Here is a 51485-nt window from a genome sequence, read left to right on the forward strand (position 1 = left end):
GAGCACATCACACAGGCGGTCCGATTAGAAATCAGATGGGGGAGAGAAGCGAACAGGTCAACCAAGTGGGGGCGGGGAGCGGAAAGGGAGGAGCCGTCGGGGGCGGGACAGATAACCCGCCCTCCGGAGGGGCGCGCCGCCGCCGCTCCCGCCCCGCTCCGCCAGGGGCCGCTGTGCGGCTCCCAAGTAGCTTCAGCTCGCCCGGGGCCGGGCGGAAGCGGCTCTCTGGCCTAAGCTTTAATAGGCCTCGCTTGTGCTTCCGGTTTCCTTTCACTAAGGACCCGCCAACATGGTAGGTGTTTTGGCCCGAGTCTGCCATCCTCTTCAATCGTCCTCCATCTGCCGTTTCCCGCGGTCCCCAGCCGACAAAGAGAGGCCCTGGACCGGGCAGGCGCGGGGCCCTGTCAGGCTGGAGCGCAGCGGGCCGGCGGCTTCCGCATTGAGCCTGGCGCCCGCACTGCCCAACCGGGCCCTCCGGCTCAGCGCAGCCGGCAGCCTCCAACCACTCCCGCTGGGGCTCAGCGTCGCACTCTTCCCAGAAGGTTGCGATGGCTCGTGAGTGATCCTGTCCTCTCCACCCGCAGGGCCGCGTTCGCACCAAAACCGTGAAGAAGGCGGCCCGGGTCATCATAGAAAAGTACTACACGCGCCTGGGCAATGACTTCCACACGAACAAGCGCGTGTGCGAGGAGATCGCCATTATCCCTAGCAAGAAGCTCCGCAACAAGATAGCAGGGTGAGTTGGGGCTCCCTCGGCCTCCAGGGCCTAGACAGTGGAGACCCGGGGTCCCGCGGCCTGTTTGTGTGCTCTGCCGCCCTCCGACTCGGGAAGAGACGGTGCCGTGGTGGTTTCATTAGCCTGAGCCTCCCTAGTGCCCCGGAGAAGGGCTAGAACTTTGCGTGTGCAGGATTTCTGTTGTGAAGTTACGCTTGTGTCATGACTGGCCGCGGTGACACTGGGTCGAAGGTAGCCATCGTCAGACCTCTTGCCTTAAAGCTACATTGCTTTTAGGTGTCTAACTTTTTTTTTTTCTTCTTTTTTTGAGGCAGAGTCTTGCTCTGTCGTCCAGGCCGGAGTGCAGTGGCGCGATCTGGGCTCACTGCAACCTCCGCCTCCCGGGTTCAAGTGATTCTCCTGCCCCATCCTCCCGAGTAGCTGGGATTACAGGCACGCGCCACCACCCCCTGCTAATTTTGGTACTTTTAGTACAGATGGGGTTTCACCGTGTTGGCCAGGCTGATCTGGAACTACTGACCTCAGGCGATCCGCCTGCCTCGGCCTCCCAAAGTGCTGGGATTACAGGCGTGAGCCACTGCGCCCGGCTAGGTGTCAACTTTTAATGCGTTCTTAAGAGTTGCAGTTACTCTTCCAGGGATTTATAGGAATATGGCCCCGAAGAATAGTGCCAAAGTCAATGTATTAATTGCTTAGTTATGTGAATTTGAAATTGTAAGAAAAAAAATGAAGGCATGAAGGGTAGTGAAACTATGGTGGAGGGCGGTCTCGATCACGATGAAGGAGAGTTTGAATAGAGTGAGAAATCAAAGGGAAGGAAAGCTCAGGCCATTGGGCGTTCTATGTGTAGGTGGTCCCAGGATAGTGAGTCCTCTCCCTTCTCACTGGAAAAGAATTAAAGTGGGTACTTATATCCACACGTGCTGGGTCCCAGCTGGGAATTGATTCATCTTCTCACTGTTCTCTTTGGCCGTGTGTGCTTTGTAGCTATGTCACGCATCTGATGAAGCGGATTCAGAGAGGCCCAGTAAGAGGTATCTCCATCAAGCTGCAGGAGGAAGAGAGAGAAAGGAGAGACAATTATGTTCCTGAGGTAAACTTTCTGGATATTTGGGCTTCTGGCTAATCCTCAAATGATAAAGCTGTGGGTTCCTGGCTTCCAAAGGTACTTCAGCTGAATCTGAGACCTTTTATCCATACATTCCATAATCAGCTGTAGGTGCCCATAGGTCCCCTGTCAGTTTTTTATCCTCCATTCTACTCTTTTCCAACCAGTTAAGTCTATTCTGTAGTTCATGAGAGCCCTTAATAATGTTGATTTGATGACTGCTGTTGTGTCACTTGTTTTGATTGTTTGCCCCTAATATAATATTCTTTGATGTAAATAAACACAGACTTGGTGTTCTGAATACTGAGTAGATGTAATGTGGGCTTAGGAAGGTAAGAGCAGAAGAACCGGTCGTTGGGGTCTATAATACTGTAAGAGACTGCTCACCTTGGAGAGGAATGCTATATCCTTGTTTGCCCCCCTCCCCCATGTTTAAGAGCCTGGGGAAAGGAGAAGTGAGTGATGACCTCATAGATTGGTATTTTCAGCCTACCTCGTTCCCTTCTAGGTCTCAGCCCTGGATCAGGAGATCATTGAAGTAGATCCTGACACTAAGGAAATGCTGAAGCTTTTGGTAAGTGTTTGCTGGATTCCTAAAATGGTATTTCCCTGGTCAAAAACCATTCAGTAGTTCTTACTATCCAAGGGCACCCAGCTAGTAAGTGGCAGCAAAGTTGGAAATCCCATCTAAACTTCTAGCCAGTAAACTGGACTGCCTTCATAGTGGGTGTAGCGAAAGTCGTTTGCATTGAGTTTGCTCACCACAAGATGGTAATTCTCAAATCCAGTGGCTTCCACGATGCCCTTTGCCTCTCAGCTGCTTCTGTTCTTGGTTTTATGGCTGGCTTATGTTGCCCTCCCCCGTTGTGTCAGCCCTGGCTGTCCTTATTCTGCCTGCTTTTCTTCTGAAGTGGCATTCTTTGGTGTCTCTGTGCTCACCACTCAGAAATGAGCTGTGGTCCATTTCCAGATAGATACAAGGCCCTACTTAGGTAGTTCACGAGTATCTTCATTGCACTTTGATATTTCTTCTGTAGCTTATTTTAGTCCTTTTGCATACTTGGGTGAAAGCATGGGCTTCAAAATACAGTGGGCGGTTGCTGGTTTTGAACGACTTCATTTTTCCTATTTTTATGGTCATTAAATTTTTAAGACATTCAAAGAGATAATAGCAAAATGAACTCCCATATACCTTCCCAGCTTCAGAAAAACATCACCAGTACAGCTACAGCCTGCTGTGGATCTTTTCCTCCTGAAATAACCACTGTACTGAATGCAGCTTTATTGTTGAAACTAAAATGGGTTTTTGAGAACCAAATAGGAAAGTTCTACGAACAAGTTGGGCCCTTTGGCTTCTTGCCCCGCCCACCAGCATGAGCTTGGGTGAGGGCAGGGTCTGCTCTTGCCTCCCTCCCTTCTGCTTGGTGCCTTGTGTGCTTGCCCCACCCCGCCCCCAATTTGATTAGATTAGTGATAGGTCTTACCTGGGGCTGGTCCTGGAAAGTAGCACTGTGTATTCTCAAAGGGATAGAATTCTGCCTTAAAAGACATTTGGCAATGTCCAGATACATTTTTGGTTGTCATAGCAAGGGGATACCTTTAAATTATAATGGGTAGAGGCCAAGGAACTTGCTAAACTTTCTGCAATGCACACGACAGCCCCCATAACAAAGAATGTCCATCCCAGGAAGTCTACATTGCCAAGATTGAGAAATGGTGTTTTAGAGTGATTGACAGGAAGGGATTGTGAAAACATGGAGGAAAAATGGCATGGTACTTTGGGTAAAAGTCATAGATGGAGTTGTAAGTGAGGGTGCCACATGGTCAGGTGTGTGTTGAAGCATTGAGGTCCCTGGTGGTTCTTAGAGTGAATGGTCCTTCAGGTCTCCTAGACCCCTTGAGAGTGCTGTGGCTCTAGGGGCAAGAAGGCCTTCTGTTTCTTCTGGGGTCCACTCAGGGATCTCACCAGTAACTGTTCACACTGAATCCATTTTCTCGTTCCAGGATTTTGGCAGTCTATCCAACCTGCAGGTCACTCAGCCTACTGTTGGGATGAATTTCAAAACACCTCGGGGACCTGTTTGAATCAATGCTGTATTATTTTCAATAAACCTAGGACAACGGCCTTGCCTGTGTCATCTTTGCAGTTGTGTGTGGGAAAAGGCAGGAGCTCTCTAGGTGACACATCAGCTGGCACTTGCCTGGGACTTGGGTGCTCCTTCATCTGGTCTACGGAGAGTGGGTTTACCAGAGTTTTTAGTAAGGGAGCAAGGGCAAACCTGGAACTGTGGGGAGTGGTCTGCAGTGTGAGCCTGGAAAGCTGCTTTGCTGACAGCTCCACCCTGCTTCCCTGGGTCTTTGATCTTCACCTCCTCCTGGGTGCACACAATTTGGGCCAACTTGCCCTCCTTGAGAAGGTAACAACAGGATTATCACATGTATTAGGGTAGGACTTTGTGTCACTGGGAGGTATGATGAATGGTGTAGTTGTATCTGTTCAATGTTGAGTTCAGTGCCTAGAATATTAAGATCTCAACCAATGTGTGGGAAGATCAGTGATAACGGATGCTTCAGCCTAACCTGAGGCAGAGCTCACCCGCTGCAGCCTGTATAGACTACCCTGGACTCAGCCCATGGACTCTGGAGGCCAACTGCGTGTGCACGTTCGTGCGTGCATCAGAAGCTGGGCTGCCCTTGATTGGTTCATGCCCTTGCTTAGGAATGTGGGCTTCGTGTGTGTGTGTGTGTCACAGAAGCTGGGCTGCCCTTGGTTGGTTCATGCCCTTGTTTATGAGGAACATTGTGGGCTTTGTGTGTGTGTGTGTCACAGAAGCTGGGCTGCTCTTGGTTGGTTCATGCCCTTGGATATGAGGAACATTGTGGGCTCTGTGTGTGTGTGTGTGTGTGTCACAGAAGCTGGGCTGCTCTTGGTTCGTGCCCTTGGATATGAGGAACGTTGTGGGCTTTGTGTTTCTCCAGTGGGAGAAGGAGCTGTTGCAAGGCCAAGCTTAGCTGGACATGTGTCCAAGATAACGGGCAGGGCATGGTGGCTCACGCCTGTAATCCCAGCACTTCAGGAGACGAGCGGGAAGGATTGCTTGAACCCGAGTTGGAGGCCAGCTTGGGCAACATAGCAGGACCTTTCCACAAAAAAAATAAAGTAGAAAATTAGCTGGGCATGGTAGTGCACAAGAGAAGTCCAGCTACTCAGGGGGCGGGGGGGCGGGGGGCCTAAGCTTTGGAGGTGGAGGTTGCAATGAGCCGAGATCATGCTACTTGTACTACAATCTAGGTGACAAAGTGAGAACCTGTCTCAAGGCAGCCAGGAAGGGGCAAAGCTGTAGCCTTAGAGTGATTCTTGCATATCTACTTCTGTCAAGCAGATAAAGCAGACATTTTTAATATGTTTTGTAACTTAATATTTGTATAATTTCAAGCAGAGAAGTTTCAAGAATAGTACAAAGAATACCCAGGTTTACCAATTGTTCGAATTTTGCCCCAATTGCTTTATCATGTTCTTTATATATATATATGTATACACACACACACACCTTTTTTTCTGTTCCACTTGAGGTTAAGTTGGAGATGTGCCCATTTACTCCCAAATATTTCAGTGTTATTTCCAGAACAACATTATTTTATGTAACCATAATACAATGGTCAAAATCAGGAAGCGTAACATTGATACAATACGATATAATTCAGTCCTTGGTCACAGTCACAAAATGTGAAAAGTTGTGGTTGATTTATTTTGTCCTTCAGTTTGGGCTTGAGTAGCTGGGACCACAGGTATGTACCACCATGCCTAGCTAATTTTTAAAGTTTTTGTAGACATCTATGTTGCCCAGGCTGGTCTTGAACTCCTGGCCTCAAGTGATCCTCCCATCTCAGCCTCCCAGAGTGCTAGGATCACACTAGTGTGTGAATCATTACACTCAGCCATGTACTCATATCTGTTAACCTGTTAGCCAATCTTTGGCTATCCCCTCTCCCTTACCCTTTCTCACCTCTAGTAAACACTATTATAGATCTTAAACGTTCTTACCACACACAAAATAAGTATGTGAGGTGATGGAAATGTTAATTAACTGTTTAGTCACCTCACAACATATGCATATATCAAAACCACATTGAACGCTGTAAATATGCACAATTTTTATCAATTATACTTGAATAAAAATGGAGGAAGAATATGTTAAAACCAAAAAAATTTGCAAAATCTAAAAATCATTAATCTAATCCAAACTAGCCTTTTACAAATGAGGTCACCGAAGTGCAGAGAGGTGAACTGACTTGTCTCTGATCTTACACAGCAAGTCACCAGCAGAACTTGACCTGAAATCCAAAGCCAAACATTTTCTATTACCTCCGGGTCCTTCAGTCCAGCCCTCCTGGGGCGCTGCCTGGGGAATCAGTATTGGTGACAAAGGGAATACAGAGGAATATGCATGGAACTCTCCATTTAGATTGACATTCACACTGTGCCAGGGCATCACAAGAACCAGTGCAGTCCAAGAGGGCTTGCCGCGGCCCTTTTCCCCCCTCCCCATCCTGTCTCATAACCAACTTCAGCTAAAAGGTCTGAGAAGAAAAGAGAATCTTAGATGACCCTCACCAGGGTGTAAATGACTCACAATATGATTTTTATTTTATCAAGACATAACTCCAAAAACAATAGTCTTTTTTTTTTTTTTTTTTTTTTTAGACGGAGTCTTGCTCTGTCACCAGGCTGGAGTGCAGTGGCGCAATCTCGGCTCACTGCAACCTCTGCCTCCTGGGTTCAAGCGATTCTTCCGCCTCAGCCTCCCGAGTAGCTGGGACCACAGGCACGTGCCACCACGCCCGGCTAATTTTTTTGTATTTTTAGTAGAGACGGGATTTCACCGTCTTGGCCAGGATGGTCTCGATCTCTTGACCTCGTGATCCACCCGCCTCAGCCTCCGCAAGTGCTGGGATTACAGGCGTGAGCCACCGCACCCAGCCCAACAATACAGTCTTATATGGATCAATATTAGATTTTCTTGGTGCTCTTTGTATTTTGCAACTATTGCTCAAGCTGGAGACCCAAAAACAGCAGTAGATTCCAGTTTTCAGCTGAGAGACTGAGCACATCACTAGCCCACTCCGATCCTATATCCCAGTTGTATAATCACCTATTTCCCATCAATTGCGAGGCTGGAGAAAAGTGCCCACTCTGTTCCCGATACATAGTAGGAATTCAGTACTCTTAAGTTCTCTTGCTTCCCCACTATCCTAACGTATTAAGGGAAAGAAAGAGATGTGGGGAGTGGCACCCGGGAGGCTCCAGCTGTGTGCGCCACAATCCTACCCAAAGAAAATTCTAAATTAGGTCTCCATTTTCTGTCTACAAAATGAGACAGGGCAAGATTGGGTAAGAAGAGGAGGAACTTGGCTTTGTTGGTTTAATCTGGGCCCATCTGATTCTGTAACGTCAGCTTCACGGGCTGGTCCAGCCCACTCTCCAGCCGGGGCTTTGCGTGGTCTGAATGTCTTGGCCAAGTCCAAGGCTGTCCAGGGCCCGGGTGGGGAGGCGGGGTGGTGGGTAGTGGGATGGGGAGAAGCAGTTCCCCCATGTGACCTGCAGGTGGCAGCAGAGCAGCGCGAGAGCTGAGGGTTCCGCTCCAGCCTTCCTGAAGACACGGGCAGGGCCGGGTAGGGCGAGGCAGAGGTGGTGCACACCGCTCAGCTGGGCAGCGGCACGAGCACAGCTGAGGATCAGCCTACATCCGTTTGAAACAGACACATGGGTCTTCTGGCTAATTTTCCTTTCTTTGGTAGGGTGATCACATGACTTATCATCCAACTCCAGACATTTCAGAGAGTGAAAGGGACATTATAATAATTGCACCGGGACAGCAGACATAACTTTAAGCTGTACCTTGCAAACCAGAACATATGGTCACCCTACCCTCTGGACACTTCTCTCTCAAACTCCTGGATTCAAGTGATCCTCCCCTGTCTGCCTCCTGAGTAACTGGCATTACAGGTGTGCACCACTGTATGCATACCCACATACACAAACATGCATGTAGACACACCTACATGTATACACACACAGAAACATGCACATAGCCACACTAATTAGATATACATCTACACACACCAACACACATTTGCACACACATATATACACACCTTCCCACCTTCCTTCCATCTTCTGCTCAGGACTCAGGGCTCTCAGAGAGTGGAAAGAGTATTGCACCATGGCCAGGCGTGGTGGCTCATGCCTGTAATCCTAGCACTTTGGGAGGCTGAGGTGGGTGGATCACCTGAGGTCAGGAGTTCAAAACCAGCCTGGCCATCATGGTGAAACCCCATCTTACAAAAAAAAAGTATTGCACCACGAGTCAAGGATCAACTGCGCAACTTTGCCCAAGTGTCTTTCCTTTGCAGGTCTTGTTTATAATAATAAACACCCTTACCCCCCAGTTAGGGTTATTTTGAAGACAAAACAGAAAAAATAACAGAATGTTGGCATGTTGTATAGTAAAAACAACAACAACAACTTAACCTTGACCACAAAGAGGTCTGATCTTCATCCTAGACTCCTGGGAGGTAACTATCAACGTAATACCTGATAGGAATATCTTTGCCTGGGGGTCTTGGGTCATGATGGATAGTCTAATAATGGGATGGGTGGGGACTAGCCAGGCCAGGAAAACCGACTATGTGATTTAGAGTCTGGGCTTTAGGTCACCCCTGGAAGGACTGGACACTGAAAACAGAGGATCCACGTGGACAATCAAACATGCCTCTGTGATGAAGTTCCAATAGAAACCCTGAACCCTGAGGCTTGAGGGAGCCTCACTGGCTGGGAACACTCCACGTGTATTGGCACATATCAAAGCCAGGAGGGTAATGCACTCTGACTGCATGGGGAAGGGATAATGGACACTCCATGTCTGCTGCCCTCCTGGACTCAGCCCTATGCCTTTCTTCCCCTGGCTGATTTTCATCTGTATCCTTTCCGTGTAATCAAACCGTAACTGTAACAGCTTTGTGTGAGTTGTTGCCAGTTCTTAGAGGTAAGTAAGCAGAGCTTATCTATTCCCTGCTTGAAAAAACTATTTTAGCTGGGTGTGGTAGCTCACGCCTGTAATCCCAGCACTTTGGGAGGCCGAGGCGGGTGGATCAGCTGAGGTCAGGAGTTCGAGACCATTCTGGCCAACATGTGAAACCCCGTCTCTATTTAAAAAAAGAAAAAACTTTTAAAATCCCAAAACCAAGGAAGGCCAGACCTCTCATGAATCTGATCCAATAGATTTTGAAGCCAATGTTGAGGGCATTTGAAGCCAAAGCCAGGCCAGGCAAAGATTAAGCTCCTGGGAGGGAACAGGAGCTTAATCTACACAACAGGAAATGTCTCCAACCTCAGCCTGGCATTCAGGGTTCTTTCTGATGTGGCCAATCTCTCACCATATCTCCCTGCGGTCCCTGCCACACTGAATCAATTTTTCCTATCCATGAGCTGAACTTTCCCACCTCCAGACTGTTGCTTACACTGTGTCGTTCCTCTGAATGTTCTCTTCCTCCCTCTCCCCAAGACCAAATGCTATCGACTGAATTCTGTCTCCCCAAAATTCATACATTGGAGCCCTAACCCCCTATGTGGTTGTGTTTGGAAACAGGGCTCTTAGGAAATTAAAGTAAAGTGAGGGAGGAGGAGCAGATTAAGATGGCTGAATAGCAGCCTCCACCAATGATTCTCCTTGCAGGAAAATCAAATTTAACAACTGTCTACATCAAAAATGCATCTTCATAAGAACCAAAAATTAGGTGAGGACTCATAGTACTTGGCTTTAACTTCATAACACTGAAAGAGGCACTGAGGAGGCTAGGAAAGACAGTCTTGAAACACTGATGTCACTGGTCCCCCACCCCCAGCAGCGGCCACTGTGGTGCTTGGAATTTGTGCACTTGGGGGAGGGAGATTGCAGCAACTGTGGGACTTTGCCTTGACCTCAGTGCTGCCCTGTCACAGCAGAAAGCAAAACTAGGTGGAATTCACATGCCACCTGCCCAGGGAGGGAGCGTTTAGACCAGCCCTACCCAGAGGGGTTCACCCATCCCAGTAGTTAGACGGCTTGAGGCTTGTGTTTTGACAAGCCTTGGCCTGCCAGGCTATCATGCTCTGGGGCCATAAATAAACTTGAAAGGCAGTCTAGACCATAAGGACTTCAACTCCTAGGCAAGTCCTAATGCCATGCTGGGCTCAGAGCCAGTGGACTCAGGGGACACACGAGCTAGTGAGACACGAGCCAGGGCAGCTGAGGGAGTGCTTGTGCCCCCACCAACCCAGGCAGTGCAGCTTGCAGCAACAAAAGCGACTTCTTCCTCTTGCTTGAGGAGAGGAGGGACGAGTAAAGGGGACTTTGTCTTACATCTTGGATACCTGCTCAGCCGCAGCAGGACAGAGCAGCAGTCAGAGCTGAGAGGCCCCGTTCCAGGACCTAGTTCCTGAATGACGTTTCTAGCTACGCCCTGCACCAGAAGGGAATCTGCTGCCTTAAAGGAAAGAACCCAGTCCTGGCAGGATTCCTCACCTGCTGACTCAAGCCCTCGGCCCCTGAAGAGCCAACAGTGATGGCCTGGTGGCGTGCTATGGGCATGCAGTAAGACTCTGAGACATGCTGGCTTCAGGTGAGACCCAGCACATTCCCAGCCATGGTGGCTGTGGTGAGACTTCTGCTTGAGAAAAGCAGAGGGAAAGGTAAAAGGGACTTTGTCTTGCAGCTTATGTACCTGCCTGGCCACAACGGGGTAGAGCACCAAATGGGCTCTTGTGGTGGCTGATTCTAGGCCGTGGCTCTTAGACAGCAGTTCTGGATCTGTTCTGGGCCAAAGGGGAGCCCACTGCCCTGAAGGGTGAGTCCGAGGCCTGGAGGCGTCCGCCATAGGCCTGGAAGCATGACACAAGAGCCCTTGGGTTGTAAGTGAACATGGGCAGTGGCCTGACAGTACTCCCTGTGGGCCTGTGGGGTGGCCACAGGGTGAGGTTCCTCTGCCTGTGGAAAGGGAAAGACAGAGTGGGAAAGACTTTTTCTCATGGTTTTAGCATCAGCTCAGCCGCTTTTGAATAAAGCACTAGGTAAATTTCTAAGGTTTTTGACTCCAGTCTCTGGCTCCCAGACAGCATCTCTGGACCCACCAGGGCCTGAGGGAACTTGTTGCCCTGAAGGGAAGGACACAAGCCTGGCTGGCTCTGCCACCTGCTGACTGTAGAGCTTCAGGGCATTGAGTGAACACAGGAGATAGCCAGGTAGTGTTTACAGCAGGCCTCGAGTGATGTAACCAGTGCTTTGCTGGCTGTAGGTCTGACCCAGGGCAGTCCCAGTGGTGGTGGCCATAGGGATGTTGTGTCGGTCCACCCCCAGCTCCAAGTGGCTCAGCACAGAGACAGAGAGAGAGAAACTGAGACTGTTTGTCGGGAGAAATTATTGGTAGAGGATAAGAGTCTCTGCCTGGTAGTCCAGAGAATTCTTCCAGAGTTTATCCAAGACCACCAAGTTGGTACCTCTATGAGTCTGCAGTAACCATAGCATTATTGGGCTTGGAGTGTCCCCTAATACAAATACAGTTTAGATCACAACACCCACATCCTTCAAATACCTGGAAAGCCTTCCCAAGGATGGGTACAAACAAGCCTAGACTGAGAAGACTCCAATAAATACCTAACTCTTCGATGCTCAGGTACTGACAAACAACCACAAACATCAAGATCATCCAGGAAAACATGACCTCACCAAACAAGGCACCAGGGACCAATCCAGAGAAGCAGATACGTGACCTTCCAGACAGATAATTCAAAAGAGCAGTTTTGGGGAAACTCAGAGAAATCAAAGATAACACACAGAAAGAATTCAGAATAATTATATCAGATAAATTTAACAATGAGATTGAAATAAAAAGAATCAAGCAGAAATTCTGGAGTTGAAAAATGCAATTGACATAATAAAGAATGCATCAGAGTCTCTTCATTGTGGAATTGATCAAGCAGAAGAAAAAGTTAGTGAGCTTGAAGACAAGCTATTTGAAAATACACAGTTAGAGAAGACAAGAAAATTAAAAAGAATGAGGCATGCCCACAAAATCTAGAAAACAGCCTCAAAAGGGCAAAGCCAAGAGTTATTGGCCTTAAAGAGGAAATAGAGAAATACACAGAGGTAGAAAGTTTATTCAAAGGGATAATGACAGAGAACTTTCCAAACCTAGAGAAAGCTATACTCAAGTGCAAGAAGGTTATAGAACATCAAGCAGATTTAACCCAAAAAAAGACTACCTGAAGGCATTTAATACTCAAACTCCCAAAGGTCAAGGATAAAGAAAGGATCATAACACAGCAAGAGAAAAGGAACAAATGACACACAATGGAGCTCCAATACGTCGGGCAGCAGACTATCAGTGGAAACCTTACAGGCCAGGAGAGAGTAGCATGACATATTTTAAGTGCTGAAGGAAAAAAACTTTTACCATAGAATAATATATCCAGAGAAAATACCCTTCAAACATGAAGGAGAAAAAAAAACTTTTCCAGACAAACAAAAGCCGAGAGATTTCATCAACACCCGACCTATCCTACAAGAAATGTTAAAGGGAGCTCTTCAATCAGAAACGAAAGGAAATTAATGAGCAATAAGACATCATCTGAAGGTACAAAACTCACTGGTAATAGTAAGTACATAGAAAGAAAAACAGTGTTATAACACTGTAATTGTGTAGAAACGGCTCAAGTAGAACGACTAAAAGATGAACAAAAATAATAACTTCGACGACTTTTCAGGACATAGTACAATAAGATGTAAGTAGAAACAACAAAAAACTCAAAAGCAGAAGGAAAAATGAAGATAGAAAGTTTTTATTAGTTTTCTTTTTTTTTTTTTTGAGATGGAGTTTTGCTCTGTTGTCCAGGTTGGAGTGCAGTGGCGCGATCTCGGCTCATTGCAACCTCTGCCTCCCGGGTTCAAGCAATTCTCCTGCCTCAGCCTCCTGAGTAGATGGGACTACAGGTGCATGCCATCACACCTGGTTAATTTTTTGGTATTTTTAGTAGAGACACGGTTTCACCATGTTAGCCAGAATGGTCTTGATCTCCTGACCTCATGATCCCCCCACCTCGGCCTCCCAAAGTGCTGGGATTCTAGGTGTGAGCCACCGCGCCCAGCCGAGTTTCTTTTTACTTGTGTGTTCGTTCCTTTATGCAAGCAGTGTCAAGTTGTCATCAGTTTAAAATAGTGGGTTATAAGACGGTATTTGCAAGCCTCGTGGTAATCTTAAATTTTAAAACATGCAATGAATACACAAAACACAAAAAGCAAAAAATAAAATCATACCACCAGAGAAAATCACCTTCACAAAAAGGAAGTCGGGAAGAAGCAGGAGAAGACCACAACAACCAGAAAGCAAGTAACAAAATGGCAAGAGTAAGTCCTTACTGATAACAGGAACATTGAATGTCAATGGATTAAACTCTCCAGTCAAAACTGTTATGGAAAGGACTGTTACAGAGCGGTTCTCCCCATCCCCACGCACGTCATTTTTCATCAACTCCAGATGAGCTAAGGGCCCCCAAATGCCTTAGGCTGAGTACTCCTTGGGGTAAGGTCTCTTCTTGCTCAGAGCCTAGAGACACGTAGTGACACTGTTAATGCCCGTCCAGTGTTTCATAATAGGCCTCAGTCTCCAGAGTGGAGAATCTGCCTTTGTGTGGGGTACTAGTAAGAAAAGCTAGGAGCCAGATCCAATCTTCTCTCACCTGCTGCATCTAGGGAATGTGCATGTGACTTAGACTCAACCAACCAAATGCTCTTTCCTTCCACGTGGAAATTTGAGTGAGAAAGACAGGGAAACAGAAATGGCTGTAGTACCACCAGAGGTCGTGGGGTGGGCAGGCTCAACTGTTTCTGCTAAGAGACTGTTACTGTGGTTCTTGGGGCCTTCCTCTTTTGTTTCTTGGTTCCTAACTGTTCTCAAGCCTGATTCGTCGGCTCCCTGACAGTCTTTTAATAAGTCTCTTTTATTTAAATTAGCCAGATTAGTTCTTAAGCTTTTAACCAAGAATGTTTCCTGGTGGAACAGAGCCTCTCTCACTCCTGTGGTTTGGCCAGTGGAGAAAAGGAATCTCTCGGGGGAGCAGTCTTGAACTCGGCTGTGTTTCTGGGCTTGCTTTGATGTAGCAGGCCAATCTTAGGGTACTGTCTTGGCCACCAGGGCCCATCTCAGTAGAATCAGTATGCCATGAATTGGTCTTAAATGTGACTTTCTCTGTCTCATGTAGGATAGTTGACAATGGCAAAGACCAGCTTTCCAGAATCAGACACAGAGGAGACGGCTGCTCTGGGACTCTCCAGTGACAAGCTAGTGCCAGTTTTGTGGTCAAAAGTTGACATGAGTTAGGAACAGAGGTAAATGAACTCGGGCTGCTGAAAAGTTCCAGCTGTGCGTCCCCACCCTCCCCTGCATCGTTTCCCTTTTGTGTAAATGTCCATTCCTCGTAGGATGGACACGTGGAGAAACCCATCTTTGTTAATACAATGTTATACAACCCAAAAATCACCTGGAGGGGTGGTGGCCCGGAATTCTGCATCCCGGGGCTTAGTTCAGACTTCTCAGGCTGGCCTGGAGGTGGTGCTGTTTGCATGCGGTCAGACTGGGCTAATAAAGATGTTACCAGGGCATTGGATAAAATTCACTAGCTGAACTTCACTTTGCATCTCTGTATTTGGATTAAAGCAGTTAATTAATGAAAAACAGGTGAATTTCACATAATCTTTGGCGTGGTGCGAAGGACTTTCTAATACAAAACTCAGACACTATAAAAAGACAAGATTAACAAATTTGACTGCATAAAACTTCAAATTTCTATATTTAATAAACCGGCAGAAAACAAACAGCAAACTGAGAAAGAGTAGCAACTGCTGTGACAAAGAGATAATTTTCTTAATATAAAAAGAGCTCTTACAAATAAATCCAATTTAAAAGTGGGAAAAGGACTGGGCACATGGCTCATGCTGGTAATCCTAGCTCTTTGGGAGGCCAAGGTGAGTGGATCACCTGAGGTCAGGAGTTCAAGACCAGCCTGGCCAACATGATGAAACCCCATCTCTACTAAAAATACACAAAATGAGCCGGGCATGATGGCACACACCTCTAATCCCAGCTACTCAGGAGGCTGAGGCAGGAGAATCACAATCACTTGTACCTGACAGGGGAGGATGCAGTGAGCCAAGATCTTGTCACTGCACTCCAGCCTGGGCTACAGAGCAAGACTCCGTCTCAAAAAACAAATAAATAAATAAATAAAATGCAGTCATTTCACTGCATGTGCTTCCAGTAATTGCTCTGTGCAAACATACACAACTATTCTATCCATTAAGGGTGTCTCTCTCCATTCTTAGATTTTCCACTTGAGTTTCCAGGCAGTGTCTCACCTGTTTTCAAGCAGGGTTGGGGCAGCCATTTCTTCAACAGGGCCAGTCCAAAGAACACAAATAGGCCAGCCTCCCATTCCCGGGCAACCTCCCTTTCCCAGTACTGAGATTACCAAGTAAGCAACGCGGCGATCAATATTAAATGGAGACGTCAGCTGGGTGCAGTGGCTCACACCTGTAATCCCAGCACTCTGGGAGGCTGAGGAGGAAGGACCGGTTGAGCCCAGGGATTTGAGGCCAGCCTGGGCAACATATGGAGACCCTGTCTCTATGAAATATATATCCTGTCTCTCTCTGTATGTATGTATGTATATGTGTGTGTGTGTGTGTGTATATATATATTCTTTTCTTTAATAGAGACGTCCAACAGGTGTGCCAGGGGCTGCATCTCTGCCTAGCGAAGCGACGATGATAGGGCAGGCTCCACCCAGGAGGAGCTGGAAGAATGGGAGTTCCACGGCAGAGGAGGCGGGGCAGGGCGTTCCTCCGAACACGGGAATACCACGTGCGAAAACAAAGGGGTGTGAGAAGGCCGGGTGCAGGTGTACAGCTGCAAACTGCGGGAGAGGCACCAGGCTTGGGCGATGAGGATTTGTTCCCGCATGGATTCCCTTCCTGTCCAGGGTCCGCTGTCGCCGGTCGGGGGTGCCTAACAATATTCCTTGCCTCATGGTTCGCAGCTGAAAAGGACCTTCAAGCCCGTCCATCCAACTTTCACTTTTTATAAACAAATATACGGAGGGCTCAGATAAGTGAAACGCTTGTCTCCGGTTACAGCTCTGGCCAACACTGGGGACCTGACGGTCAGTCCGCGGATTTCCCTGCCTCTGGCCCGCGGGCACTGCCAAGCTATCAGCCCCAAACCCTGCTCCAGGGACCCCAGTCCGGTTTCGTCTCCGAGCGGACTACACCTCCCACAATGCCTTGGGCCCAACCTCCCGCCCGCTGCCTGGCTGGGTGCCGTCTCCGCCAATAGAAAGGCAGAATTTCCAGGTTCGTTCTCGGCAGCCAATGAGCGCGGCGGTGGGCGGGCCTCTCCCGTCCATTGTTCTCGGTGCCCCACGGGCTTGAGCCGGGTTGAATCCAGAGGGGCCGGGCCGAGCCCGGGGGCGCTTTTGCACGCGGAGCAGCCGCTAGAGCAGGACCTGGACTCCCGAGAGGTGAGCCGGAGAAGCAGGCCTGGAGCCGCGCGGACTCCGGGCAATAGCTCGAGGCGAGGGAGTAGAGGGCCTGGAGCCAGCTGCCGGCTGCCCTGCTGGGGGAGGGGCGTCGGGGTCGCGCTCCGTGTCCCGAGGGCCCAGCAGCCCGGATTTACGCGCGGGCTCCGCTCAGCGAACCGTTCCTGACGCGTCTCCCACTGGGAAGCGCAGGCTTTGGACGGTAAGGGGCATTTGACGACATCCCGCGCAGCCTACGCGTTTTACATATGGGGAAACTGAGGTTCAGAGGGGGCGTGTCGTGCCCCAAGACAGATGGCAAATTAGCTGACCCGGCACAGTTTTCCCCGGCTCCGAAGTAGGAAGAGTTCTCTTATACCGTATGCCAGTGTTTCTTCTAGTCATTTGAGAAAATACACGTTGAGAGCTTCTGTTTTCCCACTAGCTTTTGTTTTCTTTTTGTGTATTTTTTGTTTGTTTTGTTTTTAGCTTTTGTCAACTTTTCCCCCCTTTTTATTGAGGGGGATGTTATCTGAGTCTTTATGATGTAGTAATGATTTAAAAAATTTTTTTTCTTTGTGTAGAGACGGGGTCTCACTCTGTTGCCCAGGCTGGTCACGAACTCCCAGCCTCAAGCCGTCTTCCCTCCTCAACCTCCCAAAGTGCTGGGAGTACAGGTGTGAGCCACAGCGCCTGGCCTAAAAAATAATTTTGTATTGCTTTTATAATATTTATTTTAAGTCGTTTGCAATTCCACTGTTCTCAATATTTTGTAGCTGCCGTCCTGTTCTTTTTTCCTGTGAGTTCATTTTTATTTTTTGAGACAGAGTTTCGCTCTTCTTGCCCAGGCTGGAGTGCAATGGAGTGATCTCACACTCACCACAACTTCCACCTCCTGGGTTCAAGCGATTCCCCTGCCTCAGCCTCCTGAGTAGGTGGAATTACAGGCATGTGCCACCACGCATGGCTAATTTTGTATTTTTAGTAGAGACGGGGTTTCCCATGTTGGTCAAGCTGGTCTCGAACTCCTGACCGCAGGTGATCCGCCCGCCTCACCTTCACAAAGTGCTGGGGTTACAGGCATGAACCACTGAGCCCGGCCATGAGTTCGTTTTTAAAGGGAATTGGGGACTTACTATGTCTATGGTTTTTCTGCCCTGCTGATTTTGTTTATCCATTATTTTCATGTCAGAAGGATTATCTTAAGTCATTAATGATTAATAATCTTTGTTTAATTTTTAAAATATTAAAAACATTCAGCATAATGCACAGGTCTTACATTTCATATGTTTGCTCTTGTGCCACCATTGCCAGTCAAGATATTGAAAATTTCCATCATCCCAGAAGGCTCCTTTGAGCCCCTTCCCTGTCATGACCACCCAAAGGCAGCCATTATTAATTGCACAGTTTCTTTCTTTCTTTTTTTTTTTTTTGAGACTGAGTTTCACTCTGTCACCCAGGCTGGAGTGCAGTGGCACGATCTCGGCTCACTGCAACCTCCACCTCCCAGGTTCAAGCGATTCTCCTACCTCAGCCTCCTGAGTTGCTGGGATTACAGGTGCCTGCCACCATGCCTGGCTAATTTTTGTATTTTTGGAAGAGACAGGATTTCACCATGTTGGCCAGACTGGTCTAGAACTCCAGACCTCAAGTGATCTGCCTGCCCTGGCCTCCCAAAGTGCTGGGATTCCAGCTACCACAGCCAGCCTATAGCACAGTTTCTGATACATGCTACTCTACAGATGTGTCATAGTTTATTAGCCATTCCCCAGCTGCTGGATTTTTAAGGACTCAATTTTTTGGCATTAGAGATAGTGTTGTGGTTTTGTGTCCTTGCGAATAAATTTCTTTTTTCAAAGATGTTTATTAAGATAAATTACTGAGGGGCTGAGGCTGGATTGGAGAGTGTGGGCATGCTTTAAACTTCATACTTGAAGTATGGTAGTAATGCTGTTGAGATACTGCCTTTCTTCCAATGAAGCTCAAAGAGCTTTGACCTCTGATCCATTGCCGATCCCTAAGATGCCCCTGTAACAACAGAAACATGAGTGTTGTTATCTCTATTCATTAGGTGGTCACTGAGATTGAGTGACTTAGTCGTCTGTTAGGTCTTGGTCACACAGTGCAAGTCGAAACTGACTTATGAGAGTCCTCAGCATTTCAGTCCGGGGTTTTTCCGGGAACTTTGCATTTCTGATACTCGTTCTTCGGTGTTTTGGAAGGAACAACACCGTATTTTATTGTGCTTGGGATACTTTTTTTTTTTTTGAGACAGAGTCTTGCTCTGTCGCCCGTATCGCTCAGGCTGGTGTGCAGTGGTGCAATCTCAGCTCACTGCAGTCACCACCTCCTGGGTTCAAAAGTTTCTCTTGCCTCAGCCTCCCAAGTAGCTGAGACTATAGGCACCCACCATCATGCCCGGCCAATTTTTTTTTTTTTGTATTTTTTAGTAGAGACAGGGTTTCACTATGTTGGCCAGGCTGGTCTCGAACTCCTGACCTTGTGATCCGCCCACCTCGACCTCCCAAAGTGCTGGAATTACAGGTGTGAGCCGCTGTGCCAGGCCACCTGGCTAATTTTTGTATTTGTAATAGAGACAGGGTTTCACCATACCTCAGGTGATCTGCCCAACTCGGCCTCCGAAAGTGCTGGGAATTACAGGTGTGAGACACCACAACCAGCCTTCTTAACTTCTCTTACCACAGAGAGATGTTTTCAGGAATAAGCTCTTTTTCCTTTAAGAGGAACAGGAAACGTCTGTTGATTATGTAAGGACCACTTGGTGGTCTGACCTGGGCTCTTTTTTTTTAGAGTCGGGGTCTTGCTGTGTTGCCCAGGCTGGAGTGCAGTGGCTATTCACAGGTGCGATCCCACTACTGATCAGCACAGGAGTTCTGACCTGCTCCGTTTCCGACCTGGGCCGGTTCACCCCTCCTTAGGCAACCTGGTGGTCCCCCGCTCCCGGGAGGTCACCAGATTGATGCCGAACTTAGTGCGGACACCCGATCGGCATAGCTCACTACAGCCCAGAACTCCTGGACTTAAGAGATCCTCCAGCCTCAGCCTCCTGAATAGCTGGGACTACAGGCACGCGCTACCACGCCCGGCTGACCTGGGCTCTTGTGAGTTAGATTGCTTTAGGACAGTCTACTATTGATTATGGTTCTCTTTTTTGTTTCTCAGCAGGACTACTTGTTGAGATTTGAGGGGGGAAGTGTCTCACCCGAGAGCCTGGCTGGAGAAGACTGAGGGTCAAGGCCTGAAGCCTAAGTGATTGCCCCAGGACTGTGGGTGATGGCTGCAGAGATCCCCAGAGTGACCGCTCCGCTGAGCCCCTTGGTCCAGGTGCCTCAAGAGGAAGATAGACAGGAGGAGGAGGTCACCACCATGATCCTGGAGGATGACTCCTGGGTGCAGGAAGCTGTACTGCAGGAGGATGGCCCTGAGTCTGAGCCCTTTCCCCAGAGTGCCAGCAAGGGCAGCCCCCAGGAGGAGGCAACCGGGGGACCGCAGGGTGCGCTCGGGCGCCTCCGAGAGCTCTGTCGGCGCTGGCTGAGGCCAGAGGTGCACACCAAGGAGCAGATGTTGACTGTGCTGCCAAAGGAAATTCAGGCTTGGCTACAAGAACATCGGCCTGAAAGCAGCGAGGAGGCGGTGGCCCTGGTGGAAGGCTTGACCCAGACCCTTCGGGACAGTGGTGAGATGCAGAACCTCATAGGGAGAGGGCGGGAGATGGAGGAGTGTGATGTTTCAGAGGAGGATACAGTGGTGTTCAGGACAGAGTGGGGGCCAGCGCCATCCCTCTGCTCTGTCTGCAGGTAGTCAGCGTGTTCATCGGCCTTTTAGTGTCCTCCCTGTGTGCAATGTCAGCTCCTGAACTGCAGTGGGGGAGGGGCTTAGAGCTACATTTGCATAGTAAGCACAGTTTTTACTTCTGTGTTTATTTGGAGTGGTTGGGAAGCTAATGGAAGTTATCATGGGGAGGAGCTGGAGACTCATACGAACCACCGCCTGGCACCTTCACTAGGTCGTGCAAGAAACATCCAAATAGTTCCTGCAATTAGAGAAAACAATCTGATGTTTTCAACATGATTTTTTTTTTTTAGACTCTATGTCACTCTGTTGCCCAGGCTGGGGTGCAGTGGCACGATTTGGCTCACTGCGACCTCTGCCTCCTGGGTTCAAGCAGTTCTCCTGCCTCAGCCTCTTAAGTAGCTGAGATTACAAGCATGCGCCACCATGCTTGGCTAATTTTTGTATTTTTAGTAGAGACGGGGTTTCACCACGTAAGCCAGGCTGGTCTCGAACTCCTGACTTTGTGATTTGCTCACGTCGGCCTCCCAAAGTGTTGCACCCGGCCTCAAGGTGATTATTTTTATGAAACCAAGAGAAATGACAAATAAACCAGCTAATAACTAGGGACTTTCTGTGGTATAAAGTCATCCCGGGCTCTTAAAATAGTCATTTCAAACCTGAGCTCTTTGCAGTAGTTGCTCTGTTTGCTCCCCATGTTACTCAAAAGCGTTGGGATCCTGGCATGCCATTTAACTGCTCCGTCTCCCTCCTGGTTTTCCGTTGTAAACTGGACTCACTTGATTACCAAATATTTGCTTCAGATGTGCCTGTGCCTTAAAGGCTGCCTCAGGACTCATAGGATATAGCTGATGAGTCCTTTGTGCTGATGAGAACTATGGAAATTCAGAGAATGGAGTGTGGAGAGGAGAGGTCAGGTCAGAGAAGGCTTCCTGGAGGAGGTGACACCTAAGCAGGAGGTTGTAGAAGGGAGTAGGGTGGGGCAGCTGAGAGGGGCTGTGCTGAGCAGAGGCTCGGAAGGGCAGAGCCAAGGTGGTTTATACCTCTCGGTGACAGGAGGGCTGGCTGATTGGAGTGGCAAGGGTGTTTTTAGGAAGTGGTAGGAGGTAGTTTGGGGGAAGGGTGGGTGAGGGCGCGGACTGAATGTCATTGGCCTCAGCTGGTTCTTGACCTAGTGCCCAAGGGGCATGGGAGGAAGCAGAGTTTGGCAACAGGATGTAGGTTTGATTAGGGTAAGGAGAGGCTAGGGGCAGGAGAGCAGCCAGGAAGCTGCCTCGTCATCGGGTGTGCAGCGATGGGGGTCGGCCCCAGATGGGACACATGTGAGAAAGAGCTGATAGTCACAATGGCTAGCATTCCCCAAGCTCGCTCTGCAAGCCAGGAAATATGCTTAGCATCTAATATGGAAAACTCATGCAATCGTCACCACCCTGGAAGATGAGCAGGATTATGATCCCCAGAGACCCCTTAAGATCATGTGCCTTTGTACCAGGCAGAAGCAAGATTTATGATTCTTTTTTTTTTTTTGGGGGGGACAGAGTTTCGCTCTTGTTACCCAGGCTGGAGTACAATGGCGCGATCTCGGCTCACTGCAACCTCCGCCTCCTGGGTTCAGGCAATACTCCTGCCTCAGCCTCCTGAGTAGCTGGGGTTACAGGCACGCGCCACCGTGCCCAGCTAATTTTTTGTATTAGTAGAGACGGGGTTTCACCATGTTGACCAGGATGGTCTCGATCTCTTGACCTCGTGATCCACCCGCCTCGGCCTCCCAAAGTGCTGGGATTACAGGCGTGAGCCACCGCGCCCAGCCAAGATTTATGATTCTAAGTGACAGTTCTTAGTGGATGTTGAAAGGAGGGGATGCAGTTGGAATTAAGACAGTGACTAACTCCAGAGCATCTGGCCTGGAGGATTCAGAAGACTGGGAAGAGAAGAGAAGGAAACTGAAGGGGGTTTGGGGCGGAGACTCTGACAACTGCCAGGGACTGGGAGAACGAGGAAAGCTGTCCTCTGGACAAAGGGATTGACAGCGAAGGTCTGCAGTGACCCAGCCCTGCCCTGGGCACGCTCATGCCTGTCCATCTCACTAAGAATCCTGTGAGTGGGTGGCATTGTCATTTCACAGATAGGAAATGCAAGTCCAGGAAGTTCACACAGCTGAAGTGGTGTAGCCAGGATTCAAACTCAGATCTGTCTTTTTTTTTTTCGAGATGGAGTCTTGCTCTGTCACCCAGGCTAGAGTGCAGTGGGGCGATCTCAGCTCACTGCAACCTCCGCCTCCTGGGTTCAAGCAGTTCTCTGCCCCAGCCTCCTGAGTAGCTGGGACTACAGGCGCCCGCCACCACACCTGGCTAATTTTTGTATTTTTAGTAGAGATGGGGTTTCACCATGTTGGCCAGTCTGGTCTTGAACTCCCAACCTTGTGATCTGCCCTCCTTGGCCTCCCAAAGTTCTGAGATTACAGGAGTGAGTCACCATTACCAGCCCAGAACTCTCTTTCTGCATAGAGATCTCAGTTTTGCTTGAAGCAAAGTACTTGATTTTCTTTGGCCCTGAAAAATAACTGAATTTTATTCCTCCTGCTAGAATAAGCAAACCTGTCATCCTATTTTACAGCTGTCTTTGCGTGCCTCCGGGTGGAGGTGACCAGTTTGTAATGAACTTGCGGATTTGCAGTCAGATACTAAGGAGGAGAGAGTGGTAGAGGGCGGAGGAGAGAGCTGTAGAGGGCCGAGGAGAGAGTGGTAGAGGGCGGAGGGGAGAGTGGTAGAGGGCTGAGGAGAGGCCTCAGGCTGTTTGTTATTTGGCTGGGGAGGCACTGAGCAGAGGTTCAGTTCTCAGCAGGTGTCGGAGGTGATGACAGCCCTTCTCATCCGGTTTGCAGCAGAGGCTTTGTGCCTTTCATCTTTTTCTTTTTCTCTTTTTTTTTGAGATGGTATCTTGCTCTGTCACCCAGGCTGGAGTGCAGCGGCGTGATTTTGGCTCACTGCAACCTCCACCTCCCAGGTTCATGAGATTCTCCTGCCTCAGCCTCCTGAGTAGCTGGGATTACAGGCGTGAATCACCATGCCTGGCTAATTTTTTGTATTTTTAGTAGAGATGGGGATTCACTGTGTTAGCCAGGATGGTCTTGATTTCCTGACTTTGTGATCTGCCCGCCTCGGCCTCCCAAAGTGCTGGGATTACAGGTGTGAGCCACTGCACCCGGCCTTGTGCCTTTCATCTTTAACTGGGCACCTGAGATGGGGACCTTCCCAGACATGTGGGTTTGTCTGTCCCCTGACTTCTGCCTCTGAGATTGTCTTAGTTGGTCTTTGTCTAACAAACGCCCCTGACCTTCCTCATGATTGTCACAGGAGTCCCTGCATTGTCTTCATCCCTTCTCAAACATTTATTCAACATAAGGCCGTTTGACCTCTTCTGTTTGTCCAGCTTGGGACCTTTGGACACAATCGTCCAGCACAGGACGTTTCCAGGCCTGGTTAGTCGTTGGTTGTTTAATGTGTTTCTAACAAGAACCTCTAGGCACTCATGATTCAAATATCTTCTGATTCCAATGAAGACCAGACCTGTGTTAATAGTTTAAGGCAGAGCTTCTCTCTCCGTGTGACTGTTTCCTGAGGACGTTTTACTCCCCATGCCCGGCCCTAATCCAGGTGCCTGGAGTTTCTCACCTGAATTCTTGGAGCAGCTGCCAAACTGAACCAGTCTTCAGCCTCTGCCCCTTCATCACAGTTCTTCCACTCCTACCAGAGTGATGGGGTGCTCCTGCTTAAAAACCTTCATGAGCGGCCGGGCGCAGTGGCTCACGCCTGTAATCCCAGCACTTTGGGAGGCCGAGGCGGGCGGATCACTAGGTCAAGAGATTGAGACCATCCTGGCCAACATGGTGAAACCCCGTCTCTACTAAAATACAAAAATTAGCTGAGTGTGGTGGCACACGCCTGTAGTCCCAGCTACTCGGGAGGCTGAGGCAGAAGAATTGCTTGAACCCTGGAGGGGGAGGTTGCAGTGAACCGAGATTGTGCCACTGCACTCCAGCCTGGTGCCTGGGGACAGAGCGAGACTCTGTCTCAAAAAAAAAAAAAAAACCTTCATGAGTTTCCCAGGATCTACCAAATCAAGCATGACCTCTGTGTTCTGCTTGGAATCTGGGGCCCTGTGGGACCTGGCCCAGCCCTCCCCTGCAGCCTGCTCCCACCCTGACCCATCACCCCCACCATGCTCTACCCCCACTCCATTCAGACCCAATCTTGCTGTTTCTTAAACACAGACAGTGCTTTTTTTTTTTTTTTGAGACAGGGTCTTTCTCCATCCTCCAGGCTGGAGTGGAACAGTGGCACGATCTGGGCTCACCACAACCTCCGCCTCCTGGGTTCAGTGATTCTCCTGCTTCAGCCTCCCAAGTAGCTGGGATTTACTACACTCGGCTAATTTTTGTCTTTTTAGTAGACAGGGGTTCACCATGTTGGCCAGACTGGTCTCGAACTCCTGACCTCAGGTGATCTGCCCATCTCAGCTTCCTAGAGTGCTGGGATTACAGATATCAGCCACTGCGCCTGGCCCTTGCTCCTGGATTTGTGGCCTGGAATAGCCTTGTCCCATATCTGTGTGATAAAGTCCCAGTTCTTTGAGTGCCCACCCTTGGAGATCCTCTTCATAAAAGCTGTCCTTAAACTCCGTCCCTTCCCCCCGCCAAGCCCTCCCCAGTTCTACCTACCTGGAAGCACCTCTAATCACCTCTGCTAGAAGTCATCTCCCCCAGAACATTTGGATTCTCTCTCTTGGCTTTTTTTATCATAGTGCATTGTTTTCCATTTATATGAATGCCTGTCTTATTTCTTCTAGGAACGTGTAAAATCCCAGAAGACGAGGAACCTGTCTTTTTTCTTTCCCCTTTCATTCCCCCTCCTCCTCCTCTCCCACCCTACTCCCTCTCCTTCTCTCTTCAATATCATCAACCTCTGGGCCCCAGCCTAGAACTCCTGAATCAGAAACTTTAAAGGTGGCTGGGCATGGTGGCTCACGCTTGTAATCCCAGCACTGTGGGAGGCTGAGGCGGGTGGATCACTCGAGGCCAGGAGTTCGAGACCAGCCTGGCTAACATAGTGAAACCCTGTCTCTACTAAAAATACAAAAAAATAGCCAGGTGTGGTGGTGCACACCTATAATCCCAAGTACTTGGGAGGCTGAGGCAAGAGAATTGCTTCAACCTGGGAGGTGGTGGTTGCAGTGAGCCGGGGTTGCGCCACTGCACTCCAGCCTGGGCAACAGACCTCTGTCTCAAAAAAAAAAAAAGAGAAAGAAACTTTGAGGGTGATGCCCAGCATTCCGCTAAGTGATCCTGATTCGGACTCCAGTTTGACAATGCCTGCATGAGACCTCTGGTTCTCAAACTCAGCCACACATTAAAATTACCTGGGGGCCTGGAGCCTACTCCCAGGGATTCTGATTTTCTGATTTAATTGGTATGGGGTACGGCCTGGGCAAGGGATTTTTGAAAGCACCCCAGGTGGTTCTGTTATGCAGCAAAGTGTGAAGACCACTTAGAGCTTTGTTCCTCAGGGTGTGGTCAGGGGGCCAGCAGCATCGGCCCAGGGCTCACCTGGGCGTTTGTTAGATAGACAGACTGTCAATCTCACCCAGCCCCGCTGAAGCAGATTTGCATTTGACAAGACCTCCAGGTGATTCCTATGCTCTGAGGTTTGAGAAGCACTACCCGGGAGAGGAATAGAGGTTGCGAACTTCAGGCCTACTCTTGTCCAGCGGTTGAGTGAGTCATAGCTGACCTCTCCAGCCGTCCTCAGCATCATCTGGCCGTAGAGGCAGCAGGTGATTGGTTATGAGCTTGCCGCGCCAGCACAGTGCTCCCTCAATGACCACAAAGGAACACATACGTTCATTTGTCTCAGCTAGAAAGGGAGTAGAAAGTGTTAGAGGGTTGCAAAAGTATATAAGCTATAATTCTTAGCTGCAGAACAAAATTACGTGTGTGTGTGTGTGTGTGTGTGTGTGTGTGTGTATGTATGAGAGAGAGAGAGAGACAAAGTCTCACTCTGTCACCCAGGCTGAAGTACACTAGTGTGATCATAGCTCACTATAACCTAACTCTTGGCCTCAAGCCATCCTCCTGCTTCAGCCACCCAAAGCACTGGGATTACAGGAGTGAGCCACTGTGCTCAGCCAGCCCAATTTTTTTTTTTTTTTTTTTTTGAGATGGAGTTTCACTTTGTTGCCCAGGCTGGAGTGCAGTGGCGCGATCTCGGCTCACTGCAGCTTCCACGTCCCAGGATTCTCCTGCCTCAGCTTCCCGAGTAGGTGAGATTACAGGCAACTGCTACTGTGCTTGGCTAATTTTTGTATTTTTTAACTAGAGACGGGTTTTCACCATGCTGGCCAGGCTGGTCTTGAACTCCTGACCTTATCTGCCTGCCTTGGCCTCCCAAAGTGCTGGGATTACAGGCCCCCCAAAATTCCTTTTAATTTACTCAAATATTTGAAAAGTATACCAGACAGAACTCTTAGGGAGAGATAATATTATAACTGAAATGTTTGGCAGTCATTCATCTCGCCTGATAACAGTCTATTGCTATTTTTATCAGCTGTTAGTCTTTCAAGCAGCCAGAGTTCAGGGGGAACGATGCTCCGAGTCTCTCAGGGATGTTCAGGTTTCCACTGGGCTTGCCAAGGCAGCGCTCTAATGCGGAGAGCCCCAGTGAGAATGGAACTGGGCATAACCCGTATCGGAATCGCTTCTCTATTTTAGACCAGTGGCTCTGAGCATGTTGCTGAGACACAGGGCTAGCTCACAGTGAGGCAGGAGGGGCTGGAGAAGGATTTTGAGCCAAACACATCAAAGCACCAAAGATTGTGAACAGTTTATTTAATTGTTACAAATAAATTACAGCAAATTCAGGTCTATCCTCCTATTGACGTGAGTCTTCCCATGTTCATTCTGGTATGGTCTGTGGCCAGGTGAGGACACACAGGGCCCTGTGAATGGCCATGGGAATGTGTGCTATGCACGTGAGGCCAGAGCACACGCAGCAGGTGCGAGAAATACAAGGCCTATTGGCTTGGATCTAGCTACAGTGGCTGGTTTTGTCCACTGACAGATAAAGGGAGAGGTCCTGTGGCCCTTCAGGAACTGTTCCAGTGAATGATTTTTGGACACTAGTCAAATCATTTTGAAAGAACTAAAATTGGATACCTACTTTGCAGCTTACAAAGAAATAGATCCCTGCTTTACAAGTTACACAGAAATAGATCCCAGATGGATTATAGATCTGTGCCAGACAGGATCTGAAATGACATATGAGAGAATATTTTTATAATGTTAGCATGCGGGAAGGACTTCCATGCTTGTCTGACAGGAACCCCTAGGCACTCACAATTCAAGTACGAATTGTGAATAAGCAGTACAGAAATCATCAAAGCTATCTTGGACTCATTAAAACAGAAGTCTTTCATATAAAAAATGATACCGTGAATCAAGTTAAAAGACAGCATACTTGGCCAGGCGCGGTGGCTCATGCCTGTAATCCCAGCACTTTGGGAGGCTGAGGTGGGTGGATCATGAGGGCAGGAGTTCAAGACCAGTCTGGCTAAGATGGTGAAACCCCGTCTCTACTAAAAATACAAAAATTAGCCAGGCGTGGTGGCAGGCATCTGTTATCCCAGCTACTCAGGAGGATCAGCCAGAGAATCGCTTGAACCCGGGAGGCAGAGGTTGCAGTGAGCCGAGATCACGCCATTACATTCCAGCCTGGCGACAGGGCAAGACTCCGTCTCAAAAAAAACCAAAAAAATAAAACAAAACACAAGACAGCATACACGTTAGGAGGAAATATTTGCATCCAAGTCTGTAATGTAACAGATTATCAGTTAAAATCCTTGGTCTACAATTGCCTCTGCAAATTCATAAGAAAAGTCAACTGAGTAGAATAAAAGGTAAAAGATATGAACAAGCAATTTAGAAATGAAGAATTAAAAATTATGAAAAATATTCTACCTCAGGAATTATCAGGGAAATGCCAATTAAAGCAAGATACTATCATTGTGCCTAGGAGACATAAGATTTAAGAGTGTTTCTAGACCAGGCACGGTGGCTCATGCCTGTAATCCTAGCACTTTGGGAGGCCAAGGCGGACAGATCATCCTGAGGTCAGGAGTTCAAAACCAGCCAGGCCAACGTAGTGAAATCCCGTCTCTACTAAAAATACAAAAATTAGCTGGGCATGGTGGCATGTGTCTGTAGTCCCAGCTACTAAGGAGGCTGAGGCAGAGAATCTCTTGACCTGGGAGGCAGAGGTTGCAGTGAGCAGAGATCATGCCACTGCACTCCAGCCTGGGCAACAGGGTGAGACTGTGTCTCAAAAAAAAGAGAAAAAGAGAAAGAGATGGGGTCTCACTATGGTTCTCAAGCTGGTCTTGAATTCCTGGCCTCTGCCTCTGCCTCCCAAAGTGCTGGGATTACAGGCATGAGCCAACATGCCCAGCCCATATATTATTTTTTTATTATGGCAAAATATAAGATAAAACTTAATTAACCATTTTTAGAATACAGGTCGGTAGCGTTAAGTACATTCACATTGTTGTGCAATCTTCGCTGGTATCCATCTACAGAACTTTTTCCTCTCAAGCTGAAACTCTGTGTCCATTACACAAGAACTCTCCATTCCCTTCTCCCCCAACCCCTGGCAACGACCATTCCACCTTCTCTGATTTTGAAGACTCTACATACCTTGTATAAGAGGAGTCATAATGTATTGTCTTTTTGTGTCTGGCTTTTTTCACCTAGTTTAATATCCTCAAGGTTGAGGTCAACCCATGTTTAAGCATGGGTCAGAATTTAATTCCTTTGGAAAGCTGAAGTATATTTCACTGTATGTATATACCATATTTAGTTTATTCATCTGTTGATGGATAGTTGGGTTGTTTGCGCCTTTGGCTGTTGTGAATAATTCATGAGCATGATACACAAATATCTGTTCTAGTCTGGGCTTTCAATTTCGGGGAGTTATATACCTAGAATGAAAATCACTGGATCAGGCCAGGTGTGGTAGCTCACACCTGTAATTCCAGCACTTTCGGAGGCCTTGGTGGGCAGATCAGCTGAGGTCAGGAGTTCAAGACCAGCCTGGCCAACATAATGAAACCCCATTTCTACTAAAAATACAAAAATTAGCTGGGTGTGGTGGTTGTAATCCCAGCTACTCCGGAGGCTGAGGCAGAAGAATCGCTTGAACCTGCGGGGTGGAGGTTGCAGTAAGCTGAGATCGTGCCACTGCACTCCAGCCTGGGCAACAGAGCAAGACTTCTCAAAAAAAAAAAAAAAAATACAAAACAAAACAGAAAACAACAGCAACAACAAAGTGGGTGTCTGGGCCATCCAGCCTCCTGCTCACAAGTCTGCTTCCCCAGAAGCCGCCTCCCTGCATCCGGTCATATCCACAGAGTATGCTCCTCTGGGCATTTCTACCAGTAAAATTCCTTTAAAAAAATTTCTAGCTGCCACCATCTCATCTCCATTCACAACATGGTGAGAATATTATTTTTGTATCTGCCCAAAACCAGTTTCTGAGTTTTCATTTTCTAAATTGGCCACAGTAAATAAAGGAGGGACTCGTCTGCCGTTGACCGTTCTGTGCTCCGTGCTCTGAACCTCATGGGGACCGACCTTGCTCAGGGAGCCTGGAGGGGGCCAGGGATTCCTCATTCTTCCCAGCTCAGTGATGTTTTCCCATTTGGAGACCCTTCGCGGGCAGATCACCTGAAGGGCCGCTCTTTTCTGGCCAATAGAATGGCTCCTGTGTCTCTTTGTTCTCAGAGGGCAACTTGTGAAGAACTCCCAACCCTCCTTTGGTCTTCGCTGGATTACAGCTGTCTTCATAAGAATAGGATTGGTCTTTGGGCAGTACAGTGAGGGGGTTATTGGGCCTCGATTCTACTTTAGGGCCCTCTGTAGTGAGGTTTATGATATTTATGTTATACAGCAGTGTAGAAATGGTATTCTAACTAAAATTGGGGTTGGGAGGAATAAGGTGATTTATAGGATACGTTCATTGATTGTCTCGTCTGTAATACCTGGGAGTTCAAAAGACTTAACATTTAAAAGAAGATAGCCCTACAGATTAAGTATCACACTTAAAGGCTCCCGATTTTAAAGAAATTCTTTCATATTTTCATTTAAATCTTAGATCCGCCGGGCGCGGTGGCTCACGCCTGTAATCCCAGCACTTTGGGAGGCCGAGGTGGGAGGATCACGAGGTCAAGAGATCGAGACCATCCTGGTCAACATGGTGAAACCCCGTCTCTACTAAAAATACAAAAAAAATTAGCTGGGCACGGTGGCGTGTGCCTGTAATCCCAGCTACTCAGGAGGTTGAGGCAGGAGAATTGCCTGAACCCAGGAGGCGGAGGTTGCGGTGAGCCGAGATCACGCCATTGCACTCCAGCCTGGGTAACAAGAGCGAAACTCCGTCTCAAAAAAAAAAAAAAAAAAAAAAAAATCTTAGATCCATTTGGGATTTGTCCTGTTCTGAGTCCAGCTTGAATTTTTCCATTTGAATTTTTCCAATTTTTCCTAACTAGTTCTTCCAGCATAATTTATTGTATGTTGTGTCTTTTCTCCATGGATTTAAGAGACCAACCATATTGTATGCTAAATTTTCATTCTTATTATACAGATTCTCTTTTCTGTTCTCCTGGCCTGTCTATCCATGTGCCACTTGTATTCTGAATTCACATGTCTATTGAATCTGTTTCTGGAGTTTTTATTTTGTTTCTTTGGTCTGATTGTCTATTAATGTTTTAATTATTAAGATTTCACAATGGTTTTATTTTTGTTTTTGAGACAGAGTCTTGCTCTGTTGCCCAGGCTGGAGTGCAGTGGCACGATTTTGGCCCACTGCAGCCTCTGTCTCCCAGGTTCAAGTGATTCTTCTGCCTCAGCCTCCCAAGTAGGTGGGATTACAGGTGCTCACCACCATGCCTGGCTAATTTTTGTATTTTTAGCAGAAATGGAGTTTCACCATGTTGGCCAGGCTGGTCTTGAACTCCTGACCTCAGGTGATCCACCTGCCTCAGGCTTCCAAAGTACTGGGCTTATAGGAGTGAACCATAGTGTCCGGCCAAGATTCCATAATGTTTTAACATCTGACAGAGATAGTCCTGCTCCCTTCCAATTTTAGTCAATAATCTTATCTTTTTTTTCCACCCCACCCCCAGCCGAGACGGAGTCTCGCTCTGTTGCCCAGGTTGGAGAGCAGTGGCGCAATCTCCGCTCACCATGACCTCTGTCTCCTGGGTTCAAGCGATTCTCCTGCCTCAGTCTCCCGGGTAGCTGGAATTACAGGTGCCTGCCACCATGCCCAGCATGAATAGAGAGAAATCTTGAAACCAGTTGATTTTCTTGCCCCCTTGTAAGTGATTTTATCCTTTTGCTGTTGTCCACTGGTCTCACTGTTAGCCACCCTGGGCTGGTTTTTGTTGGCCCATGGTATACCTTTCACGGGTTCTTATATCCTTATCGAGTCTATCTTTAAGATTAGTTCTATTCCTTTGTTTTAGTTTTCTTCTTTGAGAACTCTGTCACCCAGGCTGGAGTGCAATGGCGTGATCTCAGCTCACTGCAGCCTCCACCTCCTGAGTTCAGCCTCCCCAGTAGCTGGGATTACAGGCACGCGCCACCACGCACAGCTCATTTTTATATTTGTTAATAGAGACGAGGTTTCACCTTGTTGGCCAGACTGGTCCTCGTGATCTGCCCTCCTCGGCCTCCTAAAGTGCTGGGATTACAGGCGCGAACGACTGTGCCTGGCCTGTTTGTTTTTGAGGCAGGATCTGACTGTCACCCAGGCTGCAGTGCAGTGGTGCAAACACGGCTCACTGCAGCCTCTGCCTCCTGGGCTCAAGCAGTCCTCCTGCTTTGGCCTTCCAAGTAGCTGGGTCCACAAGTATGTGCAGCCACACCTGGCTAATTTTTGTTTTTTTGTAGAGATGAGGTTTTGTCATTTCCCAAGCTGTCTCAAACCCCTGGGGTCAAGTGATCTGCCTGTCTTGGCCTCCCAAAGTACTGAGATTACAGACCTGAGCCAACACGCCGGTCCTCTATCATTCTTTTTAATCCTTTTAACCTATTCTATTGTTTCTGTTTCCTGCCGTTGCTTTCTTATTTCATCCTCTTTTTCCCATTCTGTGCTTTCCAAGATGCCTGTTCCCGTAGTGCTGCTGCTTATGTTGTCTTCATGTCTCTGGGTGATTTTCCCTCCTTTCCTGAGTTCCTCCAGTGTACATTTCATCTCTTCCTGTCGTCTCGCCGTCCGTTCTTCAGGCTCTTCTCTGTGGTATTCCTTTACAAAGGCAGTTGCTTCATTTAATTATTTTTGTGGGTGGAAATGATCACTTTTCTCAGTAATAATAATTCCTCAGGCCGGGCACAATGGTTCAATTCTTTAATCCCAGCACTTTCGGAGGCCAGGGTTGGTGGATCCCATGAGGTCAGGAGTTTGAGACCAGCCTGGCCAACATGGGGAAACCCCATCTCTATTAAAAATACAAAAAAAATAAGACAGGCCTGATGGTGTGCACCTATAACTCCAGCTACTCAGGAAGCTGAGGCAGGAGAATCACTTGAACCCAGGAGGCAGAGGTTGCAGTGAGCTGAGATTGTGCCACTGCACTCCAGCCTGGGCGACAGAGCAAGACTCCATCTAAAAAAAAAAACCAAAACAAAACCAAAAAATCTTGGATTAATGTGCATGGGTCAAAGGCTCTTTTCTTCTCTGCTTTCCAGAAACAGCTTCCTGTATACATGGCTGCCCTGTGTGATTCCAGTTGCAGCCTCACCTCTTTGCCTCTCTGAACCAAAGAAGCCAGCCCTGCTTATCCCAGTTCCCAAACACAGGAAGTGATTTTCTGCCTGAGCTTTCTGAGATCCGCTCCCTCCCACCCCAGGGCTCTCCATGCTTATTCAATGCGCTTCCTTCCTCATTGCTTCTACCCAGTCTGCTGTTTTGGGACGCCCTGACATGTATTTTGGTGTCTGCAAATTTTATCTTCTGATCTCACTGAAATAAAATTGGATTTTTACTTGTTTTCCTCGTTGCTTCCGAGCTCCTTTGAGAGCTAACCAGTTCTGACTTTAAAACAGCAAAACCCCTTAGTAGCTAATGTTACCTATTCAGAAGAGAAAATTACTAAAATCATCTCCCAAAAATGTTTTTGGGCATGTTAGTTTGCTGAAAACAGATCAGGGCCTTGGCCTGCAGGTCCTTCTAGAATAGAGATGATAGCAGGGCTCTGTGCTCAAAACTTGCCAAAAAACTGTCTTCCAGGGCCAGGCACAGTAGTTCACTCCAGTAATCCAGCACTGTGGGAGGCTGAGGCAGGAGGATTGCTTGCGGTAAGGAGTTCGAGACCAGCCTGGCCAACATGGTAAAATATCATCTCTACTAAAAATACAAAAATTAGCCAGGAGTCATGGTGGGCACCTGTAATTCTAGCTACTCAGGAGGCCAAGGCAAGAGAATTGCTTGAACCCAGGAGACGGAGGTTGCACTGAGCTAAGATTGCATCACTGCACTCCAACCTGAGTGACACAGTGAGACTCCGTCTCAGAAGAAAAAAAACAAAAAACTATCTTGCAGGAATTTGAGGAAGCACAGAATTCCTGGCCCTGCCGAGTCAGAGTATGCCTTGCGCCCCTCATGCCTGTATCTGTCCCCTAGGGATGAGGGGTGGGGCTGGAGGGCAATTCTATGAACCCACAGATTACCAGCAGCATGTGGAAGCATGGAGTGTAATTATATCCCTGTTTTCAACTTTAAATGTGATCTTATGGCCAGGCACGGTGGCTCACGGCTGTCATCCCAGCACTTTGGGAGGCTGAGGCAGGAGGATCACTTCAGCCCAGGAGTTTGAGACTACCCTGGGCACCGTGACAAAACTCCATCTCCACAAAAATACATAAAAATTAGCTGGGCATGGTGCATACAGCTGTGTAATCCCAGCTACCTTCGAGGCTAAGGTGGGAGAGTCAGATGAGCCCAGAAAGTCAAGGCTGCTGGGAGCTGTGATCACACCACTGCACTCCCACCTCAGGGACAGACTGAGACCTTGTCTTAACCGAAGGCCTGTCCAATTTTACCATGCTCGTACGTGGAAGTTTACCTTAAGTTACAGAAACTTAATTAATTGAGCATCTAACTTTATTATTTTATTTTTTGAGACAGAGTCTCAGTCGCCAGGCTAGAATGTAGTGGCATGATCCTAGCTCGCTGCAACCTCCGCCTCCAGAGTTCAAGTGATTCTTCTGCCTCAGCCTCCTGAGTAGGTGGGATTATAGGCGCCCACCACCACACTTGGCTAAGTTTTATATTTTTAATAGAGATGGGGTTTCACCATGTTGGCCAGGATGGTCTTGATCTCTTGACCTCATGATCCGCCCACCTTGGCCTCCCAAAGTGCTGAGATTATAGGTGTGAGCCACTGCGCCCGGCAGAGCATCTAACTTTAAATAAAGTTTATTAGCTTTAATAATAGAAATATCACTAAGAGGCCAGGCACAGTGACTGATGCCTGTAATCCCAACACTTTGGAGGCCCAGGTGGGTGGATCACCTGATGTCAGGAGTTCGAGACCAGCCTGGCCAACATAGTGAAAGCCCGTCTCTACTAAAAATACAAAAATTAGCTGGGCATGGTGGTGCGTGCCTGTAGTCCCAGCTACTCGGGAGGCTGAGGCAGGAGAATTGCCTGAATCCAGGAGGTGGAGGTTGCAATGAGCTGAGGTCTCGCCACTGCTGTCCAGGCTGGGTGGCTGAGTGAGATTCTGTCTCAAAAAAAAAAAAAAAAAAGGCTGGGCACGGTGGCTCACACCTATAATCCCAGCACTCATTCATTCAGTCATTACGTTGAATCAAGCAGGAGGCACTATAGTGAGTGTTGGGGTAATTGGGTAGGTACTCTGGTGATGTCCTTTATAATTCCCGCCTGACCTCATTTCCTGGTAAAAACACAGGTAGTGGGAACATGGAACCCAAATCTTTAAGGCTTTGAAATTCTGGGTGATTGCCACAAAGATTATGAGACCTGACGATTAAATAACCAGTTAGAATGAAATAAGCCTGTTTTTTTCTTTTCCTCCAACTTTTAAGTTCAGGGGTACATGTGCAGATGTGCAGGTTTGCCACGAAGGTAAATGTGTGCCATGGTGGTTTGCTGCCCAGATCATCCCACCAGCTAGATGTTAAGCGCACCATGCATTAGCTATTCTTCCTGATGCTCCTCCTCTGTCTCCCCCGCAGGCCCCAGCGTGTTGTTCCCCATGTCTATGTGTTCTCATCGTTCACCTCCTGCTTATAAGAGAGAACATGCAGTGTTTAGTTTTCTGTTCCTGCGTTGGTTTACTGAGGATGATGGCTTCCAGCTCCATTCATGTCCCTGCAAAGGACATGGTCTTGTTCCTTTTTATGGCTGCATATTATTCCGTGGTGTATATGTACTACATTTTCTTCATCCAGTCTATCACTGATGGGCATTTGCGTTGATTCTGTCTTTGCCATTGTGAATAGTGCTGCAGTGAACATATGCATGCATGTATCTGTATAATAGAACGATTGATACTCCTTTGGGTATAATAAACCTGGGTATTAAAGGCTTTGAGGATTTCCTAGCCTCTTCGTGTTGACTGAAGTTAAATTTTTATGCATTTCCCCCTTAGTTTTCTTTTGTCGTCACGACAGGGAGTTGAGTAGACATTGTATGTTTTTCTTCATTGTTTCAGATTTTGAGATACAGAGTGAAAATGGGGAGACCTGTAATCAAGACATGTTTGAGGATGAATCCCATGAGATATTCTCGGAAATGCGTGAAGAGGAAAGCGCTCAGCACTCCGATGGGGAAAGTGACTTTGAGAGAGATGCTGGCGCCCGGAGGCCCCAGGGACACACCCCAGGCAAGGACCTCAGGGAGGTGCTCTCCCAGGACAAGGAAGTTGGCCAGCTCATAGGCTTGCAGGGCACCTACCTGGGGGAGAAGCCCTATGAATGTCCCCAGTGTGGGAAGACCTTCAGCCGGAAGTCCCACCTCATCACACATGAGCGGACCCACACAGGAGAGAAATACTACAAATGTGACGAATGTGGAAAAAGCTTTAGTGACGGTTCAAACTTTAGTAGACACCAAACCACTCACACCGGGGAGAAGCCCTACAAGTGCAGGGACTGTGGGAAGAGCTTTAGCCGGAGCGCCAACCTCATAACTCACCAGAGGATCCACACGGGGGAGAAGCCCTTCCAGTGTGCCGAGTGTGGCAAGAGCTTCAGCAGGAGCCCCAACCTCATTGCACATCAGCGCACCCACACGGGAGAGAAGCCCTACTCGTGCCCCGAGTGTGGAAAGAGCTTTGGCAACCGGTCCAGCCTTAACACGCATCAGGGGATCCACACTGGAGAAAAGCCCTACGAATGTAAAGAATGCGGCGAAAGCTTTAGTTACAACTCCAACCTAATCAGGCACCAGAGGATCCACACAGGAGAGAAACCCTACAAATGTACCGACTGCGGGCAGAGGTTCAGCCAGAGTTCAGCCCTCATCACCCACCGGAGAACTCACACGGGAGAGAAACCCTACCAGTGCAGCGAGTGCGGGAAGAGCTTCAGCCGCAGCTCCAACCTGGCCACGCACCGGAGAACCCACATGGTGGAGAAGCCCTATAAGTGTGGGGTGTGCGGGAAGAGCTTCAGCCAGAGCTCCAGTCTGATCGCACACCAGGGCATGCACACGGGGGAGAAACCCTACGAGTGCCTGACGTGTGGGGAGAGCTTCAGCTGGAGCTCCAACCTCCTCAAGCACCAGAGGATCCACACGGGCGAGAAGCCCTACAAATGCAGCGAGTGTGGGAAGTGCTTCAGCCAGCGCTCCCAGCTCGTAGTGCACCAGCGGACCCACACTGGCGAGAAGCCCTACAAATGCCTCATGTGCGGCAAGAGCTTCAGCCGGGGCTCCATTCTGGTCATGCACCAGAGGGCGCATTTGGGAGACAAGCCCTACAGGTGCCCCGAGTGTGGGAAAGGCTTTAGCTGGAACTCAGTCCTCATTATACATCAGCGAATCCACACGGGGGAGAAGCCCTACAAATGCCCCGAGTGTGGCAAAGGCTTCAGCAACAGCTCTAACTTTATCACACATCAGAGAACTCACATGAAAGAGAAACTTTATTGACGTGGCCAAGAGCGAAAGTGAGGGGCTAGCTCTGGAGCGGAAGTTGCCACACTGCCCAGCAGTGATTGAAAGAGCTGTGCTTCCTAAACGCTTGGGGGGCTTTTTCCAGAATCTTCCCCTTGCTCATCCTCATTTCCAGGACACTATCATTTTAGTGGTCTGAGTCAAGCCCCGTGTATGTTCAAGAACAGGGCGTAGGAGTGGAAGGTCTGGAAAGTTGGGTCTTTTCCCTTACATTGCGTGACTTGATTGGCCCCCTGTCTTGTGATTCCTCTGTGCCTCAGTTTCCTCTTTGGTAAAGTGGTGGTGAGGGGAGTGTTTCTCCATGTGGATGGAAGACAGCGTGGCCCACAATGTGGGCCAGGTCCTCAGAGAAGTACTGGAAATCCATTGGTGTGGTTCTTGTTTTGCTGCCACTGTGCTGGGCTCAGGTGCCTTCCCCCCAAGCTGTTAGTGTTCCCAGGCTTCCTGCCCAGGCTAGAATCTGCTCTTCTGGCTTTAGTGTCTTGGGCTTTGATTTCAGGTCAAGATGGAGGGGCTTCTCCAGTTCTGAGTCACCCACATGAAGATAAATCCCCTTTGTATTTCCAGAAAGTGTCAGGAGCACAGAAACATGAAGAAGTACGGCCTGGAGCCAGTGCCTCAGTGTCCTTTCCAGTGACAAGAGTCAGGGCCTGCAGGAAAGGGGTAAACCGTGTCCTGTGATAAGTCAGCTACCAGGATAACACATTTGTTCTCGTGGGGTCTCGTTCTGGAGAGTGTAGTGAAGTCAGAGTCCCAGCTGCCAGCTCATGGTGGATGGTAACTTCTGTCTCATCCTTCTGTCTCATCAAGAGTAAAACGGTCCTGCACACTGCAGCGTGGGCTCGTGCCTTCGCCCCAACAGATACATAGCCCCATAACCATTTCTGAATTATTCTGTGCACTTATTTCCCTCTTCTTCTATTTTTAACCTGACATATGCAGACCTAGAGTCCTGTCGGGTAGCTTTTGTATATGAAGAACACTATTTTTAAAGAAGTGCTAACCTTGAGGACATATCTGTTCCCTGGAGATACTGGGTTTGAATCATGAGGTTGTCCTACAGGTGTCGCCCTTGATCTCGGGACGCTATCAGGGCTTTGTTCTCTAGATCCTTGCGCCTGGAGAGAGTGAAGACGGGAGTGATGGCAGGTGAAAGGCTTTGCTGTGAAGGAAAAGGAGATAAGGCGTTTCCAGGAAGTGGGAAACTGCCTTCTCCTACACATGGCCCTGTGCTCAGAATGGGCTTGGTTCTTAAAGGATGGATGCTCAGTATTCCCTAATAAAGTTCCATTATTTTCCCGAGTCTGTCTTTTACTGTGTGTTAAAAACCTGAACTTACTGGGCTGGGCGCTGCGGCTCACGCCTGTAATCCCAGCACTTTGGGAGGCTGAGGCAGGCGGATCACAAGGTCAAGAGATCAAGACCATCTTGGCTAACATGATGAAACCCCGTCTCTACTAAAAATACAAAAATTAACTGGGCATGTTGGCGTGCACCTGTAGACCCTGCTACTCGGGAGGCTGAGGCAGGAGAATCGCTTGAACCTGGGAGGGGGACATTGCAGTGAGCCGAGATTGCGCCGCTGCACTCCAGCCTGATGCCTGGCGACAGAACGAGACTCTGTCTCAAAAAAAAAAACAAAAAAAAAACTGAACTGTTAGCAAACTCACACCTCACTTCCCCACGCCACTTGCCTCCTACCCCAGCCTGAGAGTGGTCCAAAGCCTACAGGGAGCAAAAGTCTATTATTTCTAAAAGTTCACCTTTGGGTGAACCTAGACCTGTGTGTGCCTGACCAGGGTACACACCTTCCCACTGCCTTCTGCAAACTCTACATGGAATCCGTCATCCAAGACTTGGAGCCATGGCTTTGGCTAAGGATCCAGATGGCATCCTGAGGAGGCCACTGGGAGTCATCTCTGTCCAAAATCAACTTAGACATGAGGAGGAAATTCTAGGCAGTGATGTTTGTTAAACCAAGAGAAAAAAAAATCAAGTAGGCTATGAAATCCACATCATTAGTGCCATTCCTTCACTTACTCGGCCAACAGGTTCTAGGAGAGGTTGTGAAGAGGAAGTCCCTTGATTTGTCCAATAGAAGAAAGATTCCCGGCCTGGCGCAGTGGCTCATGCCTGTAATCCCGGCATTTTGGGAGGCCAAGGCGGGTGGATTATGAGGTCAGGAGATTGAGGCCATCCTAGCTAACACAATGAAGCCCTGTCTCTACTAAAAAAAAAAAAAAAAAATACAAAAAAAAAATTAGCTTGGCGTGGTGGCAGGCGCCTGTAGTCCTAGCTAACGAGAGGCTAAGACAGGAGAATCGCTTGAACCCAGGAAGCGGAGGTTCCGGTGAGCTGAGATGGCACCACTGCACTCCAGCCTGGGCGAGAGTGAGACTCTGTCTCAAAAAAAAGAGATTCCCATCTGTCTGGGAAGTTACAAGAGCTGCCCGAGCAGTAAGGGAAACAGATGGATGGTTTCCCACCTGACATGAAGTTCTGGAGTTTGATTAGTAAAGGGAACTTGGGTTGTAGAAAATACTGGATCTTTTTTTAAGTCTCAACTTGAAAGAAGAGTTTATATTAAGCTTTTTGAATTTTTTTAACTCCTCCTTACCTAGTAGAAACACAAAATATCCTAGGAAAGAAAGGAAACCAGATTAGCTGGAATTTCAATTGCTAAATTAAGCTGGAACCAAGACATTGTTGAGAAAATGACAAATTACAGTTCTTGAAAGGTTGAGAGTTGTCTGAGGTTGTTGCTTTGCAAATTGAAAAATAAGTAAATAATAAATAAAGGTTGCAAGCCCATCACTTCAGGTCCTGCCTCCTCTTTATGGGTCCCCAGAGGCAAAGGGGGCAGGACACAGCAGCCTTTGTGTAGCTGTGTGTCGGGTAGAAGGACGCGTCTTTGCCCCTAAAACATTTCAAGAAGCCCAATCGTTTTGGAAGATACACCTCTGCCACATCGTTGCTTGCAACTCAATTACACCTGTGTCTCTGTAATAAAGGCTATTTCTCCTTAAGTGTACATGTCTTTAGAGATCTAGCTTTTGTCATTGGTCTGTTTCTAAAATCATGGGAACGGACTTGGACCATTAAAAATGGACAGTAAAGCCCGGTGCCATGGTGTGCACCTATGATCTCAGCTACTCAGAAGGATGAGGCAGGAGGATCATCTCAGTCTGGAGTTACGGAGACCAGCCTCAAAAATCTGCAATAAGGCTGGGTGTGGTGGTGCATGCCTGTAATCCCAGCTATTTGGAAGGCTGAGGCAGGAGAATTGCTTGAACCCAGGAAGCGGAGGTTGCGGTGAGCCAAGATCGCGCCACTGCACTCCAGCCTTAGTGACAGAGCCAGACTCTGTTTAAAAAAAAAAGTCTACAATAAATGGTAAAAAGAACTGGGTGCAGTGGCTCACGCCTACAATCCCAACACTGGTTGGGAGGCCGTAGTGGGTGGATTGCCTGAACTCAGAAGTTCAAGACCTCCCTGGGCAACATGGCAAAACCCCGTCTCTACAAAAAAAACAAAAATTAGCCAGGTGTGGTGGCAGGTGCTGTAGTCCCAGCTACTTGGGAGGCTGAGGCAGGAGAATTGCTTGAACCTGGGAAGGGGAGGTTTCAGTGAGCTGAGATCACCCCACTGCTCTCCAGCCTGGGTGACAGAGTGATACTCTGTCCAGAAAAAAGAAAAAAAGCAAAAGAAAACCAAAACGCAATCGCTTCACCCTCAGCGTGGCCCTCAGGTCCACCTCAGCGAGTCTGTTACCTGACTTTGGTCACTTCCGTCTCCCAGGCCCCACAATGGCTTTGTACCCTTTGGCCATTCTCAGAATGTCAGCTCCCAGGCTCAGCTCACATCTGAGAACCCTGAACTGTCAGGTTGAACTCCCTCTGTTTCCCACCTTCAGGCTAACTAACCTCTCCGCGCTCCCTCAGCCCCTCGCCCCACCCTCAGCCTGGAGCTGTGCCTTCAGCTTCACGGTAACCTCCACCCAGAGCTGTCGCTCCACTTCTCCACGATCAGGACCTTGCCCCATCAGCTCTTTCCTGTCTTGGTTTCAAGTCTCTGTCCTGGCTTCTTCCTGCCACCTACTCACCCGCTGAGGTTGTTCCTGGAATCTCAAACTCAGCATGTCCCCTGACTGCCTCTCCTTGCCTGGCCTCATTGTGAGCAGCACCGCCACCCACCCTGCCTCACCCAATCCCAAAACCTGGGATCATCCAAGACGCCTTCCTCCCTCACCTCCCTCGGAGCCATTCATTCGGGGAACCACAGCGTGCACATTCTGCCTCCCTACTCAGCATTCCCAGCCTCAAATCCCCTGGCAGTTCAGACCTTTGCTTGGCAGCTGCCTCAGCCCTTCCTGGGTGCTTCCCCAGGCTCCTCCCTCCCTGCACCTGCCCCTCCATGTTGCTGCCAGAGTGAGCGTTCTTTTGCAGCAGAGCAGAGGCGGCCACCACCTGGCTTACACCTTGAGGGGCTCCCCATCACCGCCAGAAAGGCCACAGTCCTCCACAGCAGATGAGGCCTTCCCATGGGGAGCCTCTGTGGAACTCATCACATCCATTCCTTGCCTTGCCCTGGTCACCACACCTCTGTGCCCTTGACCGTCCTCATCCCGGGCAGCTCCCCCTCACTATGCGCAGCTGAGCCTTGCCTCAGTGCCCCTGCTCACCCTGCTCCCTTTTCTGGAACGCCGGGCCTCCCTGTTTGCCAGGGCACACCTGCCCATTTTTGAAGACGCGGCTTGGGCACCACCTCCTCCGTGAGTCCTCCTCCCTGCTCTTCTCTGGCCGACTTGGCGCTGCCTGTGCACTCCTGCACTCTCCAGCTTCAGCGCCGTGACTCTCGTGACTCTCGTTAGGTTGATCTGTCACATTCCTCCCTACTTCATCCTGCTCCCTCCCTCCCTTCCATTTTTTTATGTTGATGACTCATTCTGAGGTTCCCAGCTCCAGGAACCTCCAGCTCTAGTGCCCAGCTCAGTGCTTGTGATGCGAACTCAGGAAATATTTGCCAGTTGATTCTCTTCATAGAAATACATAGAAATGCAAGACGCAGATGGAACCCATGAATCTGGCCTGGATGGTGGATCAGGTTTCCCACACTTTCCTCTGCTCAGATGATAAATATCAGTTTTTATTTCAGTGCCCTTTCAGTATTTACCTATGTAAGTTCTGCACACAGCTAAAGACATTTATAAAAACGAACTCACCAATATTCTAATGAAATAACAACTTACAGTTTTGAAATGTCACAGAAAATGGAAAGCCCATGGAAAACCATGCATATTGTAGCCGAATCTGTAGTACACAATCTATTTTTTCAAATAGAGACAGGATCTCACTATGTTGCCCAGGCTGGTCTTGAACTCTTGGGCTCAGGCAATCCACTCACCTCAGCCTCCCAAAGTGCTGGGATTACAGGTGTGAGCCACTGCACCCCGTCTTTTTTTTTTTTTTTTTTTTTTTTTTTTTAATAGAGACAGGGTCTCTCGCTATGTTGCCCAGGCTGGTCTTGGACTTCTGGGCTCAAGCGATCCTTCCACCTTGGCCTCCCAGAATGCTGGAATAACAGGAATGCGCCACCACTCTTGGCTCACAATTTTTTTTTACCTGTTTGGACAAGCAGTGAACCCTCAGACACTTTATCTTCCTCTTATCCTTTAATCCGGTGAATCCATATAACTATCCTGAGACGGTTCCCTCTATTTTTGTGCTTAAGTTGTTGTTGTTGTTGTTTTGAGACGAAGTTTCTTTCTTTCTTTTTTTTTTAAGACTCTTTCTATTTTTTTATTTTTTAAGGTAAAACGAGAAGCGATACTGGAGCTGTACGTATTTGTCATAAATTAGGTCACTCTCTCCCTGGAGGGAATCCAAGGAGGCAAAGCAGTCAGGGGCCCTAAGGGTGCAGTGTTGCAGGCAAGGCTGGTCCGAGGACAGCTCCCAGCTCTTTATGGGAGGCGCTGGAGTCACCGCCTTCTCAGTGGCTGCTACAGCGGAGCTCTCTGCTGGCTTGCCTGACACCAGCGCCTTCTGCAAGGACATGATGATGGAAGGGGACACAGATTCCCGGCGGCCATCGCGAGTGCAATAGTAATTGCTGGAGAGCTTGTGGTTGGGACCCACAGGGAGCTTGGGAGGAGGCTGAGTTCGCTTGGAGATCTCCTGGTAGCGCAGCTGCAGCTTCGCCTGCAGGTCATGCCCAGACGCCCAGTTCCGCAGCCGCTGGACGATACAGGTAGCGGACGCCGTCTTCCGTCCGCGCTTCTCGAGACGGAGTTTCTATCCTGTTGTCTAGGCTGGAGTGCAATGATGCGATCTCTGTTCACTGCAGCCTCTGCCTCCTGGGTTCAAGAGATTCTCCTGCTCAGCTTCCCGTGTAGCTGGGATTGCAGGAACCTACCACCATGCCCAGCTAATTTTTGTATTTTTAGTAGAGACGGGGTTTCACCATGTTGGCCAGGCTGGTCTCAAACTCCTGACCTCAGGTGATCCACCCGCTTCACCCTCCCAGAGTGCTGGGATTACAGGCGTGAGCCACCATGCCTGACCCCCTTTGTTTTAAATTGTTTTTGGGCCAGTGCAGTGGCTCACGCCTGTAATCCCAACACTTTGGGAGGCCAAGGTGGGTGGATCATTTGATGTCGGGAATTCGAGAGCAGCCAGGCCAACATGGTGAAACCCCGTCTCTACTAAAAATACAAAAATTATATGGGCATGGTGGCAGGCACCTGTAGTCCCAGCTATTCAGGAAGCTGAGGCAGGATAATCACTTGAAACCAGAAGGCGGAGGTTGCAGTGAGCTGCTATTGTGCTACTGCACTCCATCCTGGGCAACAAGAGTGAAACTCCGTCTCTAAATAAATAAATAGTTATTAATATGTAGCAGACAAGGGCACACAAGTGTGCAGTTCATTGATTTTCTTACAAACTGCACACACGTGTATAACCAGCACCCAGATCAAGAAACAACTTACCATGGCCAGGTGCTCATGCCTATAATCCTAACTCTTTGGGAGGCCGAGGTGGGTGGATCACTTGATGTCAGAAGTTCAAGACCAGCCTGGACAATGAGGTGAAACCCCACCTCTACTAAAAATACAAACATTAGCCGGGTGTGGTGGCGCAAGCCCTGTTGTTCCAGCTACTCAGGAGGCTGAGGCAGGAGAATCGCTTTAACCAGGAGGCGGAGGTTACAGTGAGCCAAGATGGCGCCACTGCCCTCCAGCCTGGGTGACAGAGCGAGGCTCCATCTCAAAAAACAAAAACAAAAACAAAAAAAAACCTACCAAGACCCAAAAGTCCCTCTTTGTATTCTCCTTCCAGGCAGTACCTTGTCCCCCTCTTAACCCGGCCCTGAAGTTTGTGGCATAGTAGACAGAGTACTGAGACCTCGGCAGGTCTGGTTCTAGACAAACTTCTGCTACTAACTACACCTTTACTTTCATTAGCGATTTTACATTTTGAGGCAGGTCATAATGAGATGACTTTTGTTTTTTCGTGGAATTTTGCTTCCCTTGGGTTGCATTATTTACTTTACTGTAAACCAGAAGGGCTTATAGTGACAAAATGGACAGAGCAGTTACCATGCGCCAGGCACTGTGCTAAGCTCTTTATGTGCCATCTCATTTAATCCTGACAGCTCTAGGAGGTAGTGAAATATCCTCACACTACAGGTGAGAAAGTGGAGACTCAGGAGAGGTTTGGTCAGTTACCTGCCCCACACCTGTTGCTTAACCATGACTCCGGGAGTCCATTGTTAAAGCCATGAGAAATACCTGATAGGAACAAATGAATAAAAGAACAAAACATTAGGATAAAAAAATGATATATTAGTGGCCAGGCACGGTGGGCTAACTCCTGTAATCCCAGAACTTTGGGAGGCCGAGGTGGGCGGATCACTTGAGGTCAAGAGCAGCCTGACCAACATGGGGAAATCCCATCCCCAATAAAAATACAAAAAACATTAGCCGGGCGTGGTGGCGTGTACCTGTAGTTCCAGCTACATGAGAGGCTGAGTTAGGAGGATTGCTTGAAATGGGAGGTGGAGGTTGCAGTGACCTGAGATGGTGCCACTGCACTCCAAGGCAGGTGACAGAGCAAAGACTCCATCTTAAAAACAAAAAAGCTCCCGGGCGCGGTGGCTCACGCCTGTAATCCCAGCACTTTGGGAGGCCGAGGCGGGTGGATCACGAGGTCAAGAGATCGAGACCATCCTGGTCAACATGGTGAAACCCTGTCTCTACTAAAAATACAAAAAATTAGCTGGGCATGGTGGTGCGCGCCTGTAGTCCCAGTTACTCGGGAGGCTGAGGCAGGAGAATTGCCTGAACTCAGGAGGCAGAGGTTGCGGTGAGCCGAGATTGCGCCATTGCACTCCAGCCTGGGTAACAAGAGCGAAACTCCATCTCAAAAAAAAAAAAAAAAAAAAAGCTGCCATGTTTAGTCTTTTCTCTAGCTAGTATCAGGACAATCCACAACTGTGATTGGTCATTGCTTGCATGTGACTTGTGATCGTCCTTCCTGGCCCTTTATCCCTGAAGGGAGTCTTGTCTCACAATCAGAAAGTTCAGCAGGGACCCCATGTCCTGGGCTTGCTGTACCCATAGTCTCTCACAGACGGCCTTGGAGATTGTCACATGGAGGGCCGTTCTAGCCTCCCTGCTCCCTGGCCCTGTTAAACTATTTCAGATCTTTGGACAAAAGACTCACTTTTGTCCTTTTTCTTTCTTCACCCTCTTGATACAATATCCCTTGATACAACAGCCGTAGTGGAAATGGAAGTAGAATTGTGTGTGTGATGAGATTTTCAAAGCAGAAGGTTTCAGAGCCTGGTGGAGAGGAAGGGCCTGTGAGCCGGAACTGGTGTGTCATTCTAAAGACCGGTAACAGTGGTGGTTTCAGGAGTTTCACAAAACAAGAGCATGCAGTTATCTTTGGCCTATTATCTAGGTGCAGCTGGTGGGACGGGGCCTCACGAGGAGCCTACAAGTCTGGCTACATCATAGCACTATGGAGGGGTTTTACGTCCTTGAGCACAATGTTTATGGTAACAGAGCCTAGGTCACCCTGCACCAGAACATGAGGCATAGAGAGGCCTTCCTCCTCGGAGGCCCCCTGTGGCCTTCCGCAGTTTGTCGTTCCTGGTTTGTATGTTACTCATGACCAGTTTATGTAGGCACTCTAAGTCCTTTCTCCTTTGCTGCTTCCCCCAACAGGAAGGTTTCATGCCAATGGAATACTTTGCCTGGGTCCCTCATAGCTCACGGTGATGTAAAACCCGTAAAAGCAGAGCTGCCCTGGAGACTGGAAGGTGGGAACCCAAGGCCCTCTCCTGGGTTGGGCCTTTACTCTACATCTCTAGTCCCTGACTTAGCTCTGGAATTTCTAGACTGGTCCAGGGGATGGGTTTGAAAGGTAGATGAGGCTGGGCGTGGTGGCTCACGCCTGTAATCCCAGCACTTTAGGAGACTGAGGTGGGTGTATCACATGAGGTCAGGAGTTCAAGACCAGCTGGGCCAACATGGTGAAACCTCGTCTCTACTACAAATACAAAAATTAGCCAGGTATGGTGGTGGGTGCCTGTAATCCCAGCTACTTAGGAGGCTGAGGCAGGAGAATTGCTTGAACCCAGGAGGTGGAGGTCGCAGTGAGCTGAGATGGTGCCACTGCACTCTAGCCAGGGCAACAGAATGAGACTCTGTCTCAAAAAAAAAAAAAAAAAAAAAGAAAGAAAGGAAAAGAAAAAGAAAAAGAAAAGAAAGGTAGATGTGTGTGCAGACCAAGAGTGCTGGCCTGAGTTTCCATGTTAGCCTTCTCAGAATTCTTGTTCCTAATCTAAACCAAAAATAAAATTCATAGCCCCCCAACCGATTGATGGACCCTCCCATCGGCCAAGGGCATTCCAAAGTTAACCCAAAAAACTAGTTCAGGCCATGATGGGAAGAGAAGCTGGACATGCCTCATTATACCCCCCACCCTGCTGGAACTCAGGCACAGCTGACCACCATTCACATTAAAACAGATCTTAAGATTGACAAAGCGGATTCTCTGTAGCAATAAGACACCAAATTCCAGGCGGACTCTAGTATAGCATCACATGACAGATAGCAGGCCCTGAAAGAGATAGAAGTATTTTACTCCAAATTATATATTCTTAACTACCAGCATGGTGGCTCACACCTGTAATCTCAGCACTTTGGGAGGCTGAGGCGGGCGGATCATGAGGTCAGGAGATCGAGACCATCCTGGCCAACATAGTGAAACCCCGTCTCTACTAAAAAAAAAAAAAATTAGCTGGGCATGGTGGCGTACACCTGTAGTCCCAGCTACCTGGGAAGCTGAGGCAGAAGGATTGCTTGAACCCAGGAGGTGGAGATTGCAGTGAGCCGAGATTGTACCACTGCACCACAGCCTGGGCGACAGTGCGAGACTCCATCTCAAAAAAATAAAAATTAGCTGGGTGTGCTGGTGTGCACCTGTAACCCCAACTACTATGGAGGCTGAGGCAGGAGAATTGCTTGAACTTGGGAGGCAGAGGTTGCAGTTAGCTGAGATCCTACCACTGCACTCCAGCCTGGGCAACAGAGCAAGACTCCATCGCAAAACAAAATGAAACAAAAAAACAAGGTAGATTTCCTTGACATATTTTTAAATGCCTCTGCAAAACCGTCCCTGTGGGGAAGATTACATTCTGTACAGAATCCCCATTCCTTTCTAATTCTTCTCCCTGATCCAGGAGAGAAATAGCTAAGAGTCTGGCAACTATTTTTGATCTGATAAGAACTCTGAAGCCTGCTACCTGGAGGCTTCATCTGTGATAAAACCTTGGTTTCCACAACCCCTTATCTTAACCCAGACATTCGTTGCTAATGATTCCAGGTCCTTTTTTTTTGAGATGTAGTCTCGCTCTGTCATCCAGTCTGGAGTGCAGTGGTGCAATCTGAGCTCACTGCAACCTCTGCCTCCTGGGTTCAAGCAATTCTTCTGCCTCAGCCTCCCCAAGTAGCTGGAATTACAGATGCGTGCCACCATGCCTGGCTATTTTTTTTTTTTTTTTGTATTTTTAGTAGAGACAGGGTTTCACCATCTTGGCTGGGCTGGTCTCAAAATCCTGAACTCAGGTGATCTGCCCGCCTCAGCCTCCCAAAGTGTTGGTATTACAGGCCTAAGCCACTGTGCCTGGCTTTTCTCTTTCTCTCTTCTTTCTTTCTTTCCTTTCTTCCTTTCTTTCTTTCCTTCCTTCCCTCCCTCCCTTCCTTCCTTTCTTTCTTTCGATGGAGTCTCACTCTGTCACCCAGGCTGGAGTGCAGTGGTGTGATCTCGGCTCACTGCAACCTCTGTCTCCCAGGTTCTAGTGATTCTTCTGCCTCAGCCTGCCGAGTAGCTGGGGACTACAGGCGTGTGCCACTATGTCCAGCTAATTTTTGTGTTTTTAGTAGAGACAGGGTTTCACCATATTGGCCAGGCTGGTCTTGAACTCCTGACCTCATAATCTGCCTGCCTAGGCCTCCTAAAGTGCTGAGATTACAGACAAAGTGGTGGGATTACAGGTGTGAGCCACTGTGCCCGGCCTCGATTCCCTTTTTCTAAAGACAAGGGGAGCGACCACCTTTCAGGCACCTCATTTAGTTTCTAGTTTGAAAGTGCATTCTAAAGGGTCTTCTCCCTGACTTTTTCTCCCAAATTAAACTTAGTGGGTTTGTCTGTGCTAAGACTTTTTGTCGACACTAAGTTAAGAGGGATAAAAGCAATTTCCATGGCCCAGCTTTGCAACTGATTCTCAGGAAAGCCCTTCCTGTCATCCTGTCCCTCCCTCTCCTAACCGCAGGCTGCTCCTACTGTGTGGGGACAATCACAGCTTCCCCCACCTTTATTAAATTTGGACCTTTCATCTGTTAAATAGGAAGTGAAACCTACAATGCAGGGTTCCAGGATTCCTTATCAGAACCAAACCAGAAAAAATGTATTAAAACCCACTTAGCAATTGACACCCATGGGAAAAAAAAAATGTGTGAAGTAGGTCTTTTCTCTGAGGCTGCACCATCCTGGGCTCTCCCAGCCCTTTCGTGGTATTTTTTATTTTGCTTTTTTTTTTTTTTTAAATAGGGTTTCACCATGTTGGCCAGGCTGCTCTCAAACCAGTGGCGTGGTTTCGGCTCGCTGCACTCTCTGCCTCCCCAGTGCAATCGATTCTCTTCCCTCAGCCTCCTGAGTAGCTGGGATCACAAGTGCACACCACCATGCCAGGCTAATTTTTTTGTATTTTTAGTAGAGTCGGGGTTTCACCATGTTGGCCAGGCTGGTCTCGAACTCCTGACCTCAAGTGGCCCACCCGCCTTGGCCTCCCAGTGCTGGTATTACAGGTGTGAGCCACCACGCCGGGTCAGTCCCTGGTGTTTCTATCAAGTCATTTCCTTTGAACACACTTCCACTTAGCACATAGCATTTACCGAAGCATTTATTAATAGCACTGCATTGGAGTTAATCTGGGTTGCACATAACTCCGTGGCAGCGTTTTAGAAAATGCACCCTCTGCTGGATAGCATTCCTTAAGAGGAAGGAGTGTTTCACTTTTTTTCTTCCACCACAGCACACTTGCCACCTAGTGCTTGGCCCAAATTGCTCCACAGCTGTTGAATGAAAGTCAATGGTATTAATCTTAAATGACCCAGGACTGTGCAAGTAGGAAATGAGGAATTGTGTGTGTGGTAGGTGAGGGGAGGAACACAGTGGTAGAGCATCGCTACAGCTAGCAACCATGGCAGAGAAAAGCGCTTTAAGTGGCAGAAAACCTTAATTGGAGTCCCATCTTCATAGGAGCAGAGACCTCAGTCCCATGCTATCTCGATTTAGTCATCTGTATAGTAGGGGTAAATAGGGACTAACAGGGTTAAACAGCTGCCCTCGGCCCTAAGTGAAAATATTTTATAAACCAGCGTTGTGGCTCACGCCTGTAATCTCAACACTTTGGGAGGCCCAGGCAGGAGGATAGCTTGAGCCCAGGAGTTTGAGACCACTCTGAGCAACATAGTTAGACCTCGTTTCTATTAAAAACAAAAAGCCTAGCACGGTGGTTCACACCTGTAATCCCAGCACTTTGGGAGGCCGAGGCGGGTGGATCTCGAGGTCAGGAGTTCCAGACCAGCCAGGCTAAGATGGTGAAACCCCGGCTCTGCTAAAAATACAAAAAATTAGCCGGGCATGGTGGCGCGCGCCTGTAATCCCAGCTACTCGGGAGGTTGAGGCAGGAGAATTGCTTGAACCCAGGAGGCGGAGGTTGCAGTGAGCCGAGATCGCGCCACTGCACTCCAGCCTGGGCGACAGAGCAAGGCTCCGTCTCAAAAAAATAAAATAATAAAATCAAATAACAAAACAAAAAAATGTAAAGGGCCTCTCGCTCAGTGCCACCAGAGCCACGCAGGGTGAGCGGTCTCAAACTCCCCTGGGAAGCAGGACCCACACTCCCCACAGTTGCGCGAGCTCTGGCTGAGGTTCTCGTTGATGACAGGTGGGACTTGTAGACAAGCTGGATAGGTGGTGCCGTTGATGACAGGTGGGACTTGTAGACAAGCAGGATAGGTGGGGCCGTTGATGACAGGTGGGACTTGTAGGCAAGCTGGATAGGGCCCCACCTATCCAGCTTGCCTACAAGTCCCACCTGTCATCAATGATTCGTCGGAAACCAATAGGCTCCTGAGACATCCTCATATTTTATTGGCTAAGGCTGCTGTCTGTCTTCGGATGGCGCCCACTGGGAAATGCAGTTCCAGCCAATACGGAGTTTTTCTGGGGCTCAGCTTTCCGCTTCCGGTGCTCAGCGGCGCTCGGGTTTTTAGTGCCGTGTGGAAACATTGCGTGGCTGCGGACAGGGTGTCATGGGGCCGAGCCGTCCGTATTCTGAGGGCTTCGGCGGGCGGGAGCAGTTCTTACCTCGGGCGTGGGCCGCGAGCCGGGGTCCGGACGC

The 51485-nt window shown here is 48.6% G+C and overlaps 3 protein-coding genes across 6 annotated transcripts; 2 read left to right on the forward strand and 1 right to left on the reverse strand.

Moving 5' to 3' along the window:
- The first annotated feature begins 221 nt into the window (after window positions 1-221).
- RPS17 (ribosomal protein S17) lies at window positions 222-3969 on the forward strand. The gene is made up of 5 exons (XM_012449167.2): window positions 222-292; window positions 585-736; window positions 1724-1829; window positions 2353-2418; window positions 3849-3969. Exons 1-5 carry the CDS (start codon window positions 290-292, stop codon window positions 3927-3929), a joined length of 408 nt encoding a protein of 135 aa, XP_012304590.1. The 5' UTR covers window positions 222-289; the 3' UTR covers window positions 3930-3969.
- Window positions 3970-16325: 12356 nt separating this feature from the next.
- ZSCAN2 (zinc finger and SCAN domain containing 2) lies at window positions 16326-37832 on the forward strand. 4 transcript variants are annotated; one of them, XM_012449127.2, is made up of 3 exons: window positions 16326-16452; window positions 19633-20146; window positions 33059-33418. In XM_012449127.2, exons 2-3 carry the CDS (start codon window positions 19744-19746, stop codon window positions 33091-33093), a joined length of 438 nt encoding a protein of 145 aa, XP_012304550.2. In that variant the 5' UTR covers window positions 16326-16452; window positions 19633-19743; the 3' UTR covers window positions 33094-33418. The 4 variants fall into 4 exon arrangements, with proteins under 4 accessions (XP_012304550.2, XP_012304537.2, XP_012304528.2 ...); XM_012449114.2 differs by lacking the exon at window positions 33059-33418 and adding an exon at window positions 36049-37832 and having other exon boundaries at window positions 16367-16452; window positions 19636-20146; XM_012449105.2 differs by lacking the exon at window positions 33059-33418 and adding an exon at window positions 36049-37832 and having other exon boundaries at window positions 16371-16452.
- Window positions 37833-43309: 5477 nt separating this feature from the next.
- On the reverse strand, window positions 43310-45260 carry LOC105715306 (NADH dehydrogenase [ubiquinone] 1 alpha subcomplex subunit 7-like). Its single transcript, XM_064366100.1, has 2 exons — window positions 45246-45260; window positions 43310-43786 (listed from the first exon to the last, which is right to left on the reverse strand). The coding sequence occupies exons 1-2, from the start codon at window positions 45258-45260 to the stop codon at window positions 43310-43312; spliced, it is 492 nt and encodes a 163-aa protein (XP_064222170.1).
- Window positions 45261-51485: the final 6225 nt, after the last annotated feature.

The sequence above is a fragment of the Aotus nancymaae genome, unplaced genomic scaffold (assembly GCF_030222135.1).
Source record: "Aotus nancymaae isolate 86718 unplaced genomic scaffold, 86718_ANA_hifiasm-v0.15.2.pri h1tg000064l_0, whole genome shotgun sequence".
NCBI classification, from domain to species: Eukaryota; Metazoa; Chordata; class Mammalia; order Primates; family Aotidae; genus Aotus; species Aotus nancymaae.

Coding starts and splice junctions, on each gene's coding strand:
- RPS17 (XM_012449167.2), top strand. Junction 1,830..2,352: donor GAGACAATTATGTTCCTGAG/GTAAACTTTCTG, acceptor GTTCCCTTCTAG/GTCTCAGCCCTGGATCAGGA. Junction 2,419..3,848: donor AGGAAATGCTGAAGCTTTTG/GTAAGTGTTTGC, acceptor TTCTCGTTCCAG/GATTTTGGCAGTCTATCCAA.
- ZSCAN2 (XM_012449114.2), top strand. CDS start 19,744: ATGGCTGCAGAGATCCCCAGAGTGACCGCTCCGCTGAGCCCCTTGGTC. Junction 20,147..36,048: donor CCAGACCCTTCGGGACAGTG/GTGAGATGCAGA, acceptor TCATTGTTTCAG/ATTTTGAGATACAGAGTGAA.